The following is a 72,089-nucleotide window of genomic DNA, read 5'->3' on the forward strand; positions in this document are numbered from 1 at the left end:
ATGTTTCTTGGATGTGTTGATGAGTGGTCATCAGTACCTTTGTTTTTCTTAACTACTGTAGACTGCATTTTTGCACTGTTAAATCACTGGTTCCTTTGCAGCGTTGCAAAGGAAAGCTACGGTCACTTTAGTTGATTTGATTCACTAAATTTGAGCGCACGCTGCCCCCTGAGGACTACAACGTCCAGCATGCCAGGAGTTCCGTGGTTCACAATCCCTCCGGAGCGGCAGGGCAATGCATGCTGGGAAATGTAGTCCGAGTCGGGACTTAACTTTTTGGAGCGCTTCGACTTTTGCCCATCCGCTCCATGAGTCGCCGCGCGCCTTCGAGGAATCGGGCAGAGAAAGCGCGGAGCGGCCTCGGAAAAGTTATCAATGCGCATGGTTTCAAGTCTCCTCCTCCTCCTCCTCCTCCTCCTCCTCCTCCTCCCCGAGCTGCCGCTTTGGCGCCAAATTGTAAAGCGGACGTGTTCAGCATGGAGCCGGCTTTCCCCCGGGGCCGTGACGTTGTTCCTGCCTCAGACGGCCGCGAGATGAATGGTGGGGGTCAGACGCAGGCGAGCTGCCTGAATGGGTAGGCGCATGGTGGTGGTTGGTTGGTGCCCCTCCTCATAACTTTTCTTGCTTCTCCCTCCAGGCTTAAGGAATGGCTTGCTTAGAAAAATATATTTCCTCTCGCCCGCTTTGCTGGGGATTTTTTGTAAGGAGGGGAAAGTGACTTGGAAAAACACCCCCCACCCCCACGTCTGCTCATTGATCCCCTTCCGTGGAATTTGGAAACTTTCCTTTTATTCCCTCGTTTCCCAACCCCTTGAACTTCCGTCTGAATCTTTTATTGATTTATGTAACGAGTTCTTTTCCTGCTTAGGTGCAAGTCCCACAGAGTTCAGGTAAATGGATATGGGATTGCCGCGTCTCTGAACGGGCTATACAGTACAGTACTGTTGTTTCAATATTCTTATATAAATAAGAGTTTTTTTAAAAAAATGTTTCTGGTTAGAAACTTCTTTCTTTTCTAATCACATGTTTCTGAAGGCAATTATACTTACTTCCGTCTTCGTCGTGGGTTTCCCTGCCCATGCGGTGGTGTCTTATTACTGCACAGAGCCAACCTTGCTTAAGTCGCTTTATAAAGTCACCTTGGCAACCAGTTTGTATCCGCAGTCAGGGTAGATAAAGGGGCAGAGCAGGAAATAAGCAATGTCTGCTTCTAGTTAAGACGTGGTTCTGATGGGGATGCCAATTGTAGACGCAGAAAATATTAAAAAATTAATTTAAGGAACCGCAGAAAGAGGGGGAAGGAAGCTGAGTTTTGAAATGTTAAAATGATTGTAAAATTATTGAAATGTATAAAATGAAAATAATAATAATAATTGTAGATGAGTTAATGGGGACTGAAAGGATTTTTTCCAATTGGTTCTGGTTTAGAAATTCTGTACTCCTTGCCTTTTGTTCTCACAACTCTCTTGCCTATGTTCCGGTCTGGTATAGTCTGGTTGCCATTCTTCGCTCATGTATTCACAGCCAGCGTAATGAATGAAACCTCAGTAGATTGTCAGGAATATGTAGTGGCAGTCTCTTGCAGGCCATGGTGATGGGTAGAATCGCGTAGTTGAAAGGCGCCACAAGGGTCATCTAATCCAACCCCCTACAATGCAGGATTTTTTTGCCCAATGTGTGGTTCAAGAGAGATGGCTTTCTTGCAGCGTTCGAAACTCCCTTTGTTCTTAGGTGCGTTTTGCGACAGGGAATTTCATTAGCGCAAGCAGTTTCTGAGCTCTGGGTGCAGTACTGCACCTGAGATTTCAGATTAAAACTGCAGAGGAAGGAAAGGAGGGCCTTTTTCTGCCTCCTCACTTCCAGCCACACTCTGAAGACTGGAGAAGAGACCCTCTTAAGAATATTAGGGGGGTGGGCAGGGGAAGGACTAGAGACCATGTGAAAAATGAACATAATATTTTAGCTGCAGTTCATACATTTTCAGTTTTGTATTCTTGTTATAAAAGAAGCACGCCTAGACATTCCGTTGTTGCGCCTATAACCCCTAGGCTAAGGTGCCATTTAGCTCCTAGCTTTCATATCTCAGTTTCTAATACTGCTCTCTTGATATAAAAGAATGAAGATAAAGGGAGTATATTGAGGTGCCAACTGAGTGATGCCTTAAAGCAGCTAGGACAAAATTCAGTAAGTGCTCTTGCCAGCACTTGGTTTTTTTTTCATTGATAATTTTTGTGATATGTTTTTATGTGCATCGTACCAAAATGTGATGCCTTCTCTCAGCTGAGAGCTGCAAATTTCAGCAAATAAGAGGTGTGATTTGGCAAAAGACACGTACAGTATACTTCTTTTTGCTAAGTGATGGAGATTTTGTCATATTACTGAATTAAAAATACTTTATTTTGTTTTCATGTGTCATCGTTTTAAAATTTTATTATGATTAGGGGCCTCAGAAGTTATAAGTGGTCTCGGCCTGGTATAAGGGATGGGCTGTCATTAAGAGGGTATTACAGGAAACACTCCGCGTTGCAACATTTCATTGCTGGTCCCACTCACTGGCGGAGGAAGAGGGTGCGGGGGGAGCGCACCGCCCCCAGCAGCACGATCTCAGTGGGGTGCCATCGCAGCTGCTCCCCATCTCACTGGGCGCCACGCCCCCAGGATGTGCGCCAGCCCCACCCCACTGCTCTCTGTCCCCCGGTGCCGGAGCATGAAAAGGGAAAGAGATTTAGAATAACAGTGTATAAAAGATCTGCAAGAAGTTGACTGTGAATGTGAGTGTCAGAGGCAGAATATGTGAAGTACATGAGCAAAGGCACCAAATGGCAAAAATATAATTGAGGCTCCTTGCTTGAATGCATAGTAAGGGATGATACAGGTGAAGGGTAGCTGAGGAAATGAAAATGTATAACATACAGAAGAACAGAGGATATCTGGGCTATAAAATAAATCTACAGGGGAACTTTATGAGACTGTACTTCACAGTGATGCTGCAAAATTAGGGGCACTACTAATATAAAGAATTATCTTAAAATATATCATTTAGCTATTCCCTAAACAGCTCTTTGAGCTAGCTTTGCTGTGATGTTCTCCCGGAGACACAGGCATAAAAAGCACCAAAATAATTAAATGAACAGCACAGTGTTGTGGATGCAACTCTCAGTGCATTTCAGGAAGAAAAATTATGTTCTGATGGTGTCAGGCGGGACTGATTATTGCCAAAAGCCTGGAAATCCATAAAACTAAACAATATTATCTTCTATAAAGGTTTTGATTACAGTCAATATTCTGAGCAGGGGGTAGCATGCAATTAAAAAAAAAACCATACACAACTATTTAGATAAAAAAAGGCCTTTCTATGCAAGCATTTCAGCTTCATTTTGATTGTGAAATGAAAGGAGACAAATCTAAAGGAAAGGAAGCAGTTGATGCCCTTGAAGGAAGGAAGGTTAATAATGTTCAAAGAAATCCAGCCAAGGTGATGAATGTGGTCTTTGGTAGGTGGAGTATTGCCAAAGCCTTACTATATCCGAATCTGGGAGCTGAGTAATATGATAAAATACTATCGAGAAACAGTTATTAATATTTATTCTGTTTATGAGTGTGAAATGAGCAAATTCAGACAGTTTGTAATGCCTTATGGGCAGGTACATATGAGTCACAGAATGCATACATGTTTAATGAACATGGTAATTCTTAAATGAGCTGGCTTTGTACAAATTTCAGCCATTCTTTCATCCAGTTAACTGTTATCTTACCTTAAGAGCAGTGTCTCTTAACAGCTTTGGGAAAGAGGTTTTTACTTGACCAGATTGAGTCTGCTTCATTTGAGGTTTTTAAACTGAGGTTGGATTGCTGTGTCAGGGATTCTTTAGCTGTAATTCCTGCGTTGTAGTGGGTTGGACTAGATGACCCTCGGACCCCTTTCCAACTCTACAATTCTCTTATTCTACAGGTGGTCAAGGATTAGACATAGGATTGAATATGCGTTAAAAGCTTTTTTCTACCACTGGTTTATAGACCTTTGTCTAAGAAAGAGTCATAAAGCTCTTCTCTAAGATAGCCGACCATGCTGTTTGTTCTTACTCAAATAAATTTAAATTAGCAGCAAAGAAGCAGAATAGTGGAGAATGCAATTCAGGTTGTTGATAAGCTTTGATATCTCAGTCTTTATTAAAAAAAATACTAGAGCTTCTTTACTTCCCATCTATATACTAACAGAGTAGTTTATTGATAGTACAGTATTGTTGTATGCCACACTAATTTCTGAGTGGTACAAGATTCCAGGGGCTCTAGAAAAAACCTAGGACTTGTGTTTCCTTTTGGAGATGAGGCACAGCGGAGACTGGTTTCTTTGTGATACATGGTTTATTTACACATATACAGTATAAACTGAGTCTACAATGGAAGGGTTCACAGCTTTAACACTCCAAAAGGCTCGTGTTTCTCCCATAGCCCAAGCCTTGGATTCAAACAGAAATCAAAACCGACTTTCTCTCCAGCTTGCTGCTTTACTTCCAAGTCAAATCGCTGCAACTTAACTTTAACCCAGGGGTTAGAAGGATCTCACATACAACCTCCCCCCGCCCCGCCTCAACCAACTCATAACAGTACAGTATAATGGTTGTAGGATCCCCCCCCTTTTACTTTAAGGAATTATATTTGATACCTTAGCCTTATTTTTCATTTCTGCAAGATTCCTTATTTCACATCCTTAAAATGCTTTAAAAAATAAATATATCAGGATGACTTACATTACGTTCAGTAGGAGGAGTTATCAGCAAATCTAATTAGCCACAATTTTAGTGACTTTGGAGCCTTTTGCAGATTGGCTTGGTCCTCCTTCAGAGGTTCTTGTAAATTGCTGGTTCTTGTAAATTGATGGTTCTATGTTCCCCTGAGGGAATAAGTCATCTGAATCCATCCACTGTGTCTGTCTTCCAAGAAAGAATGCTATCTTTCATACTGAAACCTTGTTCAGCAAGAGCTGAGATAGTTTAATTTCAAGTCTAAGCTCACCTGTGCCTTTAAACTGAATCTCTGTCATGATGTAATGAACAAATTGCCTTTGTCTTGACTGGTGTCTTAGCTAAATCCAATTTATACACCTTATACCTCCTATGTCTTAGTTTAGACCAAAGTAATGATTGTCCTTCAGGTGGTTTCCCCTAGGAGAAGAGAGCTTGTTCTTGTAATTTTTCTCTAGACGTTTCCATAGATATCAGTGTAGAAGTGGCATAATGAAGAAGAAAATTATTTCTGTTATACCAGGAAAAAGAAATTTTGGGTGTATAAGACACATAATGAGCTCACCATGGAAGCTCATTTGCCCCATAATGGTATAAATGTCCTATTCAAGTTGAATTAGTATGTGGGGATGCACCAACCAGTCTTGCCTTGTCTGATTAGCACTATATGCCAATAAAGGTGTTGGAAAATGGATTAGCACTGGATATGAACATTTGCAGGGAGAGGGTCTTTGCAGACTGACATGTAACCCATTTGCAGACATGTAACCCATTTGTGCAAATACCAGGTAGTGGGAGTGTGTGGTGTCAGGTGCAAAGTTAGTTCAGCCCTGGAGCTCATGCAGTGATTCAGCTTGTGAATAGGCTTGCCTGAGTAGGGTTTCAGTCTGAGTCTCCAACCTGAATCAAACTCGGAAGAAGTCCATTCACCGAAGAAGCTGGGTTTACACAATGCTAAAGCCCTATTCAGGCATTATTACCGGTACTGACAAGGAAATAGAAATGATAGCTGGGAGGAGCATGCTAGCTGCACATGCTTGTCTCCTTGCCCTTGTCATTGGAGAATGGCTGTCTGCAACGGAGAGCCTGCTTCTACTCACGTAGGCTTCCCACACAATGTACAACTTATTTTTCCAGAGTTCTGCATTGTGTGGGAAGCTTCTACGAATAAAGGAGATATTCACGGCAAACAGATGCTGTCCAACTCATTGATAGGGATGGTGGTGGCGCTAATGCCCTTATCCCCACTCTGGTTAGTACAGTGCATGATTTGGACTCGGCTGGCTGCTGATTGTGTCAGCACACCTCTCCACTCTTAAAGTAGTGTTTCAAGAGTAAAGAACAGTGTGCATAAAAAGTGTTTTGAAACTTTCTTAAAATGCAAATATTAAGTATGCAAGGTGCTTGAAAACAAACAAAAACAAACAGCAAATCGATCATCCCTGCCATAGTGGCTGGGGAAGCCCAGCCAGATTGGCAGGGTATAAATAAGAGAATTGTTGTTGTTGTTATCCCTTGAAGGAGGGATGAAGAGAAGATAAACATTCACTTCAAAGATTGTATGTGTTTGAGTATCAACGGCAAGGGGCAAGATAGTTACCGTATGTCTTTATGCACCCTCTTAGTCATCTTTAAGCACTTCTTCCTGTTATATGTGAGACTCCAATGTGCAATAGTTTATATGGGAGCAAAAGATAATCTGTTCCAATATATCACAACCACAGGATGAAACAGACTATTAGTGGGGTTTTTGGCCTTCTAGGTTCTGTGCCTAAAAATCAATTACAGAAATGTGGAAAGATTAACCTTTACTGTAGGATTTAAGCATGAAAAAAAATTCCGTGTTTGTTTTGTACATTAGGAATAAAATAGAGGAGTGCCACTCTACTGCACTCTAAGATTTTTGCTGGTGACTTCTAAAGGAGTTATTTCAAAGCTGTCACTTTCTGTTTTCTGAGATGCAGGATATGGTTGATCGCCTTCCAAAAAGAGGTAAATGAGAGGTGTCCTAGGAAATGCTGGCACAACAGGTGTCTTGGTAGTGTATATACAAAACCTACAAATTAGAGTTTTAGGTACTATGGCTGAGTGACATAAGGTGAGGCTGGGAGACATGTTAGTTCTTTCAGGGAGCTGAAGGCAGGCTGAAAGAGGGAGGCTGCTTCTTTGTTTGCCTGTCAAAATTTGGGGTGGATATATTTGGTGTGTGCAGTGCACACCATGGAAAACAAAACCCCTTGCAAGTCACAAACCACTTTTTACACTCTTAAGGTTTTGTCCTGCTGTATTCTAGTTATGTATCTGAAGAATGAAACTCGTACACACAGGCTTTTCTCTTTTAGGTCATGTATTTGTTTGAGAAATGAGTTTATTTGAAATGCTCCTATTTGGGGTTAGTTGTTCCATCTGCCTATTCATGCTTCCCAATTGTAGAGATTTGGCAAAGGGCCATTACTGTCTGTCTGTAGACTCATACAGAGAATCAAAGATGGAGCACTTGACTCCTCACATTAGAATGTACACTGGCAACACTACCGGTATTTATGGGCAGTGTAACTGAAAACCATTCTTAGCAGACAGTGACACCACCAGAAATGTTCAGCAAAGAATGCCTCATTCTGTTTTTATATTTTAGCTGTAACAAATGATATTGTACCATATGCTTGCAATTAGAATAGCTGGTCTAAGAGGTATCTTTGCTCAAGCAACTTAACTGTCAGTAATGCTGGAGCAAAGAACGTAACCTTTGCATATTTCTCTAAAGAAGGTAACATTGAGGGATAGATAATAGTTGGCACTGCGCTGCCTAAAGACTGCAAATTGCTGCTTTAAATGAGATAATTTAGTCTCCTTTTGGCCTTTTTGGTTGAAAAAGAAGTGTTGCTCATATGGAACTGGGCAGATATGGAACACTGATATTCTCCGCTGTTAAATTCTTGATCTGAATTTATAACCTTTATGATCAGATGCTGCTCTCTTAGTTGTACTAATTAAACCCTCATGCCACTCTGGAATTTTACATCATAGTAATTGACTTATTTTCAGAGACCCAAACACCGGGGTCAAAGTATACCTAATAGACTATTTTAAAAAAATAAAACAATTCATGCAAATCGTAACCATTAGTGTCATTTGATTTGACTTATGTAGGTATGGCTGTGAAACACCCTGTAAAAAACGTGATGACTATTTGGAGTGGCCTGAATATTTCATGGCTGTAGCTTTCTTATCGGCACAAAGAAGCAAAGATCCAAATTCTCAGGTAAGAATATGGTGCCCAGGCAGCTTATGCCGCACTGTCTCTCATAAATTCATATGACAATAAGTTTCTAGTTGTTCAACACAATCTAATTACAAGGATATCCAAAGTTAGAGCAAAGAGGAAACTACAATGAGGATTTTATCTATCAAGTGGTAACTTGAGCTGTTTTTTTCTTGGGAAGATTGTTCTTTTATAGTACTGGATGAAGAGCTGTGTGGTTCCTTTCGCCACAAGAAGTAAAAATACTTACAGTTTACAGATAATGCATTTGATGAAAATAATTGAAGAAGAAGCTAGTGTATTTGAGATTATAGTTTGATCTAGCCATGTAATATGGTTCTGTTTTTACTGAGGTTCTGACTTTTCCATTTTTACCTGCATGTCACTAAGTTGGGCACAGACCAACTTAGCCTACAAAGCATCACAATAAAAAGCATTTCTGTACCTTCCATGTTTTTGAATTGAGTTGTTATGCTGGGAACTTTTGTCCTCTTCAGGTGCAGTTTGAATGAAGAAGCATGGTCTCAAATGGTGCTTTCATAGTGCTTGAACATTTTCAATGTTGATGCTCAAGGTCAGACCAGGCTCACTTAGGTTTTCTTTATGGGGAAGTATAGCTCCAGCTGCAACAGGGTGGGTACCGCTTGCCTTGGCAGAGGAACCAGGTGAGTACGGGATCACCAAAATATCTGACCTACTACAATAAAGAAAGTTGTTCATTTCATTTCAGGTTGGTGCATGTATTGTGAATTCAGAAAACAAGATTGTTGGGATTGGATACAACGGCATGCCTAATGGATGCAGTGATGACCTGCTACCTTGGACCAGAATAGCAGATAGTAAACTTGACACAAAATATCCATATGGTATGGAATATACAACATCCACACCAGACCGCTTCTTGTTTTTACTTGCTAAATAATATCCTTGCTTTTATTTGTAAAACATTTTTCTCTTTCATATTAAGGAAAGAGGCTTTTACAACCAAATTTTCTCCATAAAAAAACCTTAGGCATTCACATAATGTCATCTTAAGCTTTTTGTTTCATTCTCTCGCTATTAGATTTGTACAAGCCTATAGGAATGCTTGCGTAGCAGCTAGTGTAAGTAGAATAAATATTTGTTTATCTACCCAAAATCGGGCAAATATAGTACTGTATATTCCTGAGTATAAGACTACTTTTTAACCCAGGAAACTCTTCTCAAAAGTTGGGGGTCGTCTTATATGCCGGGTCGTATTTCTCATACGGCGAGTATATCCCAAACTCTATATTTTAACTGGAAAAGTTTGGGGTATTTATTCTTTGTAAGAACTGAAGTTGAACAGAATTGCATGTACACGAAAGCTCATACCAATGACAAACATAGTTGGTCTCTAAGGTGCTACTGGAAGGAATTTTTTTATTTTGTTTCGACCAAGGCAGACCAACACGGCTACCTACCTGTAACTAGAATTTCTTCAAACCTAACAAGAGTTTCAGTGTTAATTGAAAATATGTGTTTTAGGAAAACCATATTACAAGTCACAACACAGGCTAGGCAATGCAAAATAAAATTGGACTGTACTAGTATTTTAATTGGGACCCAGGTGGCGCTGTGGTTAAACCACTGAGCCTAGGGCTTGCTGATCAGAAGGTCGGCGGTTCGAATCCCTGTGACGGGGTGAGCTCCCGTTGCTTGGTCCCAGCTCCTGCCAACCTAGCAGTTCGAAAGCACGTCAAAATGCAAGTAGATAAATAGGAACCGCTACAGCGGGAAGGTAAACGGCGTTTCCATGTGCTGCTCTGGTTTGCCAGAAGCGGCTTTGTCATGCTGGCCACATGACCTGGAAGATATACGCCGGCTCCCTCGGCCAATAATGCGAGATGAGCGTGCAACCCCAGAGTCGGTCACGACTGGACCTAATGGTCAGGGGTCCCTTTACCTTTAGTATTTTAATTAGGTCAGTAGATATGCCATATGTGAACAGTATTAAGAAATGAGCAATTAGTAGTGTTTGTTAAGTTTGAATTTTACTATCTAATGAGACCATTGATCCATAAAATGAAAGCAATAATCAATGTACTATACTATAAAATAAATAAGACAGTATTGTAGTTGATAAAAATTAAAAACAATTTTTTCTTACCTGCACTGATGATAGTCATTGTTTGAAGGGGGGGGGGCTTTTATCCATTTCCGCAGTCACACAATCAATCAATCAGTAGCTGAACTGGGTTCCACACAGTCACAAAAATAAAAAAACCTAAAAAGCCTCAAAAACAAAAAAGCCAAACTTAATCCATTCCAGAAGTCTGTTAGACTTCCGAAATGTTTGATAACCAAGGCGCACCCCAACAAGATAATGACAAAAATCCACCAACAGCATACAAATCAATATGGCTAACCTGACCCACCCACCCCACTCACGCATGAAAACAAAGATCACCACAGGCAATCACAAATGAACAACCAGACCCTAGGCCAGGCATCCTCAAACTGCGGCCCTCTAGATGTTTTGGCCTGCAACTCCCATGATCCCTAGCTAACAGGATCAGTGGTTGGGAAAGATGGGAATTGTAGTCCCAAACATCTGGAAGGCCGAAGTTTGGGGATGCCTGCCCTAGGCTAACCCCAACCTCTCTCACCACCAAAGGAACACAAGTGAATAGCAAAGAACCTGTACAAGCGACGCTGACACAAACCCCACATATAAAGTAAAATAGAAACATTGCCACCCAACCCCACTCCCATTCACTTCTCCCCCCTCTACCTCTCCCCCCTTTTCTTCCTAATGTCCAAACAAAACTGATCTGTAAAAAATGTTGCTTGAAAAAAAAAGAGAAAGAGAGACATTGCACATACTTTTGTAGACCTAGAAAATCTTTAATAAAAATACATTTAAAAAAGAAAACCAAGGCGCAGCTCTGATTGGTGCAGGTGCCCCGGAAACAATAGCTGACAGCCGCATTAGACGTTTGGCTTCCTAAAAACGTTCGAAAACCAGAACACTTACTTCCGGCTTTTCGGCGTTTGAGAACCAAGGTACCACTGTAGCACAGAGATCCAAATGTAAAATAAATTTTCAATACATTTCATCTAAGATTGTTGTAATATAAATTACTGTTATTAATATGATGACATGCATGTGACATGATTAAACGAGATAGTTTCCTTTTTAATGATTTCTTTAAATAATCATTCTCTGATGCCAAAGATTTAACTTTGGATAGAACTGTTTCCCCTCATTGGTCTATAGCTATTATGCAGAAGAATGAAGCAGAACACCTGTCAGCTGACCAATTAGAATTTACTAGCTTCTGATGCTTTAGCCCCTGTTTAAAAAGACAGAAATTTCACTCAGTTATCTCCTTTTTGAAGTAGTGTAAACAACAGCAGTTAAGCTGTCACTCAGGTGACCTGCTGGCTTCCTGCTGATAACGTTTTATCTCCACAGCTCTAGAAGAAAACCCAGGACAGTTTACATAACTGTTAACCCTTATATAAAACCTTGGAAACAATATGATTTCTCCACAACAACAAAAATGAGTTTTTCTTATGGCGTTACTGTTCGTTCACAGGAGCCTAATATGGTGCTTCTTGGAAATTCGAAATAACCTCTTCACTTTTGGATTGTTCCAAGATGAGCTTGTAGGAATTAAGACAGTCTTAATAGGTGCTAGTGAAGATGGCAACAGTACAAAATGATTGTCTAAACTGCATTCTTAGTGCTGGTCGCTTTTTCTCAAGCTTCATTGCCAGCTATCTTACCTGGAGGTGAGAGCTGCTTGGCTTTACTTCATAATTCCCTTTGCACTTAAGAACACAGAGTGCACTTGCATAATCAAAAGAACATTCCTATCCATGCATGTAAACACACAAATGAGCTCCTTTATAATGGCAATTAGAGCTCTCTGGGAGCACTGGTGCCGTGAGATATTGCCACACTTAGGGTGACTGAAACTACTTGGCCTTCAGCCTATGGCTTTGCTTCGTCCTGTAGGTGTTCACGAATGGCCATGTTAATGTGCTTAATGATTTCATTACTCACTGCAAGCCTGGCCAGATTGCTTGACCTTCATTGATCTTGGTATTTCTGGATGATTTCCCCTCCCCTTCCCCACTTTAAATTTCTCTCTGGTGTGACAGATTGTGCTGGCTGTTTGCTTCTGGAAGGACGCAGGCATTTGCGGTGTAACACTTTGTTAAGTTTTAGATTGATGACTCACTTTAACGAACGCTCATATGAATATTTGTTGGGTTCTTTTTATCTTTAATCAGTGTGTCACGCTGAACTGAACGCCATAATGAACAAGAACTCGGCTGATGTGAAAGGCTGCAGCATGTATGTTGCCTTGTTTCCGTGTAATGAATGTGCAAAGCTCATCATCCAGGCAGGTAAGGAAAGGTGCCAGCTTGATTTGTCAGTGTTGCTGCACTGTCTGTTCATGGGCACCTCATCACAGATGTATTTGGTTTCCAAATTGTGGCTGTTTAGATCTAAATTAATTGCACTATCAACCTTTAAGACACTCCTTGTGTTTTCTATACTTGAGTGGTGCCAGGTTTTCCCGTGCTAATTGCATCCTCTGTGATTCTTAGCTTGTTTTTAATTCAAGTTTGCCTCTTCCTCGACCAAGAGCTGCCAAGGAACTGTGCAGGCATGGCATATAATTAGTGTCAATTTACAATTCTCTGACACATCGCGAACAGAAAATGGGGTGTGTGCGGGGGGTAGGGGAAGAGAGAATAAACTGTGTGTCACAAGATCTGCTGGGAGTATATATATGTAACATTTTAATTTGAGCATCAGACATGGTCGACACTTGAAGATTTTATCTCTTTGGCCATAAATGTCACAGAGACTTCTATGATCTCTCTTATAATTATGTCTTTCATTACAATAGTGATAAATCTTCACCACTGCAGCAGGTGTGCTAGTCTGATCATTAGTCCTTTCTTCAGATTATTGGATACTAGTAAAATGTCCATTATTATGACAAGATGCAGAATGAAGGCTTATATATTTCACAGATCCCTGCGGTCTGAGGGAGGGGGAACGTGCATCCATACAGGATCTCTTGTCAATGAGACCTGGGTCACCCGCTGTTAACACTCAGAGGCACGCTTTCCCCAAATGCAGCACATTGCTTTGGGAAATCTCCATACCACAGTGCTAGAGCATATTCTGTGCTTGCAAAAGGTCCAAATTTAATCCTCAGCCTCTTTGGGTCTGAAATTCTGGAGCGCTACTGCCAATCAATGGACAGTTCTCTGTGAACTGTCACTGTAGGGATGAATGGCAACCCTGCACTTACTTGGGAGAAAATAAAGGGGTGCGCCATTGGGATGGGGTCTAAGTCTTCTGCCTGCATAGGGACGTTCTGGTCTTGTTTCTTGGCCATACTTCACTATGATGGAAAATTGGGAGAGTGACACTTGGTTTCAGGCACTGGGCTTTTATACAGCTAATTTCCTCTGCCGCAAGTGGAAGAGCTTTAATTGCAATATAAATGGCTCTGTTTTAATCAAATTTTAATGTTAATCAACTGGATTGGCAGGCCAAAATTTTAGAAACGTGGAGAAACTTCCCACAAGTATTCCCTTGTAGATTTTAAGGGTTGAAATGTAAGGGGGGGGGGGGAAATGATACACACTATTTTTTAAAAAAGTTATCCCTACCTAATGAAACCATGGCCATGACGCAATTACTTACAATTATCGTAAAGGGCAATTATAAAATAAAAGTGCCAAAATAAACTATAAATATAATGCAGTCTTGCCTCTTGAGAAGACACTGCCCTGCTTTGACTGTTGCAGCTAGTAAGGGATCATGGGAGAGACTATTCCACCTGTCTGCCCACCTTGTTCCCAATTCCCCTGCCAGCCAGGAGTAGGAGAGTGGAGACAGTTGTAGCTAATTGACTGGCGTTCCTGCCCACAACCAAGTAAGAGGACCACTGCAGTGCCAGTGTAGACCACCAGTGATGTTGACCCCTGTCCCCCAAGGAGAGACGTCAAAGAGATTTATCGCTATTGGGGTCACCATGAGACTGAGGCTACCACTTTTTTAATTTTGCATTTTTTAATTTAATCATCTGGTATACAAAAGTGAGTTACGTATTACGGGGTTGCCAACTTGAATTTTGCATGCATTTTGCCACTCAGAGTGATAGTTTGCATTGAACATTTTTGAGTGTTTTAATGTTGCTTGAATCATAGAATCATAGATATGGAAGAAACCACGAGGGTCATCTAGTCTAGCCCCCCAGCAATGCAGGAATATGCAGCTATCTTTTGCTGGGATCTAACCTGCAACCTTGGCATTATCAGAACCATGCTCTAACCAACTGATATTCGTGCCACGTAGGAGAAGAATCTGAATCAGTATACAGTACAGTAAGAGTTGGAGAGGGCAGGATGCATTTATTTATTTATCTGTTAAATGTATATCCTTCCATTCTTCCCAAAGGTGTTTGTATGATACTGTTTTGCCTTAGATGAAGGGGGCAAATGAGCTGGTTCTAAATCATACATATGTAATTCTATCAGGAACCTTTTTGTGGATTTTCTTTTTTAATAAGAATATTTTCTTTTTATGTGTTAATTATGCTACTTTAAATGTGGATCATTGTTGTATTTGTATCTGATTCTCATTCATAGTGTTTGATAATATATTTTGGGTCATTTTCTGTTTGGTTGTTTAAGACAGCCTGTAAACCACTTAAGAGATTCCTTTGGAGATGTGAAGTGGCATAAATATGAAATAAATAAATAAATGTAAAGTAAGATTCAGTGAAATAAAGTATGTGTAAGGTACATAAACACAAATATGATTTATTTTTAGTTCTCAAAGGTTAATTTCCACATTTTACATGGGATAAGGCCCTTGAAATGCCTCAGCACTTTGTATGTATTTCTTAAATTTTGATGGAAATAACATCATGTAATATTGGGGCATTTTAGAAATCTAGGTCCATCTCAATTTTGCCTAATAAACCCATTTGCCATAATATTCATTTGCTTTATATGCAGCAGTGAAATAGTTAAGCTCCTAACACACTCTGTCAGACTCATTGTCAGTTATCACTCTTGGTTTTTTCTGTTCTTTGTGTGTTCAGGATGTAATATTGACATGTTGGCAGAATGGGAAAATGTGTAGGATTGTGCTCTGCACAGTCACAGTTGATGCTTGCAGTCCGGTGGGGGTAGGGGAGAGCCATGGAAGCAGAAGCAGAAATTGCAAGAGATATGAGTGCTTTGAAATTGTCCAAAATCTGCTTTAAGTAATTACGTGAGACTGTCCTATTGTGTTTTTTAAGGATGAATTCACGATACATACAAATTCTTCAGAGAAGAAATGTCTCCTGTCTTTCAGTGTAAAACATTGTGCACACTGATGGACAGTAATAGCTTCGCATTCTGCAAACAGAAATGCCAGCAAAGCAGAAGACAATTGGGTAGCAGCAATTTCACAGTTGCAGTTCAGTGTGTGGCTCAATCTACTCTAGCTTTCTTTATATATCCCACCAGTAACTCTACAGATCCACTTGGACAAATATATAACACTTTTGGTATTGCACCCTCTTAAGTGCTGGGCCTGAAAATCCTGAGGCTACATTTGTCTTCTTCCACTTTTGAAGTTCCATGACCTTCAGAGTTTTTTGCCTCGTTAACAATCCCATCTCTTCCCAGATTAAGCTACTTTTTATTATAGTAGCATTATATGACAAAATACCTATGCACTAGATCTGTCACGCCGGTTCTAGTTGTTGCTGATGTTGGATGCCCTATTTTAACTTGTTTGTAACATGCAGTATCAGCATGTCTTTTAACTCTTTAACCGGTAACAAGTGGAAACAAAATAAACAAAAAATCCTTCCATAGCACCTTAGAGACCAACTAAGTTTGTAATTGGTATGAGCTTTTGTGTGCATGCACACTTCTTCAGATACACTGAAACAGAAGTCACCAGACCCTTATGAATAGTCAGAGGGTGGGGTGGGGGTATTACTCAGAAGGGTGGTGGGAATGGGTGATAGGTTGGTAGGAGTGGTAAACCTGTTGATGACAGTTACCGACTGTTACCGACTGCAATTGGTCTTGCAGGAAAGAAATGGGTGAGGTGCTAAAGAAAGCTTTATCATGTATAATGAGAGAAGAATCCAGTGTCCTTATTCAGACCAGGTCTCTCCATGGTTTTAAGCTTGGTAATGAGTTGCAATTCAGCAACTTCTCTTTCCAGTCTGTTTCTGAAAATTTTCTGTAATAAAACAGCTACTTTGAGCTCTTGTATAGAATGTCCTGGGAGATTAAGTGTTCTCCTGCTAGTTTCTCTCTCGTGATTCCTGATGTCAGATTTATGTCCATTTATCCTTTGGCGTAGGGTTTGGCCTGTTTGTCCAGTATGAAGGGCACGTATGAAGGGCACTGTTGACATTTGATGGGATATACACAATATTAGAAGATGAGCAATTAAATAGTCCTGAGATGGTATGTTTGATGTTGTTGGGGCCAGTAATGGTGTTGTCCGGGTGTATGTGGCAGCAAAATTGGCATCTGGGTTTATTGCAGGCTCTGGTACCAGTGTCCATGTTAAGTCTGGTTGTTGTGGGTGAGGAGTTGTTTAAGATTGGGTGGCTGTCTGTAGGCAATGAAAGGTCTTCCTCCCAGAGCTTGAGAAAGAGAACTGTCATTGTCTAGGAGAGGTTTTAGATCTCTGATGATGCTTTGAACTGTTTTAACTTGGGAGCTATATGTGATTTACTAGTGGTGTTCTGTTATTTTCTTTTTTTGGGTCTGTCTTGCAGCAAGTTCTCTCTGGGTATCAGTCTGGCTCTGTTGATCTGCAGATATTTTAGTTCTAAAAAGATTTGCTGTAGATCTCTTAGGTGAGAGTCTCTGTCTGTAGAGTTGAAACAGATGCGGCTATAACGTAGGGCTGGCCATATACAATGGATTGTTTGATATGTTTGGGATGGTAGCTAGAAGCATGTAGATATGTTTGTCGGTAAGTTGGTTTACGGTGTAAGGTGGTGTCTATACACCCATCCTGTATTTTTATAGCAGTGTCCAAAAAATGTATTTCTTGCATAGATTGGTTCATTGTTAGGTTGATGGTGGGGTGAAAGCCATTGAATATCTGGTGGAAGGTGTCCAGGGTCTGTTGACCATGTGTCCAGATAATAAAAAATATTGTCAATGTATCGCAGGTACAAGAGAGGTTTGAGTGGGTAGGAGTTTAGGAAACGTTCTAAATCTGCCATGAAGATGTTGGCATACTGCGGTCCATGCGGGTGCCCATTAGTTGGACTCTAAGGATTTTTTTATTATTTTGTTTCGACTACGGCAAACCAACACGGCTACCTACCTGTAACTGGTAGCAAGTGGTTTAGTTTAAAGAAAACTAGGTGGGTTAAGGAGAAAACACACTGAATAGGAAACAAATAATGTCTCAGAAAAAAATCCCCATGCTAACACCCTCTCCAGATCTCTAGACAATCTCTAGTGTGAACAACTATTTATGTGAAAATATTTCATTCCATTTTTCTAAAAGCTGGCAAATCTCCCTATTAGTCAAATCATGCCAAAACCAATTGGTGGGTTTTACCCTATAATTAAAATAGTGTCCATGAACCAGAGAGCCTATAGCCAACAGAACTCTGTGAGCAAGGGGTCGTCTTCTCCCTTTTCTGTATACACTGGTGAGAAATCCTGCTGCACATAAGGGGCTGCTCTATTAGGAGCACAGCTAATTTGGTAATTGGAAGTTTTGCATACATTTCTTCTGCTTAAAAATATCTTTATGTAGATGTTACTTTTAATATAAATTTAACTCTCTCTTTCCTTGAATGCAGCTAAACATTTTTGCTTCTCATTGTTGTGTCCGCTCATAGGTATAAAAGAAGTTATTTTTATGTCTGACAAATATCACGATACTTTGGAGATGACAGCTGCACGGCGCTTGTTTGATTTAGCTGGAATTATATACAGGTGAGGTAATGCACGGGCTCTTGCAACTTTTGTCCCTTCCATCCTTTCATATGCTTCTGTACTGTTCTGAAGCCCCACACCTATTCGACTATAGGCCTCCTCCCATTCATGATCCAAGTAAGTGAAATGATATTATTAAGTGCTCAAAGGATCAGGGCCAAATACAGGAAAGTGGTTGCCTGCTGTTAGCTTTTTCTGTAACCTATTTCACAGCCTTTGTGCAAAAAGGGATGTAGTGGCTGACACCAAATATATTTGGATTCTTTGAAAACCATGGCAGACAAGTCTCCTGCCCCAACCTGTAGAGAAAAGCAGGTCATATCTGAAATTGTTCATAAACATAAATTACAACGGCATATCTATGAGGAAGATACCTTTATGGAAAACCTTATACCTTCTTCCTATATTTCCCTAAGACACCGGGTACGGCCTCTGTTTATACATTGTAAAATGCATGTATTTATTGTTTTGAAGTGTTATTCTTGTTTGTATTCTGCCAAATAAGAACTTATTGTTCACGGAAAATATTGGCTGTATAGCATGTTGTCATATTGGCTGTGCTTAAAGAATATAGCAGTAGAGATGTGATAAAGGTTGTCTTTGGTTATTCCTAGCAAGTTACTACTTAAAGCCGAAGCCTCTGCTCCCTCAGAAAACAATGTCTTACTTCCATGTAAGAGCATAAAAGATAAACCTCAGGCTGCAATCCTATATACCTCACCTGGTTTAGCAGGCCAATCAAAGCCATTTCCTGGGGTGTCCTGTTTCCTGGGGTGTGGTCGCTGTCACATGCTGGCAGCTTCTAGGAGCCACAGGTGAGAACTGAGTGTAGGGTGGGGACCAAAGGTGGACAAACTACCCCAGAAGGAGCACAACGTGTTCCCCACCAGAGGTACTGCCCTCCCCTAACACCCCAACACCCCATCCAAGTGCAATACTCCATAAGAAATTGCAGTATAGATACATGATAGATACGGATTGTGACTAATGTTGTGTTTACACTAAGGTTACCAGACGTCCCTGTTTCCCGGGGACAGTCCCTTGATTTACAAATCAGTCTCCATACAAAATCCATTGAAGTTGATGTGTCCCCGGGTTCATTGGAAAAAAAATCTGGTAACCTTAGTGTACACCACTTTGCAAACCAATGGTGGGAGAGGACTTTATGCAGACTGAAGGAGACTGTGTACACAGCCTTTGGGTTTAACCAAGCCAATATTTTCATGGAATATGGCCTGAAGAAAAAAAGGGTATATTTTATAAGGCACTAAGGGAGGTTAATGTCTTCAAATAATGGTTTAGCACCTTTATGATGCTTTGGTGAAAGGCTAATTATTATGAATTTAAAAACTTGAAAATATTAATATTAATGTAGAACCTTCTTGAGGTTTTGCATGTTTTAACAGTTCTGACTGAAAACGTTAGGCTGACTTCTAGCTCCTGGGCTAAAGTAGAAATCATGAGCCAATAATGCAGCATTTGAAATTCTGTTCTAAAGTTATTCCTCATATTCTATGTCTACCATGGGCACTAGGTGAAGTGGGGGCATAACTCATTCTGTTGCAAATGAAGTATTTCCAGAGCTTGCCCATGATTAGGGTGCCTCCAGCGCTTCCAAGCGATAGGCTGGATAAAGTGTGTGTGCCACCTTCCTCCCAAACTTGTCCTTCATTCTCTTGGCTGTTTTTGCCTCTTTGTATTGATTTGTGAGGATATGGTTATGCTTAATGAATCTCTAGAACTGAATTGTCAGGCTTAATGAGACACTAAATCCACACTATTTGCATAATCCTCTGTTTACTGGTAGATTGTAAAATATACACACAGTCCCCAAATACCTTTCTTGCTAATTGCTGCAGCAGATGCTCTAATGATGTAAAAGGATGAGCTTTGTTGGCGATATTAATTTTACAATTCTAAAGTTGTAACTTAAAAATTATTCCAGTTTCACTAGTTTATATTTTCTATCCCTTGCATAATGCAGTATATTTTCCCCCTTTGCAGTGAAATTACTGAAGCAAACTTTGGAAGTTTTCTATGAAAAAATTGGCATGGAAAAAATATCAAATGTTACAGAAAGAGTGGTTACATGATGCCACCTCCTGCAGCTAGGTTGTTAGAAATCCTTTGACTCCTGGCTAATTTATGAACTCCAATAGCTGAAGAACATACAAACTAAGCAACCCCATGTGTCTTTTTGTCTTAGACTTTCTTGTCCGGGTTTCTCTCAGTATGGTGCACTATAATTGGCTCCTATAGAGATGAAACACAGAGTGAATCCAATGATATTTCTGCCTTCTTAAAATTTAGTTGGGAGGCAAAGCAAACAAAATGTTTAACTACTTCACTAGCTAATATCCATCTCTTTTCCCCTCTCCATTTTTTTTCCAGGAAATTCAAACCTAAGTGCAGTAAGATAGTCATTGATTTTGATTCAATTAACAGCAGACCATGTCAAAAGCCTCTGTGAGTTACATCTAATTAAAGCTCTAGAAGATTGTGATTATCCTTTTCTTAGAAGCTGCTAATGCCTTTCATCTTGAAGTTTGGCATAACTTTTTAATAGCCCACTACAGTTGTAAGTAGACATCTAAGGAATATGTCAGGCCCAGAAAATTTTTGTCCTCCTTGCCATATGTTTTAAGCTTTGACTTCCTGGAGTTTTCTGAATCTTTTCTAAATGGAACCTATAGGTGAGGTCTGGACTTGTGTATGAACAATAGGAAAGGTGTGTTCACTGTGCAAACATCTGATCTGAATGAAGAGGACCAAAGTCACAAGCAATAACCTATGAATATTGGCTCGATCAAGAAAACTGGTGGATAGCTTGTATGGTGACATGTAACTGTAGGGATGCATCTACCAGCCTAGCAGGTCTGCATATAGCACAAACTATTGAAAATGTCATTTTTCAAGCAATATGGCTAGATGTCTCTATAACAGTCAAAATATTGTGTTGTGTGAAATCCATACTGGTACATTACACCTTGATATTTTACCAGATGTTCATCTATTTAATTGCTTCTCCTGTTGCAGTGTAGCGTGTGAGCATGTGCTCAATTATGTTTGAAGAATGTTTTGTATTGGATGTAGTTTCAGAGTAGCTTTAATTCCTTTCCCCCCAAGATACCTTCCATTTAGCAGAGGATAAGTGCATAAATCATTAGGCTTTCACCTATGGGACTCTGTTTGGAACTGATTTTAATGTCTAAAAGGAGACACATTTATTGGTCTAAATCTCTACTAGACAATCCAGCACATTACAATTCTGGGATCAGCCTCTAAGGTAACTTAATCACTGCTTTCCCTCTAAGGGAAATGAGGCGATTCAGTCCGCACTGAGGTTGAACATGCCAAATGTCATAATTATGGTTTTAGCTTGCTTTTAGTTGTTAAAAACTGGCCCTGTGCCATAGGTTCTGGAAACACAGGCTAAAACTATCAAGGGCTTTCAATATCTCCCCTTCTATTTGATTTTTTTTTTGGGGGGGTGCCTAAATGTGCATGTTTAGAAAATGTTTCCAACCCCAAAGGTATTCATGTTTTTTAAAAATATTGTGATGTTTTCCTGGACTCTTACTTTCTATGTTGAAATCATTCTGCAGATTAAGACATTGTGTAATTTGGCTTGCCACCAGGATTATTAAAGTCTTATTAAAATCCTACTTTGTTGAAGTAGACTCATTATTATTATATTACACTATATGTTTGGCTCTAGAGAGCTGCTGTTTCTGCAATCATATGCAAAGTGTATTTTGTATATTTGTTGTATCATTACAGAAATTGTAATGATCAAAAATTACTTTCCTGCTGAAGAAGTCATGCTGTAGTAGTGGTTACATGTGAACCTTTAAGTATATTTTTTAATATTCAGCCAATTGAAAAATACGCTCCAGCTTCCCCTAATTTCCATCTGAAATCTGGTTTAATTGTTTTAGGAATATTTTCTTAATTTGTGGGTCAGCCTAACCATTTATGCAGATGAATATTGTTTTTGGGAAATGACATTTTATTTAATTTTTTTTATTTAAAGGAAAACCCCTAAAACACAGAAAAAGCCTCTGGTAGTGTATTAACATGGCAGTTTCATGTGGATTGAAGTGCACATATTTTTCTTGTCCACACAGTGTCCTAATCCAAAGGCCATCTGAAACATTTTCCAATTTAATACTCCTCCCTCCCCCACCCCCAAATCTCTGGGTAATCTGGTATGAAACATATTACATTAACGCTGCACAAGTGTGGATGCTCTGCAGTGCGATCTGACTTGCTTTGTGGTTGGTTATTTGCCTATGTGGTGATGTTCTTGGTGGGTTTCACAACACCCTTGTTCTTAATGCAGTATATCTAAAGGATGAGCAGAATTGTACTGCCTAGATATGTATAGAGACATTTTCCTGTTGCAGTTAGTAGGGGAGTGCTTTGAAATGGTTGCATTTAAAAGGAAATACTCCAAACAGGGTAGAGTCATTCTATAAGGAATTCCTTGATAACTGAGGTATAATAACACTAAATCTGAGAGGAGTGTTGCTGGCTGTCATGACCAATAAGTAACACAAAGGTCCCAAAGTACTCAGTAGAATTGGTACGCTCAAAGGAGAGACATGCAGGAAAATAAGAGATTGACGACTTTGTCACTGCTGGTTGATATTCAGCAGCATACACAAGGAGGTAGAAATGCAAGCCTCCTACAGGCCTAAAGGAAGTCATTCAGTTATGCATGTTCAAATAATAATTATTTTTAAACCCACTATCCTAAGCAGTACCAAATGCCTGAAGAGGAGATTATGAAAAGCAACAGTATTGACTCATTTGAATGCTGGTACTACGGTCTTCTAATCACTGTGATTTTTTTAACGGTGTCTTGTTTTTTAGTCAATGTGTACAGTAGTCCAAGGTTTCAAAAAGACCACCACCACCAAAGGAAAGAAATGCAGTCATGGTTAAACCACCACTTAATGCCTTGGAATGTTATTTTGCAGCATATTTTAACTAGTCAATAAACAGATAAAGCTATGCTTGCTCTTCATGGAGAAGTTTTATCAGGGATACAGGTTGGCTTATACCTCCATTGTACTATGTTCTAGTTGGAATATTACTGGATTTAAAAGTACCCGTTCATAATATTGCTGTGTTGTTGTTGTTTTGTTCATAACAAGAACTTGAATAGTGCATGCACACAAGAGAATCTAAGAATCCCTGAAGACAGTGCTGCTATTCCTTCTACTGAATGAGAGGTAAGAATGGTTCATAGTGCTATCCAGGCTTCTTTTGGGTAATGTGATGGGCACTGGTTTTCAACATTTCTGTCTGGAGGGAACACTTCACATGGCTGCAGAACTGCTAAGCCTCTGCTATAGATCCGCTTGTTCATTTTGGAGACTTGGGGCATATTTCTAGGGTGTTCACACAGGTTATTGGCCATATTAGAGGAGTCTACATATCAATGTACAGCTGCACAATGCAGCATAAAATCAGTAGTGATTAGCAAGCTTCAGGGAAGCTTTTCTCCCATTACTGATCTTTTTATTCAATTTCTGAATGAACTTGAGGATTCCTCCAGAATACAGTTTGAACACTCCTGCCCTGGAATGTCCCCGTTGCAGAGAGCTTTGCACAGTGCCTTTCACACTGCATTAGCCAAGTGGCCCCAGGGAATAAAAAGAAACTTAATAATGAAATGTTCCCCTGCATATAATGTTTGATACGGGTTCCTCGGACGAGCTATGAAATGTCCACAGAGAGCTCCACAGGAAGACTTTAGGCTTAACCAAAGCATACTCCCCTTTTAAATTTAGAACAGAGTAGCCTGTATTTAAGCCATTCCATTTTGAGATTATTATATTTATGCTGCTTTTAACTGTATTGGCCATGTGCCAATGCCAGAATGCAAGTATGGCAAAGACAGAGAGTTTTCTATTATAAATCCAATAACAGTTTATGGCTTTGTTCTTCTGGGGTCCTAAATCACATCTGGCTGATAATATGAGGTGCTTCTTTTAAGCTTTAGTTTTTGATAGGTTCTAGAAATAGGCCTTTGCAATAAAGGAACATTGGTGTGTGTGGAGTTCTGTCCAGTACTCAAGGAGTGCAGAGCAATCTGTACCCTGCCATAAAGCAGCCTTTTACTCATGGGAGCTTTCTGTGGTGTCCACCAAGTTCCTGTAACTGCAGGTGTTTAACTTCAGTTGCAAAGGTGATAGAGACCCTGTACTGGGCTGTCAGAAACCCAGTCTTTCCCAGATCTTTTCTTTGGTGAGTGACTGTATTCTACATTTGCTAGCATACTTATAATGAAAAGGGGGCATGGGAGGCACATTACTAGTACAGTAATGCAAGTGTGTTTTGTTTAGAACCCACCTTGTTTTAGAACCAAGACTTGAAAGAATTAACGCTTGGATATCTGCTGTGAAAAGGACCAAGAAGTGGACATAATTAAAACCAGTTAATATTATATGTTATAAAAAATAATTGCATGCATTTGGCATTTTGCTGCTGCAGCCATAAGGACGATGCGTATATTAATGCCCTCCCTCCCATTTTTTTTCATTCCTGTTTATCCCTTACGATACAGCAAGGCCAAATGGTATATTTAATAGTGTTTGTTATGGTTGTCTAATACATATCATGCCCCCATCCAATGCTTTGAAACGGGGCAGCTCCCAACACTCTTTAGAACCCAGCCTAAGCAGCCAGTGGTAGTTCCGCCAGTTTCTTCTCTCTATAAAATATCTGCGACAAAGCTGCAGCATGTACCAACTTTAATTTTTATAAGGTAATAATCGATCTATACCTTTTTGCCGTCTTAGCTATCCTTTCTCAATTCCTTGTTCTATCGGTGATACAGTATAATTAAAAGAGGGGATGGGGGCAGAAGAAGAAAAAGGGGGAGTAGGAAATCACTCGAGAGTTGCATAACTACATCAAATCTCATGCCCATACAGTACCAGAACTTGAGTTCCAGTGCTGGCCCAAGGGCCTCATCCTCTTGTACGAACACTAGGTTATTTGCACTGTATCATATCCTCAGATCCACTGACATATAACATAATTCAGTTACTTAAGGCGAGATCAGGAGTGTTCCTGCAACCCTCCCTGAGTTACTGTTGCTGTCTCCAGAGAAATGAGCTTCATCTAAGATGTATTCTTGTATACATGTCGGGCTGACACCTTCTTTTTCTCCATTCGCTGGCTGTTCCGTCCAGGACTACAGGCATCTCGGCTGCACATGTTGAGATATGAGTAGTAAGCATTGCAAAGCATGTCTACCTGTATGGGTTGTCTGTTTTAATTTAAGGGGGAAACTACTGATCGCTGCAGTGTAGGAGACAGACAGGCTGCGAAGAAGAAGAAGCTTGGAAGCTTTGATGCCTTTATCTGAATAGGAGCCAGCAGCGGTGTTCAGCAAAGCAGGAATGATCTTCCTAGGGCTCAGCTACACAGCTGCAAATAAAGCATTCACAAATGTGACACTGGGTGTCTGTCGATTCCAGCCTGGTCTCTGGAAAGGAGGCTTGGACTAGAAGGAGCACTGTTAACATACAGAACAAAGTTTGAATCTTCAAAGGTAAAGCTACTGAAAAGAGAAAGGAGAAGCACACGGAGGACAATCTTAGTTTATAAAAAAAGAATGACAAAGAAACTAAAAAATAAATTGCATCACAATCCCACTGATTTAATTATTGTTAAGATAAATTACATATAAAAGAGTATCTATTGAAATTCACAGAAATTCCAGACATGGGGGCAGAGGTTACCACACGTCTGCTAAAATTGTCTACTTTTCAATTCACCCTTGCAACACAGTGTGATCTGCAGCCTGCTGATTTCTATATACATAGCTGCTGTTAAGAAGCATCGGCAGGTCTGAGCAGCTTTTTCTCTCTCTGTTATTGCCAACTTTATTCTCTATAGCTCGAACTTTTGGTCCTACTACACAGTGATGATTTATAGTGTCCATATGTAGCTATTTCACGCAGCCTTTATGCCTACTGCCCAGAAGCTTAGGGCTCACCTCCACTTAGGTACCTTTTGCCCTAGTGGGTTGTGGGTTTTTTGCCATGCCGCTTTCTCTAGGAAAACCTGCCCTTTAACCCTGAATCAGAACAAACAGCAATTTGGGTTTGTTTTCCGTTTGCTCCAATTCAGTGGTAAAGAGCAGGTCTTTGCAGGGAAAGTACCGGGAGGGTGGAAGCGCGCCACAGACACAGAGCTTTAAACTGCCTAGAAACACAGCAGAAAAGGAAATGTGGATGAGCCCTTAGTTTTAATGTCAATTATTTTGGACACAGACCTGTGTACACATCCACACCAAGGACCAGATGTCACTGTCACATAACAATACTAATAATAACAACTGCTGTTGTAGGTCTGATATGTTCACATCTCCATCTGTTCTAGAGCCAACAAGTAGAAAGCTCCTTACTCCTTATTTCTAGTTTAGGTATTGAAATAAATCAGTGAAGAATGTGTGTTTATACTTCCCTCTGGCAAAAAAGGGGCTACAAAAGAGTTCATTACCTCCTCTCCCGAGACTTGCACCGTTATAATTAAGTAGTTAAAGGCAAAGGCCACAATCCAACACAGAGATAAATATGTCTAAGCCCATTGCGCTCAATGGGCTTAGCCATCTTGGGTTGTGGCCATAATGACTGCTCTCATATTGATTTCTGTGGGATTAACTCATGAGAAGCAAATTCAGGATTGCAGCCAAAGTGGAACATTTTTAAATAAATTAAACAGCTGTTTAAATCCGTAAATTAAGATTAATGAGCTAGCCTTAAAAAGCATCTGCATAATAGTTATAAAATAGCCTTTCCTTTATGCGAGAAAAACATACTTCTATACTTGATAAATGAATGGAGCCAGGGGGAGGAGGGGATTTTGCACAAGGAACATTTGCCAAGCAGCTACAGTGAGTTACAAAGACGACTTTAAACAAATGCTCTCTAATACGGTTACTAATTCTGCCCTGGGCTCTTTTGGGAGGAAGGGTCGGGTATAAATTTAATAAATAAATACAGACGAAAATACACCTAGTGTTCAAAGAGTAGTAAATTAAAAATGTATTTTAGACTTTAAAAGTACTAAGCAGTAACCTCCTTTAGCAACTTTATTCAAAGGCTACTCTTTTCCACAGGTAACTGCCAGGGGAGAAAGCATGAGATGTGAGGCAATATTAATATGGCCTAGTATAGAGTTCACCACTCTTGTGCTCAGAGACACACATGTATCCCTAAGTGGCCTGCCCTGGTGCCAAAAGGGCCCTTCTGCTGAAATTAGGTTTGACAGAAGCATTCCATAGTGACTAACAATTGATTCTGGTGCAAGTGGGGTCCACAACAGTTCCTCCTATTTGCAAATGTGCCCTTGGGTCCAAAAAAGGAGTGGTGAGGGCCACAGGGATGGTTGCTCCAGGCACAAAATTAGGGGCACAAAATTTCAACACCCAGTGCTGCCTCAATACAGCTGTGCACTTCCGTTTTTGGGTTCTGTTGAAAATGGCTTCTCCATGTGAACCAGGAAGTGACCTCTTCAGACAATGGAATGACTCTTCTTTTCTTATGTCTGCAGCTGCAATCTCCTGGGTGATGAGGACACTGCAAGGCAACTGAAACGTGCATGCGTACTCTGTACATTTTGCTCCCTCCCACCTACCGCTTGCATGGCCCCATGCACTAGTAACTCATGCTTGTTGTTGTTTAGTCGTTTAGTCGTGTCCGACTCTTCGTGACCCCATGGACCATAGCACGCCAGGCACTCCTGTCTTGCACTGCCTCCCGTAGTTTGGTCAAACTCATGTTCGTAGCTTCGAGAACACTGTCCAACCATCTTGTCCTCTGTCGTCCCCTTCTCCTAGTGCCCTCAATCTTTCCCAACATCAGGGTCTTTTCCAATGATTCTTCTCTTCTCATGAGGTGGCCAAAGTATTGGAGCCTCAGCTTCACGATCTGTCCTTCCAGGGAGCACTCAGGGCTGATTTCCTTAAGAATGGATAGGTTTGATCTTCTAGCAGTCCATGGGACTCTCAAGAGTCTCCTCCAGCACCATAATTCAAAAGCATCAATTCTTCGGCGATCAGCCTTCTTTATGGTCCAGCTCTCACTTCCATACATCACTACTGGGAAAACCATAGCTTTAACTATACGGACCTTTGTCGGCAAGGTGATGTCTCTGCTTTTTAAGATGCTGTCTAGGTTTGTCATTGCTTTTCTCCCAAGAAGCAGGCGTCTTTTAATTTCGTGACTGCTGTCACCATCTGCAGTGATCAAGGAGCCCAAGAAAGTAAAATCTCTCACTGCCTCCATTTCTTCCCCTTCTATTTGCCAGGAGGTGATGGGACCAGTGGCCATGATCTTGGTTTTTTTGATGTTGAGCTTCAGACCATATTTTGCGCTCTCCTCTTTCACCCTCATTAAAAGGTTCTTTAATTCCTCCTCGCTTTCTGCCATCAAGGTTGTGTCATCTGCATATCTGAGGTTGTTGATATTTCTTCCGGCAATCTTAATTCCTGCTTGGGATTCATCTAGTCCAGCCTTTCGCATGATGAATTCTGCATATAAGTTAAATAAGCAGGGAGACAATATACAATAACTCATGCTACACCACTGCAAAAAAGGTTGTCAGCCCTTGATCTAGTAGGCAAAATGGTCTGAAGGAATATCACACGTTCTGAGCATTTCAGAAGAGGGATAATACATAGACGCACAATATATGCACCATATTTTAAGCCTTTGGAGTTTAGGAGTTACTACAGGGCGTATGGTGAATCAAATGAGCATCAAGAATAGCTTTCTCACAGTCACTCAACAACTCTCTGTGGTAGGTTATTGTTCTCTCTCATGGTCTGATGAAGTAACTGCTTGTCTGCATACTGCATAAGGCACAGAGTCTTAAGATGTAAACAAGAGCCAAGAAGGTGGACAGCAGAGACCCAGTGGAGTTGCAAGACTACACCTGCAGCAAGTGTGAGCTGATTGCTCTGTTGAAAGAGGAGGCAAGGACTGTGTTTCCACACCTTGCCTCATTAGAGAAGATGAGTTCTTGGAGAGGACAAGAGGGCAGCTCAGCAAGGAAAAAGTAAGGTAAGATGATGAGAATGGCAATGGGGAAGATAAAACTGCATGGAAGACAGGATGTCAAAGGCATTCTGATCTATGGGAACTAAGAAAAACCTTTTAGTATCTTTCTAATGAGTGTGACTGAGGATCCTAACGGAGGACAGCTGTGGCAGGCTGTGCTAGGTAGGAAGGAAGCCTTTCAACCCTTCAAAGACTAAGGCAGTTCAACTACTGGTCTGTAGAAAAAAAGAGGTGAAGGGGGGTGGTGATTGAGGATCCCCTACTGAGAGATGGCTGTGTGCTGACCAGTCCTGTTAAATTCATGAAGTACATTGTCTCCTCAGTGCATGGATTCAGGGTATGAGAGACAGGTTGCCCAGACTGAACACTCTTCAGCCCTACTTGCCAGGCAGAACTACTGTACACTACATTTTATGTTTGACTATTTTATTTATTTATTAAATTTATGTCCCACCCTCCTTACCTAAAGAGCACATAAATTCTTCTCATAAAGAGGAGAGGAGTACAAAAATTAGACTTCTTCAAGTGAATGACTGGCTGCACAGATGAACATTGATCTGAGGTGTTCAGTTTCTGGGACCCACAGTGTAAGCTTTCTTTATAGGAGGCTACCTCCTGAGGGCTGGAGAAAATGTATTTGGCAAAAAATGGGGAGCTTGATCAAAAGGTCTTTAAATCCTATAAGGAGTAAGGATAATTGTCAGAGTGTAAATCCAAATGCAAGCACTAAAAATAGGAATTTGCTACAGAAGAAACTGGGAGACGTATGGGGGGTACCTGGTAACCTTATACTAAAATAACAGGTGAGTCAGTAGAAAATAGTATCGTAAGGATTTAAATGTATCCCAATGTGCAGAGTACAGATAATAAACATAATGAACTTCTAGTATTGGAAGATACATTCAACTTGACCGGTATAACAGACTTGGTGAGATGACTTCAATAATTAGAATTTAGGAACTGAACGCTCTAACTTGTTCCAAAATGACAGATGCAACAGAAATAAACGTGGAGGTAGCATTTCATGTAAAAAATGTGCACACTGGCACAGACATTCAAGAGAGTGAAGAGAGTGAAATGCTGTAGCAAATGAGGCCAGTGAGGGATGCTAAGAGCAACAAAAAGGACTTTTCTAGGTATGTTCAATACAAAAGGACGATAAAGGGAATGGTAGTCCTACTGTTCAGTAAAGATGTTGAAATATTCATAGAAAACAAAGAGAAGAGGGAATTCCAATTCCCCCAAACTGGGAACCACAGTGTTCCATTTTTTTGGGGGGGGGCAACCAATCTGCCTTAAAAGACAGACTTGAGCATGTTCTGTGACCACGGAATGCTGAATATAATGGACTAGTGGTGAATGACTTGCTGACTGAAACAGTGGACATTGTGCAATATTTTGTTAAAGTTCCCCACCAAAGTCTTTTAGGACTCACCACCCCATGTGCTAAGGCTAGACCTGTGCTCTTTTTAATCTTACTTTTGAAGCCATGGGTTCTAGGGAAGGTTAAAAAATACAACATTTTAGGAGTTGTTTCAATCCTCTAGGGACCAAAACCATCTAGACCAGATGAAATACTCAAAGCCATCAGAGATGATGCAGGTGAGCTCATTACCTACCAGCAAGAGAAGACAAAACCTGCTGCAAAAGAGAACTCAGCAAAATATTTTAATGGGTAAAAGAATTAAGCTTTTGTGTTAACAATATAGCAAGTGAAGCCACTGTTCATGTGGGGTTGTTCACTCCTTAGTTACTGAATTGCTATAGCCAGCCAGAATACTTGCTTTCTAACCTTCTGCCAGCACATTTTAACGTTTAAAGCCTCACTTCCTACTGAACAATATTTCAGTTTATAGCTGCTCAGACAAGATTTCGAAGATTTGTTTTCCCATATGTGCTCTCTGTCCAGGTTTTTTTCCTGTCTCCTCCCCCTCCTTTTGCTGTTGATTGCTAACAACTGTAGCACATAACAGAAGCATTCATTGTTACAGCTTTTGTTTTCAGGTGACAAATTCCTCTTCTGTTGCTGCAATAGCAAAACTCTTGCTATCTAAATGTCCTATGGGGATGACTATGAAGCCAACAGTTTGGAGTGTTCATTGCACTGAGGCCCACAAACAGACCACTGATATAACCTAGTATCCATTTGCTACTATATGAAGCTGTCTTTGGGGATCTGCTGGCACTTAGATATTATTTGAAAATATTAAATCTACCAGGGCAAGATGGTGCCTAGGAGCACAACACAGATTAAGCCATTGTTTAAACTATATTGAAAATTTGTGGGTTGTTCATAGATTTAAAAACCACTCCGAAAGACTTGTCACGTACTCCATTCTACTCTATTTTTCTCCTTTCTTCTCCTTTAAAACACCACATACTCGTCAATATTTTACACTTGTTCTATATTGAAAGGATCAAGGGGTTCATGTTGAACTATGGAATTTGATTACTTGTTCTGTCTTCGGAAATTTTTAAAAGCATGAAATCACTACAGACTAGAAACTGCAGGGTTGTTTCTATGCAGATTTATAAATGAACACATTTAGTTCTATCATAATATCTCCCTCCATGAATTCTAAAATTTCAGAATTTCACATTTATGGTGATGGGTGCAGTTGCCAGACTCAAGTAAGGCAGGCAATACTGTGCCACCCAAAAGGTGGTGTGTGTGTGTGTGTGTGTGTAGCTGCACCATAGCCACAGCTTGCCCTGTGGCATTCCATAACATAGTTGCTAGGCAGCTAAAAAGCATTCTCTCAATGATCCTCTTAGGACTTTGTCCCGATGGTAGGATTGGAACCACTGTAACAGATTGCCCTCAATTCCCATTTTCTGGAGCAGATTCAGGAGGAGACCATTGTCAATGGTATCAAAAGCCAACGAGTTATCAGGAAGCAGCGGAAAGGTCACACTCCCCCTGCCCACTCTCTGCAAAGGTCATCCATCGGGGTGACCAAGACTGACTCATTTCCATGCTCAGGCATAAACCTGGGTTGCAATGGATCTACATAGAGTTGATTGCAGATGATATACTTGTGGGAGTCAATGTTAATTCTCAGCTTTTAGAAAAATTCGCTAGCTGCTTGGCTGCTGTGCTAAACATACTGCAAGTATAACATTATTTACCTTTTTTTATTTCTACTAGTTAATATCCTGCTGACTAATCCAGAGGGTTCTCACAGTGGCTTACAAATAGAATAAAAAACCACATAGAAAACAAATTAAAACAGCAGTCATAAAACACTAAAGAGGCATAAATATAAATCCAACCGAAGTCAGTAACTCAAACTCAGCAGCGCAAAAACCTTCCTGAATAAAATAGCACCCCCTCCCCCACCACACACACTATCATGATTATTTGATGCTCGAGCTCTGGACTCATGATCTTTTTCTTTTTTTCTTTTTACTTTTTAAGCAGGCACTGTTCAAACTGTTAAATATTGTACTGGGAATAATGTTAGTGCTTGCAATAAAATAAATAAATTGTATTGTAATTACTTTCATGACATGGTGCTGCAGAGTCATGGTGGGAAAATGCCACATCATGATGTGCAGCTGCAAAGCATCACAGCTGGGGTTGAGTCTTATCGGCGCTTGTTAGTGTTTTGTAAGCAATTAAAATAACAACCAGTAGTCTAAATAAAATGGTTATCTCCAACGTATTGTTCACACTGTTTTAGAGCATTCTGCTATTCATATTTGGCAACAGCATTGGAATCACAGCTCATATCAGACAACTGCTGTACGCCATTGTTTCTTGGAGACGGATGGTGTTAAACAGGAATCAACAGAGCCATTAATGCATGATGGTGATAATGATTCTTAGTTTTTTTTTATGTATATAATGTTAGCATGTTCATAGTGCATCACAAATATGTTGTGTTGCTTTAAAAAACATTTATATATATTTCTGAAGCAAAAATATTATGCTGGCATATACCAGCAGCAGCTCTAAAAGCTGTCCAAAGCCATAATGTACAGTGACCAGTGGTAACACATCTTACAACAGCTTTTCTTATATTAGTACCAGCCTGTAGTACGCCACCATTCACAACAGATGGTCGACTGTTTTCCTACTGTAAATTTGCTCTGTTTATTATTATTAATTTATTTGTTGAATTTATATACTGTCCTACTTTTAACCATCGTGTAACAGAAAGAAACAAGGGAGACTTGCCATAAAACATTGTAGTTCATCCTCACTCCAAAACAGGAGTGCCCTCGTCCAGCCATGCCCTTCTTCTGGATCCTATAAGTTGTAAGGACTCAAGAAGACTGGATTTTACCTTATTATAGACTTCCCCACTATAGTGAGGTGTATTTCTATTTAAATTACAGCAATCATTCCTAATATATGCACACATATACACAACATTAAGAAGTTGTGCAAATTAGCACTATATTTCACCTGCCATTTTTGGTGATGCAGAAGTGGCTACTTTATTCATCATATAGTCGCCTTCACGAGTTACCCACATCAAGGGCAGATGTGCAGAACAATCAGTAGGCCCGACCACCTTTCTTGTTCTACACATGATTGTCCTCCAAGTGCAGGAGATATTACGGGAGATATTGTCATGCAGCCATTAAAGGTGCTAGAGACCTAGCCAGGAAAAGGTATCAACACTTGCCAGTCCTGACTTGATAATAATGTTTGAGTCAGCCAGCATAATATTTCCACACACACACCCTAAACTGTTATAGACACACAGTACTAATATCCATGATATAATCAGTTAAATAAATAGGATGGAGGGTGAAACCTGGGCTTTAGATCCCTGCTCCCTGTGTAGCCCCCTACCAAAATGCCAGAATTTATAGCAATTTGTCATTCTGAACTCATACACTTAAATGGAGCTGTTGTACAAAGACGAAAAGGCACAATTCAAATAGCAGTCCCTTCCTTTCCTCAATATTCTGGCTATTTTACAACAACAAATAATAATAATAATTTTTAATTTATATCCTGCCCATCTGGCTGGGTTTCCCCAGCCACTCTGGGCAGCTTACAACATATAAAACACAACAAAACATCAAACATTAAAAAAATAATATATCCTATACAAGCAACAAACAAACCAATAAATCAATAGCAATAATAACAATATTTTAGCCAGAGCTAAAAGATTTCTCCTCAGAGAGCAGAATTCTAGAGTGATCTAAGGCCATTTTGCTGCTTCAGGTTTGATCTAAGATGTTTACTGTATAGCAGAAAACAACCACCAAATTGATTCCTAAGACGAGAATATTAGTATTTGAATATGGTTAATATGTGAATTGAGCCTGAAGAGGTAGAGCCCAGTTGGGGACTGTTGCAATTTGAATGAAAAACAATTGTGTTGCGATATTTGTAAAAGAAAAAAGGATGCAATTGTAATTTGGGAAGCGGTCTATGTGTTGTGAATCCATCTTGAAAACACTGGCTGTGCTAGCTGTAATAGAGACACTTCCTTTCAGAGGGCAGCCCACAATACTGGTATGTGGCTTTTTAAATATGCCTCACATAGTGTTGTTACAGGGCCAAATTGGAAAAAAAAATCACTTAGGACATAGAATTTAGCTTTATTTTTTTATTTTTATGTGTTTGTGTGTTTTTACTGGGAAGGCAGCACACAGAACAGGGACACTTATCACCTCAATCTAAGTCCTAGGCCTCATCTGTACTATACATTTAAGGGAATATTATAGCACTTTTAACAATCATGGCTTCCCACAAAGAATCCTGTGGTTTATTAAGGGTGCTGAGAGTTGTTAGGAGACCGTTTTTCCCCTCACAAAGCAACCATTGCGAGAGTGCTTTCAACCCCTCTTCACTGGGATCTCTGGAAATTGTAGCTCTGAGACTGGGATAGAGATCTCCTAACAACTTTCAGCACCTTTAACTAACTACAGTTCAAAGGATTCTTTGGGAGAAGCCATGACTGTTTAAAGTGCCCTGCCTCTTGGATCCTGCAGAGGAGCAGCAGCTGCAGACTGAGAACTGCCATTTTGATATGCTAGAATTGTGGTCCAGCAGGAATCTATTCTAGCCCATCAATTTATTATCTGCCCTTTACCATAAGCAGTGTTAGAAACTGAGATATGAAAGCTAGGAGCTAAATGGCACCTTAAACCTAGGTTATGGGCGCAACAACAGAATGTCTAGGCGCGCTTCTTTATAACAATAATACAAAGCTGAAAATGAATGAACCGCAGCTCAAATATTATTCCCATTTTTCACATGGTCTTGTCCATGGGTAGGTAGGCAAACTAAGGGCCGCGGGCCAGATCAGGCCCAATTGCCTTCTGGATTTGGCCCGCGGATGGTCCGGGAATTGCTGCATGGATTGCCAGCATGCACATTCTTTCCCTCTCCCTCCCTTGGCGGCTCCTCCTCCTCCGGCCTTCTCCCCACCCTGCCTAGAGGAGAAAGGGAGCTGGGCTTTGTTGGTGCCAGCAGCAGCAGTGCTCAAGCGGCCGCCATTTTAAGCAGCCCCTCTCTGGAGCCCTTTCGCGCGCCACACATCGTCCCTCTGCCGCCGCCAGCCCCTGCTGCTCGCAAGACACAAGTAAGCAGCCACCGGGGCTCGTGGTGCTCTTGCATCATCCCCCCCAAAAAATAGTCCGCCCCCCAAGGTCTGAGGGACAGTGGACTGGCCCCCTGCTGAAAAAGTTTGCTGAGCCCTGGTCTAGTCCTTTCCCTGCCCACCCCCCTAATATTCTTAAGAGGGTCTCCTCTCCAGTCTTCAGAGAGTGGCTGGAAGGGGGGGGGCAGAAAAGGGTCCTCCTTTCCTTCCACTCTGCAGTTTTAATCTGAAATCTCAGGTGCCCATAGAAAATGCTCACGCTAATGAAATTTCCTGTCGCAAAATGCGCCTAGAACAATGGGAGTTAACAATACAGTCCCACTGACCATAAGGTCACTGACCATAAGGTCCCAGGGCAGCAATAAAATATACAATTATAAACTAAATAAAACATTTACAACTGCAAAATAAGGAAAGGGTAAAAACTATTGTTATGAGGTGCATCTTATGGCGGCCTGATCCCTCTAATATAGTTGTAGGAGAACCGCTATTATTGTTGAAGGGTCACCATCTGTTCTGCTGATGGCATGTTAACTTTAAAGTGAAGAATAATAAATTGCAAAGTGGGCATATGCTGTACCCAAAACTGAGCTTGTTCCCCTTCAAATGAGAGACCTTCTATAAAACCTAACATTTGGAATGTGGAAAAACTATTCTAAAGTTAGAATCCAATAGATAAAAGCTTTCCTTGTATACAGATTTTTTTAAAAAAACTTTTTCTGCTGCTCCCCACCCCTTTTTGAGTAAGCTGTTAAAGTGAATGGAAATAACTCTAGCAATGTACCAGGAACCATCACTTGCAGAAAGTCTGCAGGGAGAGGCCTGCATTATCAGCTGCATTGTGAAGAAAGCAGACTTGTAGGTAAGCAGCCATTAAAGTATCTTTCTTTTGGCAATTGCTGAAAATCCTTTCAGAATAAAATATGGGAACAAAAGCGCCCTTTCAAAAGCTCTGGTGCTCTTTTAGTTCCACAAAAGAGCCAGCATGGTGGTGTTCTGCACCAATTGAGCATTGTGTTATTTCTTAGATGTCCCCTCCTTCTCTGTATTTTGAACATTTTAAATGTTTCCTTTAGGGAACTGTTAGCAACTGTTCAAGCCTTAGCATCTATTATCGTGCATTGATTGGTTATACCTATGTAGAATATCTAATCCTATTTAGGCCAGATCTTGGAGACCTCTCACTGGCATTGTTTCTCTGCCACTCTGAGTTGCAACTTGGAGGGTCTGGCCTTGCATTGACTTTTTGCCACCTCTTTTATCTCAGCTAGATTCAACCATCTATTTAAGCTTCTTAAAACCATTTGATTATCTGCATTTAGAAGCTGCTTGCTGCTCAAGTTATCAATAGAGTTGATTTACATGAAAATATGGATTGGATGTGAGTTTTAGCTTAATGTGCAAACATACAGCCTAATGTGTGTTGAGGCGAGAACAGGTGCAGTGATTTGCGCAGTGGAGACTCTGAAACCCAGGGTCTAAATGCACTCTCTCTTTAGATTCTCTCCAGGCCGCACCTCTCTATTGTCGTGCTCTGTGCTCTGCTTGAAAGCTTTTGCCAGGCTGACATGTTTCCTCAAACTGTGATATGCCTCTGGCTTTCCTGTGTGCGTGTAGAAACATCAAACTTCTGCTGAGAGTGGGATCTGAAGTTGGAACGACAGCACTGGCTTAGTGCATCTGAGTCTGCCTGTATAAGTCAGCTCTGAAAGAAGGTGAACAGGGCAATGTTCCACACAGTGGAACAATTGGGAGGCCAGGTGATTCAGCAGCCTGGCATCTGTTTCAGCGATGCAATTTTTTCAGGCCTGGTGGCATGCATCTATCATTTCGGGGCAATGAGGCCTGGCTACGGGATAGCTACGGGGGCTTGTGTGATTGCTTGTAGATGTGAGTGGTTTGTTGGCAAGATGGTGAGGAGAGGCTGACTCAGATGGCAGAAAAAGCAATTGGGTTGGATTCTTAGTCTAAACTGGAACAAGGGTACCCCGGTAAAAGGGTCCGGGGGGGGGGGGTTGTCCGAAGGCGTAGATGGGGGCTAATGGGCCATAAAACTCCCCAAATGGTGTCCTGGTGGGTTTGGCCTATTGGATCTTGTGTCATGGGGGGAATCATTTATCCCTGGATCGACCCTCGTGGAGTAATCAACCAGCAATCAGGTTAGTTGGTTCAGGATCCATACCCAATGCCTATGCCAAAGCCTACTGGCACCTGTAATCAATAAAGTTGTGGCAATTTCGATCCCAAGTTGTTGTGCAATGTCTTTAGTGCTGCTTTCACACCCCTTGCCCCTGGTAAGCCCTGCACCTGGGTCCTCAAGTTTGCCTTTGGGCAGAAAAAGATTCCTCACTGCCATGTAGAACAATCTGAGCTCCTTAGAGGAGGACTGAGATATATAATATCTACCAGCAGCAATAAGACATAGATTGAATTCCTACTCCCTCACCTCTGGATTTTACAGGTGAGTGTAGTCACACAGAAAGTAAACCTGTTAGAGCAGGCTGAGCTAGAGAGCTATATTAGTAGTGAAACCTGTATCTTTTATTTTGCTGTAGTGCTATGCTAACCTAGTCCACACATTAAGAAAGGAAGCAAGAGGTTAGAATAATTGATGACTTGTATCTTTCCTAGCTTTGATTTAATTTATTTAAGAGATTTAATTTATTCAAGAGATTTCCTACCCACCCTGCACCATAAGGTTCCAGATTGGATTGCAGCAATATGTTCGTACAAGGGAAGGAACATTTCTCTGGGATGCAAATATGCTTGCGTAAAAAGTAAAAAGATACGGTGAAACAAAACAATAGGTTTGTTTTTAAATGGCAGTTGTTTTGGAGCTTTCTAATGAAAGAAAGAGAGGGAAGTTATGTGACAAATGAAACTAACCATTTTGTGTGAAAACTCTGTGGCAAGATCAAATAAAACTGGCCTGCACGGAAGGGTGGGAGGGACCTCATTAACACATTTGTCTCAGACCTCGGAAAAAACCCCTCAAGACAGCCTTAGAACTGCTGTTCATTTTGAAATAGTCACTTACATAACGAAAGCAAGCAGACACACACACTTCATTATCTTCTTGCTGATTTGGAGCAGCAGGTGGCTTAGGCTCGCTGTGGAGTAGCAATTTTTATATTGCTCCTCAGCAAATAACTTGGCATTAAGAGTTTTATGCTGCACCAAGGAGTAACATTAGCATTAGCATTAATGAATGCTAATAGGGCACTTTGCCCTGAGAAAACTGCCTATTTGCATTCATGTAGCCAAGTACAAGGTCAGTGCACATAATGTCCAGGATTGTGACAGAAACTAGTAAATTAAAAGCTGAGCCAGAAACAGTTCTACACTTGTCTTTAAGTGCACTGTAGTCATGCAAAGTCAGAAAGAGACTACTTGTGGGCACAATATATACATATATATCTCTTTACCTTCCTTTTTTTCTTTTAGGTCACAGTCCTAGCGTATTGTAACATTTTGAGGTGGATTTCCTAGCTCTCCAGATGGAATTGAAATATTAGCTACCCACATTTACAGAAGTGTGAGAGACACCAGATCATATGCTCAGATCATTCAATTTCTCTTAAGGCAGAGAATACAGCCTTGGCTGCAATATCCATCAGGTATATGCACTCACCTGTGATTAACCTTACTTGGCCATTAAATGTCACAATTCTTGAGTACACATGAAGCTGAAAGAATATACATTTGTCAGTAAAAAGGTGACTGAATGAAAGACGTGAAATGACATTTTTCGTGGGGGTGGGAGTTGTATCTTGACTGTGAAGGAAAATTGCTTTTTCTGTAAATCTTAGGCCTAACGGAATAAAACACACATTTCTTTCCAGTTGGGAAGCCATTCTCATCGACATAATGAAGGCATTGTAAAGCTGTGACTTTTTGCAAACTCTGAGAGAAAACCAATCTGCAATCTTGACAGATATGATCTTTTCCAAGATGCGCTATTCATTTACAGCAGCAGGAGACCTCAGTTAATTTACGAGGGGACAGCAGACAGTGAACTCTCCAGCTCAGCCTAGGTGGCAATGTCCCAGTCTGAATTTATGTTCTGGTTATTTTATTATTATTTTTAAAAAAGATTTATATTAAGCTTTTCTTTCATTCCAAGAGTACATTAAAATTCTAATGGAAAGCCATTTGTATGCATTTGTTGGGTTGCTATTTATTGCCCAGAAAAGAAAAAGGGAAGGAGTTGGGGGGAGGGAAGCTCCAAAAGTTTGCAAACAGCAAAGTTTTAAAGTTGGAAACTAGTATAGAAGATGCAGGAGTAGGAAGTGAGAATCTAGCAGGAAAATATCTGCTGTGACCTGCTGAAATGGTCATCATGCTGTGAGTATTAGTTTGGAAGTGCTGTCCCCAGAGCCTGAGCAACAGTAGCCAATGCCATTTTAGGCAGCTGCTATCAGAGTGATTTCCATTCTGCAATGTAAAGTGACAGAAATGGTCTAGTCTAAAGGCTCATTCACACATCAACGTTTGTTACACACTGAGTGAAATTTCAAGGAATGACCTCCACGTGTGAATGAGTCATCACCACACATTTATTCATTACATTTATATCCAGCCTTTCAGCCATCTGGGCATTGCACTTAATAGACCCAGATCTGCTTAGCTTCCATAAGGTTATTACATCATTTGTCTTAGCTTCAGGCCATGCCCTGGACAGTAGCACAAATAGTACTTCCATATAATACTTTTCAGTGGGATCATCAAGTGATGATAAGAAATTGTGTCCCTGTGAAACAATCCTAAGTGCTAAGGAACAAAAATGTTATCTTTCCCAAATGTGATTGACATATGTTTGCAACAGGAGTGGGAAACCTGATTTTAAGATATTGTAGTACCGGTAAATTATAGTACGGAAATTCAGTTTGCCGGAAGAAATTAAGATTGCCGGAAGAAATATCAACAACCTCAGATATGCAGATGACACAACCTTGATGGCAGAAAGTGAGGAGGAATTAAAGAACCTTTTAATGAGGGTGAAAGAGGAGAGCGCAAAATATGGTCTGAAGCTCAACATCAAAAAAACCAAGATCATGGCCACTGGTCCCATCACCTCCTGGCAAATAGAAGGGGAAGAAATGGAGGCAGTGAGAGATTTTACCTTCTTGGGCTCCTTGATCACTGCAGATGGTGACAGCAGTCACGAAATTAAAAGACGCCTGCTTCTTGGGAGAAAAGCAATGACAAACCTAGACAGCATCTTAAAAAGCAGAGACATCACCTTGCCGACAAAGGTCCGTATAGTTAAAGCTATGGTTTTCCCAGTAGTGATGTATGGAAGTGAGAGCTGGACCATAAAGAAGGCTGATCGCCGAAGAATTGATGCTTTTGAATTATGGTGCTGGAGGAGACTCTTGAGAGTCCCATGGACTGCAAGAAGATCAAACCTATCCATTCTTAAGGAAATCAGCCCTGAGTGCTCCCTGGAAGGACAGATCGTGAAGCTGAGGCTCCAATACTTTGGCCACCTCATGAGAAGAGAAGAATCATTGGAAAAGACCCTGATGTTGGGAAAGATTGAGGGCACTAGGAGAAGGGGACGTCAGAGGACAAGATGGTTGGACAGTGTTCTCGAAGCTACGAACATGAGTTTGACCAAACTGCGGGCGGCAGTGCAAGACAGGAGTGCCTGGCGTGCTATGGTCCATGGGGTCACGAAGAGTCGGACACGACTAAACGACTAAACAACAAATTGCTAATTATTATAGCTCTGCTATCCAACCATTTCCTTGTCAGTAATTTTGTTACACTTTAATAGTCAGTCAATGACTCTTTTCATTTGCTCATGAGGCATTAGTGAGTCTGGCTCTGATAATGCGTTACCTAATCTTATCTCTCTATCTGGGATTTTTATGAAACCTGCACATAAAACCCTGGAAAGTGCTTAACTGTGTCTCTTCATAGATTAAAGCAATGTCCTTCGTCTTTCCTGTACCAATTTAAGTCAAGTGAGTGGCCTTGCTACAATTTGGAATAGACTTGTGTGAAGTCCAGAAGTAATCCTCATGTAGGGCATGCAAAATTGGACTTTTTGTACTTAAGGGAAGGACAAAAGACTCAGGGGAAAATCTTTTGAGTTTAGACTTCTCAACATCTTAAAAAATTACAGTATGTTTTGGAGCATTTGCCTGTTATTTCCAAAACAAGGGAACATTGGGAGGGAAGTGCTTGTTCACTTTTTAAATTTGTATGTGTACCATTGTGCAAGGTGTAGTAGTTTATATAGTCTCATCTGCTAGGAGGCTGTCCTTAAAAACTTTTTCAAAGACAAGAACTGGTCAAAAATGGGAAATCTTACCTTATAGATATGGTCTAGCATCTATTTGGAGTGTTGCAAGGCTGTGTGTTTGTCCAATAAAAACTCTTTTCTCTCCTGTAAACCACATTTGATGTGTATGCAAACAAAAAATAGGCCCATCTGGATTTGAAAGTTCTTTAGCAGGATAGCAGTGGGTTGTTTCCAAAGTGATACTCAGTCAGGATAATATTTTCTAGATGCAACGTGGAAAGTGTTTATTTAAGGGCTGGTGTGAAAGAATGTGTGTTTTAAACTTTTTACAAATGCTGTTACTGCCTTCAGGATGCAGTTTGCTAATCTAAGGCTGAAATCACACATGCATTTTCAGGTGGTTTAATTATCTTTCCCCACATAAGTTAATTCATCTTATCACTGCTCACTGTTCAAGTTATGCATCCCCATCTTTAAATGTCACAACCCCTCCAGCTAGTGTGTTCTGGCCTGTACTGCCCTGTAACTCTTTTCGGATTCAATTCCATCATGACCTAATGGACCTCCTTACTGACAGTGTGAGAATGGATTTTTTATTGAATTATTTGCCCACCAAGCCCACTGAAGTCACATCATCATCGTTTCTAATGAAACTGACAAAGTAAGGTGAAATACCTGTCAGTTTTACTTACGATTTCCTTCCTTTCCCCTACACTCCTTCCCAGAATCTGGTGAAATTCTTGTCATTTGGTGTCTTGTGCATTTTGAAAATTAGAGCAGTATTATGTGCCCCAGTAGTGGACCACATGAACCCCCTTCTGAAGAAGGGGAAAAAACAACAAATCATGCTGGTGAAATGGATTAAGCTTCCTTTGACCTTGCCTCACCAGAGAGAGGTCACAATGTTGATGGGGGACCCTCAACAGTTCCCAGGATTCTTTGGGGGAAGCCATGACTGTTAAAGCAGTGTAAGAGTGCTTTAAATGTAGATTGTTAGTTATTGGTTTTGCTGTGACAATCTCCTACATGTTTTCTGTTGCAGTTTGTGTGTCTTCTATTTCATTCTCCTCTTTTACCCTCCACTCTTGTTTCATGCAAATTGTTTTCCATTCTGATGTGGACAGTAACTGTGAGCAGTAGGCTCTTCTCTCTCTAATTGGAAGAACTGGAAAATAAGCAATTCTGTGAGGTGAAAAGCATGTTTTTGAAAGCTTGGTTGCTGATTCTGTTTTAGAAAGAGAGCGAATGAGTCAGGGTCACCTTTATGCTATCTCCATTGGCTTCTGCTCTGTGGAAGTTTCTCTCTGCTAATGTGAATTATGCTTTCTGAGGGCCCTGGTTACTGGGAAGTATTTCCCACAGAGTAGTGCACATAATGCTCAGTGCTTTATTTTAATTATTAAAATGCAATACTGCAAAATAATCATTACTGTATTGCTTCAGAAACACTTACCAAAGATGTAGTCCTGGCAAAGTAAGTACCATTCACTCACTTTAATGGATGGTTGCTGTAACGGGGGCGGGGGGGGGGGAGAGGGGCAGTGAGAGGAAGACTGCAGTTCAGGCCAAGCTGAGCTTTTGGTGGGAGGGCACAATATTGATTTGACTATTGATTCTGCACAGAACATTTTTGCTTTCTATTTTTCAGAACAGAATCCCCACCTTCCTCTTGACAGATCAGATGTCACTTTATTTTTCTTTACTTGAAATAATACCGAATGCAGGTTGTTGACAGCTTTAAGCTTTTGCACAGTCAGCATGACAGGGAGGAATGGCATAGACATGAGCAAAAGTCAAATGGTCTCCCAGGAGCTCCAACCCATTAAAGCAATTGCTGGGAGAGAAAATGAATGCTCAAAACATCTGCAGCTTCCCTTAGCTTCAGTTTACAGTCTGGTCTAAAAGTTTTGTTTTGAACCCTTATGCTTTATTAAGTGTCCCTAACCACGTTGGGAACTAGGTTTGAATGTGCTAAGAAAATGCTTCCTGTTGCTCCAATCGAAACTAAATTCTGTGCTCAGATCTGTACAACTTGTGCTCAGATCTGTACAAGTTGTGTCCCATCAAGTCTTGCACAGCAGTGCAGGAGCTCAGTGAATCTTCTGTTTTTGCTGTCTGCCTGCAACTTAAAAAATAGTACATTTGCCACAATGTACAGCTAGTAGGCTGTATTCAATGTGGATTACAGGGGATCTGACTTGCATAATCATCAGTTCTTTAATGACAAATCTGATGTGTGTGTCCTATTGGTATGAGAATTATGGACATAGGGAGGGAGGAAATAGCCACTGTGGCACTCTCAGAGGGAAATGGAGATGCACAGGGTGAGACACAGAAGGTTAGTGTCCCATGGCCAGTGTTACATGATGTAGAAATTTATGTAGATCTGGGAAATGCCATTCTTCTTGACAATTAGCTGAAATGTTAACCTATGTGCAGAGTGCAGGATTCACTTGTCTGCATGCAGCACATCATAATAAAATATTATTGTGTTAAGTGTAGAACAGTGTTGTAGGTCACATCCCAGGCGTGGTCAAGATAATCTATTGCTAAATGTTTTGTATGTAAGCTTCTGTATCTAATCTTGGCATAAACTGTGGCAGAACAGCCTCAGAAATGAAGAGGCAGCACAATTCTGTGACCCCTTTCCCAATTGGTTCCACTTGCCATTATTTCTGCTGGTAACTTCTTTCACTCTTCGAATATGAGTCTGTACCATGCTGCTACAATCCATGGATTGGATAGTAAATTCTGAATAGGGATATTGAGCACTGTGTGGAATAATAAATGGCATCTAAAGAAATTGCACAAAGTATCTTGTACATGTTCTCCGTTATAATATTATACTGTGCAAGTGGTTTGTGTGAACTATCTCTTTTTCAGCACTGTTTGAATGAGCTGCTATGTTAGAAAGTAAGTGATAACTTCTTGAGCCATTTTTATTATTGACCAATATTATTTCTGATTATTTATTTCATCTACATAGGAGCAAACTGATCTATACAATCTTCAAATGGTTAAATGAGCATATTTTGATGAAAGCGAATTGTGCAGCAGGCCAGCTTGACAACATAATGAACAGGTAAGAAACCTGTTTGCATTATATATTTAGAATATTGTCATTGTTAGCAGACATCACTTGTGAATAATTCATCTCCAATGATGAAACATATTTTGGAAGGTATTCCTGAGCAGCTACTTTTTAACTTTAAGTAACCTCTGTGTGGCCTTTTCTCCTAGGTTGCCACTTTTCTAAATGGGCAAATAATGCATCTATTTAACAACACTGTAATAGGTAGAAACCACCAGATGACTTCTCTGCATCATGGAGATACAGTGATGGGAAGAGGTTTACCTGTTGATACCCACCTATCATACAGCTTTTAAAGCCATGGAAAAGCCTGTGTCAGTTAAAAAGATAAGGAATGGCACCAGTAGTTTTAAATTCATTGAAGAAAACATCACAGCTTCCCTCAAGATTGTGGGAACATCCTGTTCACTGAGCACACAAAATGTTGTGCACCTTGAATGTAGTGCTTCATCCACATAGCTCATTTGTTGCTATTGTAATTGTTATGTGAATAATATTTGTGTCATAATATTACAGGTTACTTTCCTGCATGCCTGCAGTTGGGTGTGTTTTTATAAAAGGAATATTTGGAATGGATTCTTGTGCAAAGAATTAGAGAAGAGGAGTAGGGTTTATGCCCATAGCAATGTCTCACTAACCTATGAACCTGTATTTTTTTTAAAATTAAAGAAACAGGAACATACATTTATTTGCTTCAAAAATAGAAAAGTGGTTTACATAAAATAAGAAAATAAAGCCAAACAAAAAACTAAAACTAAAACATTGCAACCAAAATGGAACAGAGTTAAAATAACCTTCAGTCATATATTAAAAATCACATGGACTGCTTTCACTGCCTGTCTAAATGCAATCAGGGATGAGGCTAGTCTCATAATGGCTCTCGGGCTTTTGCTTTCAAAAAGGAATTTACAGGATTTTTGCACAGAGGATAAATATTGTCTGAGGTATATGTGGACTGATCTACCAGACATGACATGTGTAACTAGTGTGTATATTTTAGGCCTGCTTGATTTTTATACTATACTAGCTGGCCTGCCCACGCGTTGCTGTGGTTCTTTCCTGTGATTCCTCCCACTCTGTCCGGACACATGACTTATCTTGCCCCTCCCCCCTCCGCAGTTCATCCCTGTGACTGTCCCCACCCTGTCCCGACCCATGAGCTATCAAGCCCCCTTCCCCCCCACCCCCGCGGCACATCCATGTGACTGGCCCCACTCTGTCCCAACCCATGAGCTATCAAGTCCCCTCCTCCCCCTACCACCCGGTTCATCCCTGTGACTGTCCCCACCCTGTCCCGACCCATAAGCTATCAAGCCATCTCCTGCCCCGACCCCCCTGTCTGAGCCCTCTGTTGTCTCCAGGGAGTGTTGGCCCCTCCCCCTGTTTCTCTATACCTTGGCCCCCACCCTTGGAGAAGGAACTGTCAGCTTCTGGGTTCTGTTTCCCAGCATACACTTTTGTCTGAGCCCTCTCTTGTCCCCAGGGAGTGTTGCTCCCTCCCCCCTGTATTTCCATACCTGGGCCCCCACCCTTCGAGAAGGAACTGTCAGCTTCTGGGTTCTATTTTCCAGCATGCACTTTTGTCTGAGCCCTCTGTTGTTCCCGGGGAGTATTGTCCCCTCCCCTCTGTATTTCCATACATTGGCCCCTGTGCACGCATCGTGAACATTTTTATGTACTGTATTTAGATTAATTTTTTTAAAAATAAGAACATGAGAAGCAGAAGTTATTATTGTTTAATTTTATTTTTGGGGCTGTCATTTATTTTGGTGGGTATTGTATGATTTGGACGTTGTGGTTTTTTTGGTGTTTTTTTTGGTTGTTTGGATTTTTTAAATTTGGATAAGGTGTTTTGAATGTAGGCTGTGGTTTTGGTTTTTTTATTGTGATGTTGGCGATGTTTTATTTCTCTAGTTGGGGTTGTCATTTATTTTGGTGTGTAGTGTATGATTTTGGTGTGGGTGGTTGTTTTTTGTTTTTTTGTGTTTTTTGGTGTAATTTTTTGGAATGTAGGATGGGATGTATTTTTTTAATGTGTTGTTTGTAACATTTTTGTTTTTGTTTAATGGTTTTTATTGTGGTATAATTGAGGAGTATTTGGTGTTGAGGAAAGTGGGGAGAGGACTGTTTGGGCGAAGCCCAAAGCCAGGGGGGAGAGGTCCGTTTGGGCAAAGAAAAGGATTGAGGGTGATGATGTGTCCCGGGACCCAGAGAACTACTTTAAAAATCCTGACGGGGGGGGGGGGATCAAATAGTGTAGCCTCACAGCCCCGTAGCAACAGATGGCATGTTCCGATGCGCCCAAGCTGTTCAGTTCCATAAAAAACCCAGGAAGTGGCAAGGGGAAGGTAGGGGATTGTAAATCGAGGCCGGGGTGTGTGTGTTGGCCACTGCAATTATCCGAGGACTTAAACTGGGGAGAGAAAGTGCATGGTTGTGTTTTTTTTAAAGACACAGAGGCTTGCAATGAAGCCTAGGTTAAAAGGGGCACGACTGCCCTTACTTAAAATGGCCGCCGGAGCCTCACATGTGACACAACGCCTGCTAAATTAAAAACCAAAAACCCCTCGCTGTGCCCCCAAGTACGTGTTAGGGGAAATGATGAATGACTGCCTAATGCTGCTAGGCATTTATTAAACAGAAGGCACGTTCTGAAGCGCCCGAGCTGTTCGGTTCCGTAAAAAACCTGCAGTGGCTCAGTTTGTTAAATGGAGCCTCAGAGTCCCACTTCAGGCTCCCCTCACCTTCCCCCTGTTTTTCATGTGTTATGTTTACATAAGCACATTCCTGTGTCTCCCCCCACCCTGTTCTGTCCCTCCCCCCCTATCCCCCGGTTCATCCCTGTGATTGGGCCCACCCTGTCCCAACCTATGACCTATTCAGGTCCCCCCAATCCCGCACCCAGGCAGGCCCCTACCTCCACTTGGCCTAGTCTGGAAAGTGGCCTAGTCTGCAAAGCCGAGGCGAGATACTGTAGAGAGGGCAGGTTTCATCCCTGTATCTCCCCCCGCCCTGTTCTCATTCATTACCTATCCCTGCCCCCTATTCGGCCCCAACCCCCCCCCCCCAGGCAGGCCCCTATCTCCACTTGGTGTAGTCTGGAAAGTGGCCTAGTCTGCTGCAGCCTATTCAGTCTGCTGGGCAATGTTGGGCCTTGTTGCTGCAAAAGGCCTGTTTACAGTTGGTTGCTGTGGAATTTTGTGATGTCATCTGGTGGTGCGGCTTTGGAGGCAGCAGCGTGCGATCTGCCTTTCTATTGGATGCTGCTGGAGTCTTCAGAGCTTCTGCTGGTGATGTGTAATTTGCGTGCCACTTTTTTGTGTTTAATCATTATTTTAGGTGTGAAAGGTGTGGTTTTTTGATATATATATATTTTTGCTAGAACCCTCCCTGATGGGCAAGGTACGTTGTGCCCAAATTTGTTGCAATGCGGTTCAGTGGTTACGGTGAAAGGCTGGGACATCTGCGCACGCAATGCCTAAATTTATATATATATATAGATAGATATACACAACTGACCTTAGTACTAAACATAGATAGATCAAATTCTGTAACCTGACTTTAACTAATGAATTCATGTTTCCTATAAAAGTGATCTTACTATACCTGACCCATGTGGGTCTTGTTGAGAGATGGTAAAAAAGAAGATGAGTCTGTCATGAGTTTCAGCAGTTTTATCTCCATGTACAGTTTCCCTATTCTGATTCTGCTTGATATAGAAGCTGAATAACAAAATGTGTTTACCAGTAAACTAATCCACGTAACAGAGCAGTGTCTCATTAGGTTTGAATAAAGAGGTTGTAAAGAGGCAGCTTTAGCCACAAGTGTTCCTGCTCTTGCCTATAGACCACAGGCGTTTTTCAGACTCCCCCCCCCCTCAATCTGTGTAGGAGAGAAGAACAACTGTTATACACTAAGCTTTTCCATCTGAATGAAAAGGTCTCTCTGCCACTGATGTTCGTTTTGTATTGTCTTAAAAATGATCTTTTGTTATTTTTTGTATTGTTTTAAAAATTATTTGCAGCTGGTTTTTTTTTTATGTCATGCATTAGATCAGAGCTGGGAACCCTTTCACCCTCTAGGTCAGGGGTCAGCAAACTTTTTCAGCAGGGGGGCCGGTCTAGTGTCCCTCAGACCTTTTAAATAAAAGGACACATTCTACTCATGTAAAAAAATGCTGATTCCCGGACTGTCCGCAGGCCGGATTTAGAAGGTGATTGGGCCGCATCCGGCCCCCTGGCCTTAGTTTGGTGACCCCTGCTCTAGGTGCTACCAGATTACAACTCCCATCTTGCCTAGCCATTGGCTATTCTGGCTGGGGCTGATGGAAATTGGAATTCAACAACATCTGGAAGGCCAAAGTTTTCCCAGCCCTGCTTTAGATGTAGGTCCCTTCATAGGAGGTGAAGCTCTAGAGCAGGCATCCCCAAACTGCGGCCCTCCAGATGTTTTGGCCTACAACTCCCATGATCCCTAGCTAACAGGACCAGTGGTTAGGGAAGATGGGAATTGTTGTCCAAAACATCTGGAGGGCCGAAGTTTAGGGATGCCTGCGCTAGAGAGAAGGAAAATAAGTCAAAAGGGAATGTATGAAACATGAGAGAGGGAGAGGGAGAGGGAGAGAGAGAGAGAGAGAGAGAGAGAGAGAGAATATTAATATACCCCCCCCCCCGGGAAAGCAAAGCACAAATGTGGAACATTCAAGGACTATTTGTGTTAAACTGTATTGATTGCTTTGTGAGAAAAAATACAGTTGATGCCAGCACCCCCCTCCCCCCCCTTTCCTCAGCCACACTGGATCACTCCTCCTTGGAGTGTTCCCATGACAGTCATGGTTTGTGTTTTTATTAGTTCGATTTACTCAATAAATAAATGGAAAAAATAAAACAACATGATTATCAGGGAGTGAATAGCTACAACACTTGCAGACTCCAGCAATAAGCAACCTTTAGCTTAAGTGACCACTTAAATGTAACACTGATGATATTTCCAGGACAATTTTGCTTGACCTTTGCTTAGACCTTTCTCTGCTGTAAACACTGGGTCACAAAAAATTGCTTGTCTTTGTTCTTCTGTATATAAGCTGCCCTAGAATACTCAGCTCCTTATAGGGATGCTGATACACTTAGCAATCTTTGCTTTATGTTTATATAGTAACTAGCTGGCCCGGCCACGTGTTGCTGTGGTTCTTTCCTGTGATTCCCCCCACTCTGTCTGGACACATGACTTATCCTGCCCCCTCCCCCTACCTGGTTCATCCCTGTGACTGCCCCCACCCTGTCCCGACCCATGAGCTATCAAGCCCCCTTCCCCCCCACCCCCGCGGCACATCCCTGTGACTGGCCCCACCCTGTCCTGACTCATGAGCTATCGAGCCCCCTCCTCCCCCACCCCCTGTCTGAGCACTCTGTTGTCTCCGGGGAGTGTTGGCCCCTCCCCCTGTTTCTCCATACCTTGGCCCCCACCCTTGGAGAATAAACTGTCAGCTTCTGGGTTCTGTTTCCCAGCATGCACTTTTGTCTGAGCCCTCTGTTGTCCCCAGGGAGTGTTGCTCCCTCCCCTCAGTATTTCCATACTTGGGCCCCTACCCTTGGAGAAGGAACTGTCAGCTTTTGGGTTCTATTTCCCAGTATTTACTTTTGTCTGAGCCCTCTGTTGTTCCCGGGGAGTGTTGTCCCCTCCCCCCTGTATCTCCATACATTGGCTACTGCACACGAATTGTGAATATATATATATATATATATATATATATATATATATATATATATATATATACAGTATATATATACAGTATATATATATATATATATATATATATATATAGAAATAACATGAGAAACAGAAGTTACTATTGTTTAATTTTATTTTTGGGGTTGTCATTTATTTTGGTGGGTATTGTATGATTTGGGCGTTGTTGCTTACCTTCCAAGTTCCGGACTGCAGAATCCGGGACCGGCAGCCATTTGACACCGGAAGTTGCGTCGATGTAACTTCCGGTGTCACTTTGCCCTTCTATGGGCACCAAAAATGGCCGCCGCCGGCTTCGAAAGTCGCTTGTACGCATGTCAGGAAGTGTACCGACGCAACTTCCGGTGTCGCTCCGCCCATCTATGGGCACCAAAAATGGCCGCTGCCAACACCGGAAGTTACGTCTATGCACCTCCGGACATGCGTAGATGCGACTTTTGAAGCTGGCGTCAGCCATTTTTGGTGCCCATAGAAGGGCAAATCTGAAAGAAAAAAAATGGCCACCGGCAGGAGAAAATAACGGAGAAAAACGGGAGACGAAGTGATACGGGGGACCACCGGGAAAAGGTAAGTAAAAAGTGTTTTGTGGTTTGTTTGTTTGTTTGTTTGTTTTGGTTATTTGGATTTTCTAATTTTGGAGTAGGTGTTTTGAATGTAGGATGTGATGTTGGTTTGAGGACTTAAACTGGGGAGAGGAAGTGCATGGTTTGTTTTTTCAAAGACGCAGAGACTGGCAATCAGTCATAGTATAAAGCCTAGGTTAAAAGGGGCACGACTGCCCTTACTTAAAATGGCCACCGTAGCCTCACATGTGACACAACGCCCACTAAATTAAAAAGCAAAAACCCCTCGCCGTGCCCCCAAGTGCGTGTTAGGGGAAATAATGCAGCCGCTGGGAGAGGCTTTGGGCTTGGGCTTTGGAGGTGGAATGGCCATTTTGGCGGTCGGCCTACTCTGTCCCAACCCACCCCCCACTGTTTTGGCTGACTCAGGGTCACATGGCTATGTCTTTTTCCCCTCCTTTTGTTGTGCCTCATCCCTGTGCCCCCCACCCCCATTGTGAAAGGCCCTATTCTGTTTGTTTTCCCCTGCTTGGCAATGCTGCGGCCTATTGAAAAAGCTGGGCCTTGTTGCTACAAAAGGACTGTTTTCAGTTGGTTGCTGTGGAATTTTGTGATGTCATCTGGCAGCGCAGCTGCTGGAGTCTTCAGAGCTTCTGGTGGTGACGTCTAATTTGGGCACCACTTTTTGTGTTTATTCATTATTTTAGGTGTGAAAGGTGTGGTTTTTTGATATATTTTTTATGCCAGATCCCTCCCTGATGGGCAAGGTATGCTCTGCCCAAATTTGTTTCAATTTGGTTCAGCGGTTATGGAGAAAGGCTGTTTCATCCACATGCGCAATGCCTACCTTTATATATATATAGATACCTATTTGTAGTGCCATAGTGTGACCTGCTGCTCTCTCATGGATGGTTAGACGTCTGCAATTTCACACTTAATTTTAGTTTTGACATGTGGCATATAACTCAGCACTCTTGGAGCAGAGGCCCTTCAAAACCCATGTTTGGCTCAATTTGTTAGCTATGAAAGAGTGATCCGGAAATGGAGTTGGTCTTGTCTGATCACAAACAACAATACTTGCCTAAAGTATTGTACATAGTCCATAGTCCAGAACCACTCTTGTTGTGAGGATTCTTGTAAAATCCAGAAACTGCAGCACCATGTCCATGCAGAAGGTCTCAGGTTCAATCCCTGGCTTTTCCGGGTAAACCCTGCCTGAAATCTTGAGAGTGCTGATGGCCAGTCAGTGTACAGTAAATACTAAGTTTGTGAGACCAATGGCCTGACTTGGTGTAAGGCAGCTTCCTATGTTCCATGTGTGAGATGGGCTTCTACGTGACTCTATCTTTGGATCATGCAGTTCTAAACTGCCCCAACCAAGACAATGCTTATGTAGTCTCCCCATTCTTCAGTTCTGCATACCTGTCAGTGGCCAGGGGAAGGAGCACTAAGTGTCTGCTGGTTCAGGGTAGCAGACTGGTGGACAAACCATGCACTCTACTGCAGATAAAGCTCTGTGCTTGCATCACTAATTTGACAGAGTACCTTTTGGTGCAGGCCTTCCTCAGGTCAAAGCCCTCTTGCCTCTGTTCTAGACAGGGCCAAAGAGCCTATTAAAACTCAATGAAATAACTAATAAAAGGACAGAGCCAGGGTGACTAATTGGATTTACTGCACTTATTTCAATTGCATTTTGTGTTTTAAATCCGAAGCTATTAAAAAATCCCTTAAACTTTCATCATTCTGCCTATCAGCTTGCTGGAAAAAGAAAAAGAAATCCTTCCTTTGAGTTTTCTGCACGCTCCTAATCAGAATGTGCCATGTGAGATGCACCCAGTTGCGTTTGAGCAGCATGCTAAAGCTGCACTTTAATCAGTGGTTGATGCTGTTTTCCCCTTTGAAGATCAGCTTTTTCTCCCACTCTGGAGGAGTCAACACAAATCAGAAACTTCACACACGATTCAATTGAGTGGCAGGAATCGAACAACCACAGCCTGGAATAGGAGACTTAAGAGGCAGGCCTCAGTCCGAATGCCATTTGCCAAAAAGGGTGTGTGTGGAATACTCAAGCTTCAGATGCTCTTGCTTCTAGATGCAAAATGTTGTTTTCAAGTGTTGCAGACCTGTGATGATGGCCTATTTATTTAACAGTTTTTGTGCCACTTCATCACAGCTGCCTCTAAGCAGTGCATAGGGGACCCCAATACAATAAGACTAAAAACAAGTTAAACATATAAAATCGGAATTCAGATTAAAAAGTATGCTGAAATAAAAAGTCTTCAGTGACTTAAACATAGAGGGAGCCTGTCTGACATCAACTGGATGGAAGCTCCACAGAATTGAGCCCACAAAACTGAACACACTGCTCCTTGTGGCTACGATCCATGGATATGAACCAGGAGGGAAGAGCTAACAGTGACTTTCCCTCAATACCTCAGTAATTAGGCATTAAGAGATCAGGCAATCCCTGAGGTTTGCTAGAGCCAAGGTCTTAAGGGCTTTGTAACATAATACAATAACTTTAAACCTGGCCCAGTAGTATATGGGCAGCCAGTGCAAGCTTTTGACCACTGGAGTGATTGTCTGTCTCCATCGACATTCTAGCTGTGGTGTTTTGCATCAGCTGGAGCCTTTGGACCAGGCTCAGGGGTAGCCCCGCATAGGGCATGTTGCAATAATTGAGCCTTGAGGTTACCAATGCCTGAATCCCTGTAGCCAGACTATTCCTGTACAAGAATGGCCATAACTGGAGTACAAGTCGAAGCTAATAGAAGTCATAGAGACTGCCTGACTTTTGAATGACAAAGATGGATCCTCTTATTTCAGGAGCCCAATCCAGAACAGGCAAATGGATAATTTCCTGGACGTGGGGCCCACCAACCCCTCCATCTTCCCAAAGTTTATTGGCCCTCATCCTCTGCACCTCACCTCTGCACCCAGACATCAGTCCAGATCATGCACACGCTCTCCTAACACTGATGTTATGGAGAAATAGAGCTGCATCATCAGTGTATTTTTGACACTTTGCCCCAATACCCTGAATGACCACATCCAATGGCTTCATATAGATAGTGACAAGGTTTTACCCTGTGGTCTACCACAACGCAAAGACCACGAGGCTGAAACAGTCTCCCAATGTTGTCCTTTGGACACAACCCTGCAGGCAGGAGCAGAACCATGAGAGAATATTGCTCCCGAGTTCCTGTCCCACAGAGCAGTTCATGAGGCTACTATGATCAATAGTATCAAGAGCCACTGAATTATGGTAAAATCATGGTTGCAGAATACCTTCTGGACCTTAAATTTCTGAGATTCAAGGAAACAAATATCTGGCTGGGTTTCCTGTAGCTTCAAGGGGAGAACAACTTACCAGGCCTGCATTTCCTACTTTTGCCTGATTCCTGTCCTGTGTCTGATGTGGCATGAAATCAGCCTGTCTGCTGCCAGAAGTCCAAGCTTCATTAGAAAGTGGTGTTGCTAGACGAGAAAAGCTGGGAGTGAGACAGCAGTGGACAATTTCAGACCCTCTAAGTGTCCCTATTTTCCAGGGATGTCCTTGATTTAGAGAAGCAGTCCCGGTTTCTGATTTGATCTCAGAATGTCCTGCTTTTCCTTAGGACATCCCTATTTTCATTGGGGAAATGTTGGGGGGTATGGAGTTATCCGACCCCTGAGCCATCTGAAGGCAATCCTGTATAGGGAAGGTTTTTTTTAATGTTTCATGTTTTATTACGTTTTTATATATGTTGGAAGCTGCCCAGAGTAGCTGGGGGCAACCCAGTAAGATGTGTGGAGTATTAAATCGTAAAATTATCATTATGGAATGATAATGTTTTCTTTGGAGAAATGTTGGAGGGTATGTAATTTTGATCAAGTCATCCTCAAAGCACTTGGTTTTTTAGGTAAGGGAACCTGGGGTTTGTGAGGTGGATGCACTGGTTTATAAATTAAATTTTGCACTGTAGGAGCCTTGTCCTCTTTTGCATCTGGGCATCCTGACTAGGTGTGATCTCCAGAGATTTTAAAAAGTTTACAAAACAGGTTTTTTGGGGGTGGGGTGGGGTTAGATTGAGGAGGTTTGTGCTGGAGGGGAGCATACATGTATGGTTTCCCAATGGGGCAAAGAGTGGCTTGGGTGACATAATTTAGTTCAGGAAAACAACGGGAGGGAAAGGGTTATACTTGTTCCCCACATGTCTCCTCCCTTTAGTTGCTTTTCACTTAAAAAAACAAAAATCACCACACAGGAAATCCTGATTGCAGATTTCCTACACCACATCCAGTTGTGTCCTAAAGCTCATAGCCAAAAGTCAAAGATTCCCACTTCTTTGTTTTTATAGAAACAAAACAAAAATCTTCAAGAAGTATATACAGGAGTAAGCAAGAGAAATAAATTTGAAATGTTAGTTTGAACTCTAGTTTAGACACTAGGAAGCATTTCAGTGGAAAGGCTGCCACTCTATTGCTTACTCACGGTGCTATGACTGCTCATTCTGGTGGTTTCAGTGCACAGTTATGATTGTGTGTTACGTCTGGGTTGTGCACTTCAGGCTTGCTAGTCTGCCTTAACTGCAGCCTGTCAGCAAGGAATTTCCTTCTGTTGCTCAGTGGCTGTCACTGCTGGAGTGTTTACTTTAACCTATTTTGCTTGGTTTTGATGGTGAAAGAGCACAGGCTCCTGATAATCATTTTGAGCTCCTTCACTGCAAAAGCTAATTCAGACATCATGCCAGGTATCACAGGCAACACCTGTTTTACCTTGTGGTATTTTCTTCCTTCCTGATAATAGTCACACTTTTTTTTTTTTAAAAAAAACACCATATTGAGCATCTTTAGCTCTAGGTGGGACTTGGGTAACTTGCAGGAACATGTGAGCTATTTCCTTCTAATTTAACAAGAAATGATCTTTTCCTTTCTGCGTAATACTTCCCAGGAAGAAGGGCTGGGAAGTGCATACCGTAGGAGAGTGAAGTCAGCAGGTTCTCATGTCAGATGCTGTTATCAGTATGCTTAGCCTGGGAAGATTTCCTACCTACGGTACCCCAGATGTGCCCAGAAAGGTGGCCTCTCTTTGAATGTGCTTTGAAAGAGTTCAACCACTTTGTTTCCTCCTGGCAAAATCAGAATAATGTTTCCAGCCCCAGTCCTGAAAAGGATGCTGTTTTTCTTCAGGCAACTTTCGGTCTTGTCCTGAAAAAAAAATCAAAACGATTGGTTACAGCAGTTCACTTCCAGAGCAGTAAGAAGTTCTAGAGAGGCATCATTACCCAGGCTGCATTTCTTTTGGTGGAAAGAACACTGGAGACTTAAAATATTGCTTTATTTACAAGCAACATTCACACTCCAGTGAGGCAGTAGATCTGTTGTGCCTTATCAAGTCGAGAGAGAGAGAGAGAGAGAGAGAGAGAGAGAGAGAGAGAGAGAGAGAGAGAGAGAGAGAGAGAGAGAGAGAGAGAGACAGACAGAGACACTCTTCCCTCTTTTGATAACTCCTTCCTTTCTGTGTCTCTTTCAGATGTGTCTCAAATTGTTGTTTCTTCACACACACATGCCTCCTCTTAGCTGAGTAAAGGAGAACCCTATTTCCTCAAGGTTTGATGTATCTCATCTTTAAAACAATCAAACAATGTATTTAGATCAGGCACCCCCAAACTTCAGCCCTCCAGATGTTTTGGACTACAATTCCCATCATCCCTGACCACTGGTCCTGTTAGCTAGGGATCATGGGAGTTGTAGGCCAAAAATTTGGAGGGCCCTAGTTTGGGGATGCCTGCTTTAGATTCTCAAGAGGACCATTTCATAAGCTACTGATTAACTACCGACCAACCAGCTAACCAATCTGGGCAATTGCTAATCTGCCTAACAAAGGAATGTATGTCAGCTGTAACAAATGCTTGTGTCTGTCAGCTGTAACAAATACCCAGATTGTGACCAATGGGTGGTATTTAACTAAGTCCTACTCAGAGGTCCTACTTTATTTATGTTCTTACATTTATGTCACAGTTCATGCCAAGGCAGTGTGTGTGGTGTGTGTGAGATAATGTTCAAGCCACCCCCACCCCTCTGAGGGATGATTTCCCTTTGCTCAGAGTCTCAAGTATTGGAAAAGAGCAGGCCTGCTATCCTCAGACCATACTCTGGGTTCAAGGTCAGTATATTTTTGGGTCTGCCAACTTTAGTGTGGACTATCACAAGCTTTTCCTGTGGTTCAACAAAGGGATGAGTTTGCTTTGTAACAGATATCTGATTGAGGTTTTTGAGAATAAGTTTGGAGAAGTGTTGATTTAGGCTGCAATCCTTTATCCATGTAACTTAGTGGGAGTTTTTTTTTCTGCATGAGTGTGTCTGTGATTAAATCATAGCTGCCAAGTTCTCCCTTTTTTAATGGGAAATTCCATTATGCTGAATAGGCTTCCTCGCGAGAAAAGGGAAAACTTGGCAGCTATGGATTAAATTAATTATTAAAATTGGGTTTTATTTGTACCATGCTGTCCCAGATTGTAGAATATGTTTGATTTATCTACCTGGTACAAATGTTTCCTGGAGAAGATATGCTAGAACAGCCATGTAAGTCCAGACTTGCACATATTGATTACTAATTATCCAGAAATGCATAATAAAGTCAAGTGGGACATCTTGAATTTAATTACGTGGCACCAAGCAGGTTTGTGTAAATGAGTAGTGCACAGTAGAGTGGGTGGCTTTTGATTGTTTAATAAAACAAATTAAGAAACCTCAGAGCAGCTTATTCTTTGTATTGCTGATTTTTTTTTGTTTGGCTTACCAGCAGGTAGGGGGCAGGTTTGTGTGTGTATGTGTGTGCTGTTTTGGTTTTGTAGCAGGTAGCAGGTATTTTAACACTATCCCTGTTGCTAATTATTGCTTCAGTAAACAACAGCTGTTCAGATGCAGCTCAGCTTCTTTATCTGCTTTTAAAAAGATTTGACAGTGCTCAAACTGTAGATGGGTATTGCTGAAAGGGGAAAAAATGTTATAATCATTTCACTCCCCTACTGCTAGCGAGTTTTATGGGCCTTGTTATGGCAGGCATATTAATTGCTGGTGAGCTGACGTGAAGCAAATTAAACAGCTTTAGTGCTGTGCGTGTTTGGACACTTGGTTGGAAGTAGCTTAACAGCCGTCTTCTAGAGCGGTTGCTTTGTTTAGACTTTAAATTGTTTCCCACATTAAGATGTTGAAATGCCATAAAAAAACAAAGCCTGCTACACAATAGTGGTAATATGCTGTTAGCAATATTTCAAGGCAGCAGAAGTCAAAGGCAAAATGTGGTTTCTGGAGTGTTGTCCTAGTTCCACGAAGCTGTGAGTTGAGTGACCCTAGCTGTTTGGTGTTCAGTTGCCAGGGGTCATCCAAGTAGGCATAGCTATCAGATAATGTTCAAGCCACCTCCACCCCTCTGAGGGATGATTTTCCTTTGCTCAGAGTCCAGTATTGGAAGAGGCAAGGCAAGGCAAGGCAGGCAGAACATCCTGCTGCTTGTTGCTCACCTGGGTGAGTTTGGTGAGCTGACTTAGCAGCATCTTCCATTCCTCCCAGAGCTACACTTTCATCTGTTTTCTTTTTCTTTTTCTTTTTCTGAGATCCTCTGGCCTCTTCGCTGCCTGGTGGGCTGCGGGCAAAACAGCTGAATAGGAGCCGTGGCTGTAGTTCACAAAGCAGTCAGAGGTGTTGGCGCTGGGGTCTGCCACACTCAGCTGACCAGAAAACAATTCTTGGCAGCAAGCTCCATTTTGATCTGCGAGGCGAGAGGAACCTTGTTTGACAAAGCTTCTGCTTGAGGTGAAAAGAAATCTTAAGGGAGTGATTTTTTTTGTGTTGTTGTTGTTGCAAGGCCCAGGCATCAGTGAGCTGAAGCATGAAGCAGCAGTAATAGCCTTTATTTGTGAAACTCTGTGGGCAGTGCTAAGCTGTTAAAATGCAGGATAATTAGAATTCTTCAAATAATAGCAAAAGAAATGCAGACTCTGCTTAAATGGCACAAGGCATACTCTGTCCCCATCCCCCAACCACTTTCTGAGTCGCTCCCAAACTTTTATCCTCCACTAGGGGGTGATAGCGTCACATTTGTGGTAGAGCAAATGTGGAAGAACTGATGACTGGTTACCTATAAGGCCTTTTTATGGGTCTAAGCCCCATTTATGATTTGAGCAGGGGACATATTAACTGTGTAGCAATTTGCACGACCTACAGGGAGTGAATGCAGCTTATTGTTGTTGTTGTTTAGTCGTTTAGTCGTGTCCGACTCTTCGTGACCCCATGGACCATAGCACGCCAGGCACTCCTGTCTTCCACTGCCTCCCGTAGTTTGGTCAAACTCATGTTCGTAGCTTCGAGAACACTGTCCAACCATCTTGTCCTCTGTCGTCCCCTTCTCCTAGTGCCCTCAATCTTTCCCAACATCAGGGTCTTTTCCAAGGATTCTTCTCTTCTCATGAGGTGGCCAAAGTATTGGAGCCTCAGCTTCACGATCTGTCCTTCCAGGGAGCACTCAGGGCTGATTTCCTTAAGAATGGATAGGTTTGATCTTCTAGCAGTCCATGGGACTCTCAAGAGTCTCCTCCAGCACCATAATTCAAAAGCATCAATTCTTCGGCGATCAGCCTTCTTTATGGTCCAGCTCTCACTTCCATACATCACTACTGGGAAAACCATAGCTTTAACTATACGGACCTTTGTCGGCAAGGTGATGTCTCTGCTTTTTAAGATGCTGTCTAGGTTTGTCATTGCTTTTCTCCCAAGAAGCAGGCGTCTTTTAATTTCGTGACTGCTGTCACCATCTGCAGTGATCAAGGAGCCCAAGAAAGTAAAATCTCTCACTGCCTCCATTTCTTCCCCTTCTATTTGCCAGGAGGTGATGGGACCAGTGGCCATGATCTTGGTTTTTTTGATGTTGAGCTTCAGACCATATTTTGCGCTCTCCTCTTTCACCCTCATTAAAAGGTTCTTTAATTCCTCCTCACTTTCTGCCATCAAGGTTGTGTCATCTGCATATCTGAGGTTGTTGATATTTCTTCCGGCAATCTTAATTCCTGCTTGGGATTCATCTAGTCCAGCCTTTCGCATGATGAATTCTGCATATAAGTTAAATAAGCAGGGAGACAATATACAACCTTGTCGTACTCCTTTCCCAATTTTGAACCAATCAGTTGTTCCATATCCAGTTCTAACTGTAGCTTCTTGTCCCACATAGAGATTTCTCAGGAGACAGATGAGGTGATCAGGCACTCCCATTTCTTTAAGAACTTGCCATAGTTTGCTGTGGTCGACACAGTCAAAGGCTTTTGCGTAGTCAATGAAGCAGAAGTAGACGTTTTTCTGGAACTCTCTAGCTTTCTCCATAATCCAGTGCATGTTTGCTATTTGGTCTCTGGTTCCTCTGCCCTTTCGAAATCCAGCTTGCACTTCTGGGAGTTCTCGATCCACATACTGCCTAAGCCTGCCTTGTAGAATTTTAAGCATAACCTTGCTAGCGTGTGAAATGAGGGCAATTGTGCGGTAGTTGGAGCATTCTTTGGCACTGCCCTTCTTTGGAATTGGGATGTAGACTGATCTTCTCCAATCCTCTGGCCATTGCTGAGTTTTCCAAACTTGCTGGCATATTGGGTGTAGCACCTTAACAGCATCATCTTTTAAAATTTTAAATAGTTCAGCTGGAATATCATCACTTCCACTGGCCTTGTTATTAGCAGTGCTTTCTAAGGCCCATTTGACTTCACTCTCCAAGATGTCTGGCTCAAGGTCAGCAACCACACTACCTGGGGTGTACGAGACCTCCATATCTTTCTGGTATAATTCCTCTGTGTATTCTTGCCACCTCTTCTTGATGTCTTCTGCTTCTGTTAGGTCCTTACCACTTTTGTCCTTGATTATGGTAATCTTTGTACGAAATGTTCCTTTCATATCTCCAATTTTCTTGAACAGATCTCTGGTTTTCCCCATTCTATTGTTTTCCTCTATTTCTTTGCATTGCTCATTTAAGAAGACGCTCTTGTCTCTCCTTTCTGTTTTTTGGAAATCTGCATTCAGTTTCCTGTATCTTTCCCTATCTCCCTTGCATTTTGCTTGCCTCCTCTCCTCCGCTATTTGTAAGGCCTCGTTGGACAGCCATTTTGCTTTCTTGCATTTCCTTTTCCTTGGGATGGTTTTCGTTGCTGCCTCCTGTATAATGTTACGAGCCTCCATCCATAGTTCTTCAGGCACTCTGTCCACCAAATCTAAATCCTTAAACCTGTTCCTCACTTCCACTGTGTATTCATAAGGGATTTGATTCAGATTGTATCTTACTGGCCCAGTGGTTTTTCCTACTTTCTTCAGTTTAAGCTGGAATTTTGCTATAAGAAGCTGATGATCTGAGTTACAGTCAGCTCCAGGTCTTGTTTTTGCTGACTGTATAGAGCTTCTCCATCTTTGGCTGCAGAGAATATAATCAATCTGATTTCGATGCTGCCCATTTGGTGATATCCATGTGTAGAGTCGTCTCTTGTGTTGTTGGAAGAGAGTGTTTGTGATGACCAGCTTGTTCTCTTGACAGAACTCTATTAGCCTTTGCCCTGCTTCATTTTGAACTCCAAGGCCAAACTTGCCAGTTGTTCCTTTTATCTCTTGATTCCCTACTTTAGCATTCCAATCCCCTGTAATGAGAAGAACATCCTTCTTTGGTGTCATTTCTAGAAGGTGTTGTAGGTCTTCATAGAATTGGTCAATTTCACTTTCTTCAGCACCGGTAGTTGGTGCATAAACTTGGATTACTGTGATGTTAAAAGGTCTGCCTTGGATTCGTATCGAGATCATTCTGTCATTTTTGAGATTGCATCCCATCACAGCTTTTGCCACTCTTTTGTTGACTATGAGGGCCACTCCATTTCTTCTACAGGATTCTTGCCCACAGTAGTAGATATGATAGTCACCCGAACTGAATTCACCCATTCCCTTCCATTTTAGTTCACTGATGCCCAGGATGTCGATATTTATTCTTGTCATCTCATTTTTGACCACATCCAGCTTACCTCTATTCATGGTTCTTACATTCCAGGTTCCTATGCAATATTTTTCTTTACAGCATCGGACTTTCCTTTCGCTTCCAGGCATATCCGCAACTGAGCGTCCTTTCGGCTTTGGCCCAGCCGCTTCATCAGCTCTGAATCTACTTGTACTTGTCCTCCGCTCTTCCTCAGTAGCATGTTGGACGCCTTCCGACCTGAGGGGCTCATCTTCCAGCGTCATAACTTTTATATGCCTGTTGTCTTTGTCCATGGAGTTTTCTTGGCAGGGATACTGGAGTGGCTTGCCAGTTCCTTCTCCAGGTGGATCACGTTTAGTCAAAACTCTCCACTATGACCTGTCCATCTTGGGTGGCCCTGCATGGCATAGCTCATAGCTTCTCTGAGTTGTTCAAGCCCCTTCGCCACGACAAGGCATTGATCCATGAAGGGGACATATTATTATTGAGCAGGGGACATATTAACTGTGTAGCAATTTGCACGACCTACAGGGAGTGAATGCAGCTTAACTGATGTTTAAAAGACAGGCTCCTTTTAAAGGTTTACCTTATTCTGGTTGTTGACATCCCAACAAATTATTCAGGTTGAAAATATCAATCCTGTTTTCAGGAGTACCACAAGTGCTTAGTATCTTTGATCAAAGCAAGTTGCACTGGTTGCTCACATCTTTTGTAGAGATCTGAACTGCAGGCTGCTCCCCAACCAGTTCAAGACTTTTCCCATTCATGCTCTGTTTACAAGGGAGAGAGGTGGGAGAATTGCCAAAAAGAATTTGCATTTTCAGGAAGCCTGCTGCTCCTGCAAGAGTTCTTCCTTTGAGCTGGAATTTTGGTTTTCAAGGACCCTTTAAAATCAACCTCTCTGAAGTCCTGTAATCAAAATCCAGAGGAAATTGTTTTTTTTATTTTTTATAAAGCTCTCTACTTATAAAAGTGCATTTGTAATGGACTTACAAATTCTTATATTACTTCTGGGCACATAAACTGTACTTAAATGACAGAAATGAAGAATGAATGGCCTTGGCTGAAGTGGGAGGTGGTGGAGCTGTTTTTGACTGCCAGCTTGTAATTTTAAGTTATGGATCAGCCAGAAAAAGTGCAGAATGTTGCTTCTGTATCTCTCTTAAAACAGATACACTGACTGGTACCCCAATAATAAACAAACTTATTGGGAAGCAATAAATTTAGGGGAATTTACTTCCAAATATAAGGGTGTTTAGGATTGCAGCTTTTGCAGGAGCTGATCATAGCATTTTTGTCATAGGATCCAACTCCTAGGACAGAGGTACCTTCAGCCCCCCCAATAAAATATTTGAGGGGCCCGCCCCTCCCCCAAAGTTGATGGGCATTGCCATTCAAATGGTGTGGGTGTGCCATGTCATGAGATTGATTATGCGGGATGGGGCTTACCTCACCCCCCAATATTTTATTCAAGTTGGTACCCCTGATGGTTGTAGAGATCCACCATTCTTATACTACACAGAGTCTGTTTGCACTCTGGCCTTGGTGAAAACTTGACTAAACTAGATGTGATGCTGACAGATCTGTGTGCAAAAAGAGTTTTTGCCACTGAATCGTTCGAGTGGCGGGTTGGGAGGCAATTTCAAAGTGTAGTACTTTGGGCAGGAGAAAGGAGTTGGAACCATCTGCTCTGCCTATGCTTTCCCTTGGGAGTCTACTTTTTACTAGCTATTCCTTCCCTGGTCATATACACCCATCAGAAGACACGTGGCTTTAAAATAGTTTCAGCTGGAAAAGCAATAGTGGGGAAGGGCTCATCCAGCCCCACGCTGTGTTTTGAAGCCTACCTTGATTTGTAGGGAAATGGTAGCACCTAAGTTTAACCTGTTGTCTTTGTCCATGGAGTGTTCTTGGCAGGGATACTGGAGTGGCTTGCCAGTTCCTGCTCCAGGTAAGTCCAACACGAGTCTGACCAGACTGCGGGAGGTAGTGGAAGACAGGAGTGCCTGGCGTGCTCTGGTCCATGGGGTCACGAAGAGTTGGACCCGACTAAACAACAAAACGTTTAACCTTGCCCCTGTTGTGGGTCCCTATTATGCATGAAATATATGGGAATAGAGTGTCAAGTCAGTAGAGGAGAACACTGTGTTAGGTGGATGGGCAGGAATAATTGAAGATGGGTGACAAGGTATCTCAAGAGCTTCTGGACCTACTGGGAGCCACCTTGAAACTACTCCTATGTGACTGTCTCTACACAAGTGAACCATTTGTATGGACTGGCTTATGTTGTCCTTCCCATACCGCCATCAGAGATCTTCTGGAGGTGTAGCATGGAAAACATCCTGATTCTCATGGCAAGAACTGCACATGAATGCCTGGAATGGGCCATTTAAAGCGATCTCTCCATGAGAGCTATTCCATGTGCACAACATGAGTTCACCCGTCTTGTGAAGGTTATTTGAACCATCATACACAATGCGATTGAAAATAATCTTTTAGCTATAAAATGCAACAGACAGATCCTGCCTCTGCTGTAGATTTCTCTGCAGTGGCTTTAAAACAAGCAACCCAGGGGAAGGCTCCCATTTTCTATTAAACCTGATAGGTTTTAGCGTAATTCCTGTGAAAAACCTATTGCTTTCATTGCCTTCTAAATTGTATGGGTACAATTTCAATGAGGGATAGAAACAACACATTCCCAGGGGGTCAAGTGTGAGTTTTATGTTCCTAAGTGTCTCAGATTAATTAGATCCTGTAATTTCATCCCCTGGAACAATTTGCCAGTGCTAGTTATAGGTCGTATCCAGTAATAGTGTTAAGGTAAAGGGTCCTAGTATTTGAATGAGTTTTGCTTCCTCAAAACTTGAGGCTTTTTTTTAAGAAGACCTAAAAGTTGTTGACATATGGCTGCTCTAAGCTACATGGGAACAATGATTCATTTCGAACATTGTTCCTCGCCAGCAAAATTAGGTAAAACAATTAAAGTTGATTTGGCACTCCTACGCACCCCTCCCCCCTGGACTTTTTGTGATAGGGAAAGTGATGAGGAAATTTACTGAGAAGCGTGGGATAACACTTGTTTGGTGCACTGTTGTATAACCTCTCCAGGAACAAATCAGGATAAATGCTCAACAAGCAGGTTATTTGGAAGTGACCTAGGAGCCACAGGCAACCAAACCAACTTCCTCCTCTGTAGTAGCCTCAATCATAGCTTTATAATATTTTCCCCTATCTTGGTCCCAAACGTATTAAGTTTGTTTTGTAGAATGGTGCATTGTAGAGTCAATGGTGCATTTTGTAGAATGGTGCATTTTGTAGAGTCAATGGTGCATTGACTCTAAGATGCACCATTAGGTAATTGGTTAATTCTGGATCTATTTTTCCTCTTATGGAGGACCCCAGGAATTCCTATTCCTCCATGACATAATTTGAACTCAAGTTATTTAATAAAAAGGTTTACTCAAAGTTATTAGTAACATGACCCTCATGCAAAAGTGGTGGTGGTGGTGGGGAGAGTGACTGAGCACTACAAAGACGTTAGATATACTGGCCTAAAATTTTTGGGGTCTTCCTAAAAATGTTCAACTTTTGGGGTCTGCTGGTTTTTACCTTTTGAAATATGGGAACCCCGATTTAAATGTGCATATGGTGCTCTCTCGCTTCTGAAGAGAGCTCTCTCATTCCCTTCATTGGATGGGGCATGAGCAGAGCAGCCCCTACGTGATTGTCCAAGCCTCTGCTCACACAGGAGAGCCAGGTTCCCTTTAAGATGGGGTGATACCTGCCTGTTTGGTAGTAGCACCCCTATTCATGACATTTATTTATATGAATAATTTCCATATTACCTTAACTACAATAGTCCCTAAGTGGTTTATTAGGTTATAATACAAATAGGTCAAAACTACCTATAAAATAAAACTTCAGTTAAAAGGCCTACTTAAATGGGGAAAGTTTTCCAGTAGGCAGTGGAAGTCCTGTAGAAAGGAGGCCTATCTGACCTCAACTGGAAGAGGGACTTCCATAAAAATTCAACCCACCAGACTAAACACATGCCCCCTGGTGGGTGTGAGCCATACATCCAAGGCATAGGGGACCACTAACCTTGAAGCTGGCCCGGTAGCATAGCAGCAGCCACCAGGGCATAATCTTGAGCATTGGAGTTATGTGCTTTCCATTCTACATTTTGTAATTTAACAATAAATTTAAATCTCTATATTCTATAAAATATATCCCTGTTTATACTTGCATAAATGCAAATGCCACTACATCTGCAGTTGTGTAAATCAGGGGAGGCCAACTTCCAAGAGACAAGCGATCTACTCACAGAGTTAAAAACTGGAAGTGATCTACCCTCCTTTTTGGGGTTCAGGTCAAAGTTGTTGAGCTCTTTTTAAGAAGGAAAGCCCTGTTTTGTTGTTGAGCTTCTTTAGGGAAGAAAGCGATGTTGAGCTTTTTTTATTTGGAAGGAAAGCCCTGTTTTTTGTAGTTCAGGTCATTTTAGGGGTGCAGGGCAAAGATGTTGAACTTTTTTTAAGGGCAGCCAAAGTTTTCTAGCTTCTTTGGGGGGAGCCACTGATCTACCGGTGATCTACCACAGACGTCCAGTGATCTACCGGTAGATCACGATCTACCTGTTGGACATGCCTGGTGTAAATCTTCAGCATTTATTTTTCTCCTTCTCAGTAGTTTGAAAAATTTGGCACTAAAGCCCTTGTAAAGTCAACAATAAAGGCCATCTTGAAAATCATAGGCTGCTTCCCCTACTACCACTAAGACCAAGATTTCACTAGTCTTCCATTCTTGAGCAATATAGAGTACAAAAGAGGCTTGCTTTTTTATTATTATTAAGTTTCCTTCTGTTGGCTAGACTTTTACATTTACAAGTGACGTTTATTTGTCGGGGTGCCAGCACATCAAACCTCCAGACAAAGGTTTGTGGGTTCTGATCTAATTTCTAGAACTTAAAAGCCAAAATTCCTTTTAACACACTTTAGAGACTTGTTAAAACACTGGTGGTCCATGCAGTTCACAAACCATAGGGCCCAGGGGCCGGATGCGACCCAATCGCCTTCTAAATCCGGCCCGCGGACGGTCCGGGAATCAGCATGTGTTTACATGAGTAGAATGTGTCCTTTTATTTAAAATGCATCTCTGGGTTATATGTGGGGCATAGGAATTCATTCTTTTTTCTTTTTTTCAAAATATAGTCCGGCCCCCCACAAGGTCTGAGGGACAGTGGACCGGCCCCCTGCTGAAAAAGTTTGCTGACCCCTGCCATAGAGTCTATGCCATTGCTTCAGAGACCAAATACAGTTAATACTGTTGATTATTGTTGATTCCAAACTCGGAGCAGAACACCTTAGGTGGAATGTAACTTGCCAAATGAAAGGGCTGGGTAGGTACATATGGCTGCAATCTAAAAACAGTTTGAGGGGTCAAACTATGCATTTTGTCAAACACACACTTGTTTTCAACTGGTCATCTTCTTATCTAGCATGAATACTTGCAGTGGGTCTGGCTCTGGATCATAGTCATAGTCAATTTATTTTCTTTCCACCTCTTAAAGTTGTTTTCCTTAAAGGATTTTCGGTGTTAACAAGGGTACATATGATATCTGTGTTTCCAATTCATAGAGTCCTTTCTACAGGTCAGTTACATTCGGTGTGAGACACAGCTGTCACAGACATTGTCAAGTGGGGGGGGGGTGAAATAAAGGGGTAGTGATTTTTCATTCTTTGGCTTAGTGTATGTGCAGTTTTTGTGTGTCAGTGTTGTGAGGATACTGTAAGTTCTTTATTTTTCTGTTTGTTTTTGTTGGCGGTGCAAGAAATTGGAGAGCCCAGAGTATGGCTGGTTGCATTTAGGTGATTGCAGTAGGTTTTGTTTGTGTGTATGAGGGAGGTGGGGGTTGTTGGGTTAAATTAGCCCTATTGATTTTTATGCTTTCACTGGGTTTATTGGGCTGTGTATGTAATAAAGACAAGCCATATTCTATTTATATATTTATATATATATACCACATTTCCCACAAATACATTTGTGCTCAGCGTGGTTCATAGGATATAGGAAATTCACAATAATAGTACAAAATTATAATAGAACCATAGTATGGCATTAAAAAAACCCCAAAACCTGTGTCATTTTCCTGATGAAAATCATGCCCCAGAACTACTTGCCCTTGAAAATTCTATTGGCTGCAATAGTACTTGTAATTATTTTTTTAAATATCTTGTTCTTTTGCACAAAGAGGCGAGAGTGTTTTTTTGTACTCCCTCTTAGTGGAGAGGTCTGTTACCCAGGTCTTTATAACAGATATCTGATTGAGGTCTGGGATGATTGGAGTTACAGTCCAACAACAGGTAGAGCGCTACATATTCCCCACTGCAGACCTAAATGGATGTAGGCCAGGCTTGACAGGTGCTGCAGTGATGGGCATGCTTGCTTCACTGTTTACGAAGCACACAGTTCACCCTACCTCCAAGATACAGTGGTACATCAATGTGAGTTTTAATTTGGGTTTCTGGTTCAGCATCTATAACTTCTTTGTCATCTATCTAATCTAGTCTGGGTCTGGATTCATTCAGCACACCCCTGTCTGGTCATATGACCTAGCTCCCCACCCCAAAAGTGGCCCATTGCTGAGGCAGACCAAGCATTAACAGAAAATGTGTTGTTTGGGCTATGATGCTTAATGTTTCCTTCAGTAAAATCAGTGTAGTATATACTCAGATAGTAAACTCTCATGACTCATATTTGAGACAAAATGTTGCTGCTGTCCTGAAGCTGGACTTGGCTCCAAGCTAGGATTTCCCCCCTTTTTATCAATAGTTTATTAGAGTTCTGGCAGTATTATAATAGGGCAATAATTATAGATTGGCTTAACACAGTTGTTATAAGGATACGCTACAATGTGAAGCACTTTGAACATTCTTAAGTGTTACACACGTGTGAAGTATTGTAGTTCTGTTGCTGCATTCAGTCATTACTCTATAAAAAAGTTAATAATGCTTTCAGGATGACATTATTTCCCCTTGTAAAATGGAAGATCTGTTTCTCTCATCTGTGTGAAAATACCAAGTCTGTAATCAGCATTTTTTTTTAAGGTGACATAGAATAACCAATTTGGGCTGGATGAGCATGTTTATCAAGCTACAGTTGTCACTACAAAGCAAATGTGATGAAGTCTGCCTATTCTACCTAACATAAAAACATGCAGAGTGTTTTGAAGGCAGCACTTTTCAGCAAATGGTGTGAATATGGATTGAAGGCTCTTCAGGCCTTGAATGACTTATCAGTGTCAAAATGGTTGTATATAATCAGCTGCGTTAATTAAGTGCTGTGTTTTTTAATATGAAAGGGAATAAGCCTTCATTTTTCATTTTCTCTTAGCTTTATGATGCTTAACAATGTGAGGTGTGGTTAATGCTTCTGTAAAGTAGGCCACTAGAGAGATCCCATGGAGTAATTTGCCTTGCTGAGCTAGCACTGGGCCACTGGGCAGAGCAGGCAGGAAACAACTCCCAACTGGGCAGCAAATGAATCAATACTTGCAGTACTGGATCACTTTGCATCTACAAGTAGGAACAGAAAAGCAATAACACAGTTATAATGTCTGACACACATAGTTAAGAAAACAAATCTAAACACAGACACATTGGCTTGGCTTTTATTGGAAAGCCTAGATGCAATCTATAGTCATCAAGGTGTGGAAAAATTCAGGACACATATAAAGTTCAGAAGGCAAATTAAAAGAACAATACAAATCAGACAAAATTTACATTTCAAAATAGCATGAAAGCATTTTGCCTAAAATACTCTGAATCTCCTTTTTTGTAGGGTATTTATTTTAATACATTTATTTCCATTTCTTTTAAATTTTCTTGTTTACAAATCCCCCTAAGTCTCTGTCTCATGTAGGAGCATGTCCATCTCAGAATGATTGTTTTTCTCTTTAGTATATAGCTAGAGAAAAGGCAGCTGGTTGGGCCTTTATCTAAGTCTACATGACCATCAAGAGAAACTATAGTTTGGGGGCTACCCATGCCTAAACCAGGGAGAAAGAATAAGGGCACAGGAAGTAGAAGCTTTAATTCTATTCTGACGTAACACACTGAATATGTTTGCGGTATTCCAGGTCAATAACATTCTACTACATTTTTTGAGCATGAACCTAATTCCACAGATAGAGCTGACAAACCTCTGATACAATGCTGTTAAATCCAAGTTAACAACAGAACTGCAATCCTCATACATTTCCCAGATTAAAAATAATATGTGAAATAATGGCACTGAGCTGTGGGTTTCATGAATCATAGTTGCTAAATTTGGGCTCTTTGAAGGTTGAAAAAATAAAAACAAACTTAACTGTTAATTTGCACTTTAATAAAATAACAGCTTTTATTCTAAATGTCAGCAGTTCTGTAGCTTCTACCCAAGGGGTACATGGATAGCAACAGCACTGATAGTGTGGATTCAGTAACTTGCTTGACCTACTCACAGCCTGTTTGACAAGACTCCTACTGTGCAGTTGAGAGCACACATAATACTATAGAATCTCGGTGCAGAAAGCAGTTAGGAAACTATTTTTATTCCATCCCTTCAGGTATTTAAGACACATTCACCTGCCGTTTGTTGCCATTCTGCATACTGAGTACAGCACAATTAACCTTCCCCCCCAAACCCACCCCCACAATATTTTAGTCACTTTGTAGCTGAAAACAGCACTCGATATAAGGGATCTTATCCAGAAATACTGAGGAATGTGGGTGGGAGTAGCCCTAAAAATAAGATGCCCCTCTTTGTCTTTCCTTGCCCACTTACAAATGATGCAACCTCCCCCCACTGCATTTTTAATCAGGCATGGTTCAGTCCAGTTACAAGGGCTGAGCTTTTTGGAACTGGTGTAGTTATAAAATTTGAAGGGGCGGCATATGAGCAGAGGCCAGAAACCAAGGAATACTTCAATGCAGATTCTCTAGCACAGGAGGGCTTAGTGGGAAGTGCATATGTGAATGTTATTTTTTAATGTTATCTCTGCAAGTCTGAGGGGTAGTGTTTTTTTTAAAAAACCCAGCACACTGGAAGCTGAGAGTCTCAGAATTTTGGAAGAGCGAATGGATTCTGTGCTACTGAAATAGAATGCATATTGTGAGATTACGTGACCTAGATTTCTCTGAAAGCAGTCTCAGGCATACTAAGAGCCACTGTCTCCCAGTGATTTGATTTTGTTATATAGGTGCTGGGGTTCAAGCCTGCCAGAAAGCTCGACCATTTGTTATGAGTCTTCTATCCCCCCACCCTCATATCAATATAAGATCAGGGACATGCACTTGGAACATATATCAGAAGCATCCCCCTTGATTGTTACTTCAGATGTTCCAGAGCAGATGCCCAGTATTGAAACCTGCCTCAAAAGGACTGATCTGGCCTGTGTTAACCTCTGCTGTTTGCATGTCTTGAGTCCAAACAGATTGGACTGTCCTTTCGAGCAGGTCATGCCAAACTGCAGTGCTATTTTTTCCTAGAAAAAGAGGTTCTGGAGCTCACCATGAACACCTCCCTTGTTCTGTTCTAATGGCAATGGCACCCACCTGAGAGGTGCCGGAACTGAGTTCCTGTGAGGTTCTAGCTGAAAAAAAGCCCTGCCAAACTGTATGGTAGCTTTATGATGTGGATTAGGCACTAAGTTAATACTCTCACCTTCCTTTTTCTTGCAATTCATATATACGGTATATATAGTGACTCTTTTTGGTGGACAAGAGGTTTAAAGGCTAGGGTATTAGTTTAACTTGCTTTTCCACCTACCCATGTTGTTCTGCGTTTTTCCA

The 72,089-nt window shown here is 41.5% G+C and overlaps 2 protein-coding genes and 1 long non-coding RNA gene across 13 annotated transcripts in view; 2 read left to right on the top strand and 1 right to left on the bottom strand.

Annotated features, from left to right (window-relative positions):
• The first annotated feature begins 254 nt into the window (after positions 1-254).
• DCTD (dCMP deaminase) lies at positions 255-21,644 on the top strand. The gene is made up of 6 exons (XM_035113909.3): positions 255-574; positions 7,896-8,007; positions 8,738-8,873; positions 12,268-12,384; positions 17,883-17,979; positions 20,371-21,644. The coding sequence occupies exons 1-6, from the start codon at positions 309-311 to the stop codon at positions 20,447-20,449; spliced, it is 807 nt and encodes a 268-aa protein (XP_034969800.3). The 5' UTR covers positions 255-308; the 3' UTR covers positions 20,450-21,644.
• A 23,221-nt stretch (positions 21,645-44,865) lies between these two features.
• Positions 44,866-72,089, top strand: part of LOC132592644 (uncharacterized) — a 45,430-nt gene continuing 18,206 nt past the window's right edge. Inside the window, exon 1 of the long non-coding RNA XR_009558159.2 lies at positions 44,866-44,961. This is a non-coding gene — a long non-coding RNA (uncharacterized LOC132592644). The remainder of the gene's footprint in view (positions 44,962-72,089) is intronic.
• Positions 69,913-72,089, bottom strand: part of TENM3 (teneurin transmembrane protein 3) — a 1,254,397-nt gene continuing 1,252,220 nt past the window's right edge. For all 11 annotated transcript variants that reach the window (XM_088659538.1, XM_088659546.1, XM_088659521.1 and 8 more), the window contains one exon: positions 69,913-72,089. This exon is cut by the window's right edge and continues 2,203 nt beyond it. The gene's annotated coding sequence lies outside the window, so the exon portion shown is untranslated.

The sequence above is a fragment of the Zootoca vivipara genome, chromosome Z1 (genome assembly GCF_965207765.1).
Source record: "Zootoca vivipara chromosome Z1, rZooViv2.hap1.1, whole genome shotgun sequence".
Taxonomy (NCBI): Eukaryota; Metazoa; Chordata; class Lepidosauria; order Squamata; family Lacertidae; genus Zootoca; species Zootoca vivipara.

What these genes read in the sequence shown, in the direction of transcription:
- DCTD (XM_035113909.3), top strand. Translation starts at nt 309, where the DNA reads ATGAGTCGCCGCGCGCCTTCGAGGAATCGGGCAGAGAAAGCGCGGAGC. An exon ending in TGACACAAAATATCCATATG is followed by an intron (nt 8,874 to 12,267) that starts GTATGGAATATA and finishes ATCTTTAATCAG; the next exon opens with TGTGTCACGCTGAACTGAAC. An exon ending in TTAGCTGGAATTATATACAG is followed by an intron (nt 17,980 to 20,370) that starts GTGAGGTAATGC and finishes TTTTTTTTCCAG; the next exon opens with GAAATTCAAACCTAAGTGCA.